The sequence below is a fragment of the Pagrus major genome, chromosome 23 (assembly GCF_040436345.1).
Source record: "Pagrus major chromosome 23, Pma_NU_1.0".
In the NCBI taxonomy this organism is placed as follows: Eukaryota; Metazoa; Chordata; class Actinopteri; order Spariformes; family Sparidae; genus Pagrus; species Pagrus major.
The window spans coordinates 3223649-3287630 of record NC_133237.1 but is presented as its reverse complement, the minus strand read 5'-3'; the positions used below and the strand labels follow the sequence as shown (position 1 = coordinate 3287630).

The 63982-nt window shown below is 39.6% G+C and overlaps 2 protein-coding genes across 2 annotated transcripts; one reads left to right on the top strand and one right to left on the bottom strand.

The window, feature by feature from the left end:
• Positions 1 to 19294: 19294 nt before the first annotated feature.
• eve1 (even-skipped-like1) lies at positions 19295 to 24235 on the bottom strand. The gene is given in 4 exon segments (XM_073494045.1): positions 19295 to 19780; positions 22987 to 23204; positions 23207 to 23228; positions 24209 to 24235. Coding segments are annotated over 4 exon segments (753 nt in total).
• Positions 24236 to 56044: 31809 nt separating this feature from the next.
• Positions 56045 to 58093, top strand: hoxb13a (homeobox B13a). The gene is made up of 2 exons (XM_073494789.1): positions 56045 to 56759; positions 57846 to 58093. The coding sequence occupies exons 1-2, from the start codon at positions 56045 to 56047 to the stop codon at positions 58091 to 58093; spliced, it is 963 nt and encodes a 320-aa protein (XP_073350890.1).
• Positions 58094 to 63982: the final 5889 nt, after the last annotated feature.

Here is a 63982-nt window from a genome sequence, read left to right as displayed (position 1 = left end):
ATTATGTAATGTAGATGCTTGAGATTGAAATGACAAAAGTAACAGTTATTTTAACCTACACGACAATGTTTTCCCAAACCTACAACGAAGGTCTGATACGCATGTTGCTGGTCCGCTGCAACACTCCTGTTATTTTGGTACCATTGATATGTGTTGTTTTGGGAGTCACTGGCAATCGACTTATTCAGTTGTTGCATAAACCACTTGGTTAGGAAAATATCATACTTCGGCTTTGAATATCTGCTCTGGTTGCCACAAACATGGCTGGAGATGTCCCAATGTCTCCTTCAAAATCTCTAAGGGTTTCACGCTTAGAAATGCTGAGATGCAATCTTGAACTACGATCACTGGCTTGGCAGCCAACTCCACTATCATCCCCTACAGCAGACAACAGACAACTGGGTTGAAGTGAGATATTCATCTCTGAGATGAAGATGAATTTAATTTATGGTGCTCAGTCAAAACACTGAATTTAAAAAAATGTTTTATTCATTAACATTCAACAATTCTTTCCACAGACAGTGGCCCTGTTACCCCGGATATCTCTGGACTATATGACTGAAATGATATCAAGAAGATACCTGTAGTTATCTCTGTATTATATAAATGTGAGCTTAATATCTGAGATATTGTGACAGGACATGTTTTGTATTTTTTGAGAGAAAAATCATTAATAGATTAATTGATATTGAAAATTCACATTAAAAATCCCCTGGCTAAAAAGCACGAGGTCATTGTACTGACTTAATTTTAACATGTGCCAGTAGGTTATTGAGACCCAGATCACTTAAATAAACCCATTATCATTATGTCTGTGCTATATTGACCTCACACTGGATAAATCTTTACCCAGTGATTTCTTGCAGCGTCTACTGCACTGTAGTCACAGCTTTGTTTTAAATCAACAGAAATGCAGCAGTGTTTTGGTGCTAATTACTGTGGCAATGAAGGTCAAATGAAGTGGGGAACAGAATTTTTACAGGGGAAACAGTGGTTTGTGATGGAGAAGGCTGCAAACCGCGTAGCCACAAGAAGGACCCGTAAACACACACACACACACACACACACACACACACACACACACACACACACACACACACACACACACACACACACACAACAAATACATCAACTTGTTTATCTTAAGTAATAAAGCTGCACCAATGAAGGAGTCAACTGCTTAATGATGATATTAGAATTAATAAACAACAGGACTCGTGCTGAATGTTATTTATTATTATTTATTTGAATTTTATTTAATATGTATGGGAATCCAGTTTACACTCACAGTACAGTGTCATGCTGTTGTGTGGTGAGGAGTCTGCCTGTTCCATGTTTAGGTTTCTATAATAAAAACTACATTTACATAAAAAAACTAAACTACATAGATTGGCTTGGCTTGGTGACACTAGAGGAAAGTTTTTTGTGATTTGGAAGATTTAACGGAAGTATTACTTCAGTTTCTATATTTTAGTTCCAGTTTGTAATGGGCCAAACTAACTTCCTCAATTGATATCTTTAAATGTCTCCTTGTGTATAAAGTGCAACACTTTAACGACTTCACCATCACTTCACTGTCCAATATATTCAAACATTCTGTTTCTGTTCCTCGTTATTCAATAGTTTATTCTTTCCTGCATTAAAACAGTATTGTAGATCACTGTATTGTTGATGATTTTAAATCTTACAAGTAATTTGAATAAATCTAATGTTTCATGTCTTGAATAAAAACACACAAACCTTTGTAGTCAATACAGAAAATGATGAAATGAAATATAGTCTAATCCTCATGTTGTAACATAGTAATGTAGTGTATTCAGTAAATAAAATGTATTTGTATTATTTTTGAGAAAATTACCATTACATATCCAATTTATTTCAAATGCAACAATGATTGCATTTCACTGATGAACACTGATAAATGAACGCTGTTTTAATTTTGCTTGTGACAGTTTGAGTCCTAAATGAGGAGTGCCGCAGTTTGTGTTAATAGAAATATCTACCTAGAATACAAGTCACTGCAAAAGTTAAGACATCAGATATAGAAATGGTTTATTTGAAAGGCTGGTTGCAGGTGGAGGAAGAGGTTATGGATGCTCCACTGAATGTTTCAGAAGCTCTCTTTGAAACTTTTAAAATATCTGGTGAAATATCTTTTTTCTGTTATGCTGGATGTACTTAATGCAAGACATAATTATACATACAGTGTGTAATGCCTATTATATGGATCTCATTGTTAATAAATCTATTGTATTGATATTGATACAATCATGATGGAATATATATGTTTGTTTTGTATTGTCTCTGTGGAATGTGTTTTGTTGTTGTTGTTATTTTTTGCCAAGAAAACTGATACAATAAAATCAAATCTAGATATAATTTTGTAACATGGTGTATTCAGTTAATGACATGTTATGAATGTAATGAACACATACTCAGTCAGTTGAGTAAGACACTCAGGTTTATTCAGTGCTATTTGTATTATTTTTGAGGATATAAGCATTGCATACATTATTTTATTTTTAACTGCACTGAAAGAATCTGCCTGATCCGTCCTCGGCAGTCTTCTGCAAATATTCTCAGACATCCAGCATTCATTAGGAAAGAAAAGATCTCCGTGGAGCCAGGGTTTTATTATGTAGAGATAGCAGAATGTAGCACATCGCAGCCTCATTTACAACAATTTTGTGTCATGTTATGTTTGAATGTAAATGTAAACCTTTTAACAAGAAACATGCGAAATGGGGAGTGAATACACATAGACCTGGTGGTAGTTGAGTGAGAAATGATTAGAAACATTTTGTGTCAAAGCAATGAAAAGTGACCCACTGTTTAGTCCACATTGACTTGATTTGTAATTATATGTCGTACTAAGAAATGTGTGTGACCAATTGCAAAGATCAAAAGTCACACACACATTCACACACCTGTATTCACCAGGCTGGATGTTTTAGATGCTGCAGCAGCTCTGGTGCACCTCATAGTGTGTGAAGTGGTGACTGGGTGCAGTGCAGCCTAGCAAACAACAGGTGGCAGTACAGATATGTACAGTCAGAAACCCCCAGAGTGTGAGGGATGTCTGTGAGAGGACAGGTTTGTTGCCAAGGGAGGGAGGGGGCTTGCTTTGCTGCGGCTCTCCTCATTGGTTGAAAGAGACACATCCCTCACAGTGTGCCATGACTAAAGAGAGACAGATGTTCCATCTGTCTGTCTGCCCATCTGAGGACAGTTTCAGTATGATCAGTGTATACACAGGGTTTTTCCTGGCACCACAGAGGGCAGTGGTGGTAGGTGAATCACCGCCACCGGCTTATTTTGGGCTAGCCAGAATTTTTTAATTGGTCATTTTCATAACATTTTTAATTCATGGCAGTTCATCACAATTTCAGATACTTTGGGATAATCAGTTAGGTTCATAACAAATCAAAAATATTTCAAAATGTGTCCCTTCAGTAAGTACATTTTAGTTATGTGTGTTCTGGTGGTTCTTTAAATATAACATACCAAAAATAAACAATATACTAATTTACAGTTAAAGTACCAAAATTGTGAACTATCCCCGTCAAACAGCAAAGTTGTGGGTTTCTTTTTTAAAAAAAAGAAAAACAACAAAAAAAGAAGAAAAACAATTCACAGGATACAAATTAAGCCTTTAAACATCACGACCATCGAAATGTGGGTCAATTACAGGGTAGATGCACTATATTAAAGTTTGTTTTTATGAACACAGTTCACAGCCAGAGGCAGAACATTTCAGCCTCTAACCAGCCACTGCGGGTCAAAACCACTGGCTCTGTGTTTATTACATGAAGATGAATAAAAAGCAATGTTACAGAGGTACACAATATAGACCTACAATATACAACATTTAATGTAAACCATAATTTATTATTATTATTATTATTATATTTTTGTTTTTCTATTTACATGAATGAATATGAAAAAGAAATGTGAATTAAGTCATTTAGACAATCCTGCAGAAGTTTTCAATGAGATCACTGCATTATTTGGATTTATTCATACATAGCCTTATAATACATAGGCTTACAGACTCTAAAGGACATAGCACAGCCCACTAGCTTCAGCACCGTAGTACTTGCTGGGTGCTGGTCTTATCATGACAGGTGATTCTGAACGTCAGGTCTTGGCTTTGGAATGGAAAGTTTGGAGAGTCGACCTGTATTCAAGGACACGTGTCATCAGGCACTGAAGAGGAAACTTGTAAATATGTATTAAAATAGTAGGCTAATACCACCTTGCCTGTCAGTGGGGTTGTTTTGTAAGCTCAAGCTAATTTTAACCGAACACATAGCTGCTATAGCCTATAATTAATTAAATGTAAATCTCACCGCTTCATGTCCTCAAATCAACACTGCAACACTTGAGGATCATGATGGTCGATTATTTTGTATTTGGAAGCCGGAGTCTCTAATGCCTGCTTCCTTTTCTCTCAAAGTTTTTCAGCTCCTCCTTTACTTTTTCACATTTTCATGTAATTTCACCTGGCAAAATATACATATAGATACAAAAATAGTTTGTGACTCAAAACTGTAATAGTGAAGTACAGCTAGGGAAAGGGGTAAATATAGCTGCTAGCTTGAAACACTACACTAGAGGTTGATACGTGTGGAGCTGTATGACAATAATGATCGATAAAGCACCAGCCTGTAAGTCTGTGGAGGCTCAAAACTGATGTGAAAACACTTGATGTGTGGTCAAGCTCGTGCGGCCACTCCAGAGGGGGTGTATGCTAACGCTTTTAGCTTAGCAGCTACAGCAAAGATTTTGGTTTTATAAAGGGTGTGAGTAACATCTTACTTCAGTTGTTTAGAAGAACACTGGGATGCTAGGACTTGGAGGAGTCCAGCTGTATTTGATGAAGTGGATGAACTTATATGATTCTTACACATTTCTGGGTTGAATGCACATATTGTGAGCTATGTGAACTCCTCCGTGGCTGGATAAGGAGTTCCACATGGCATCAACAATTGTAATTGCTTTTATAAAAATGCCTGGACAGCAGACCTTGGCAAAGAAGAATGTGAATGTTAATATAAGGGATGATGCACATAATGTGGCCAAGGCTATGGAGGAGTGTTGCTAGCCCGAGCTGCATCGTGCACACTTTACACATTGTGCATGAGGTTGTATTTAAAGAAGTGTCTGACAGTGTTTCCATCGTAGAAATGTTCTCATCTACAGGTACAGCTAATGTGATCCCCGTGGCAGACATGCTCAAACCTGTGTTGTTTCACATTAAATTAACATTAAGAACACTCCATTAGACACCGTAAACTAGCAATCATGGTTAAGCAGTGTTAGTTTTAGTAAACTAAAGCTCAAAATGTTTCAGTCAAGTTTTAGTCAAAACGTTTTCTCTCTTTAAACTTATTCAATTAGGCTAATAAGTCTCTGCATCATCAGCCATGTCACGCAGTTTGATCGGACTGTTACACAGGTTGTACTTACAAATACTACCATTTCAATCATACTAGCGCTGAAACCATTAGTGGATTTATAGCCTTCCTAGCCTCAGAGTTAAGAAATCACACAAAAACACAGGCTGGTCATGAAACAACACTTTTAGTAGACATAACTACAATGTCATGTCCACAGCTGCCCTCAAGCCTTTTCTGCAAGACAAGCAAGTGAAACAGATCGAGCAACATTTGGCTACAAGCTGCTTGTCCTCTCAAACTTGCAGGTTATAAATGTGCAGGAGCAACACATTGGGTTCATTTAAGCCAAGTAAACACTGTACAATTTTAACTCAACTTATTTTAGAGTCGGGCCGAATTTCCGCTTCATCGGGCTTCGTTTGCCATGCACTGTACAGGGGGGAGCGAGGACTGATCATCTGCTCCCGGACGGCCGTCAGACATTTGGATGAATTTCTGTCACATGTGACAACAAAGGCTCTCACACAGTTGAAGCAGAGCCTCGAGTTGATTCCCCAACGTCAGTGCATTTTTTTTAACAGGCAAGTGGCAAACAGAGCATCTGAAAAGGTCTCCACTGTGTGTACAGTATGTGGAGGAGCTCAGCAGAGGACAAAGTGAGACCAAATTTCACCACAACACTGATAAAGTACTGATGAAAGAACCATAAACGACAGAGCTTATCAAGACTACGGTATTTAATAATTTTGCCCCAGGGCCCATTTAATACTGGGTTTGAAATTGAGCACTACTACTGGTTGCAGATCAGCACCAGCTGACACTACAAAATGTAGTGTCCAACTTTACACTTGTAAAGGTTAACTATACAATGTTAACTGGTCTGCAAGCTGCAGCCACCCATTTAGCTATCACTGTTGAAAGGTTGTCTCATGTAGAGTTGTCCAGGCGTCTCCGTTGCAAATTATCCTGGGAGGGCTCTCTGCATCAGCTGTGTGCTTGGCCAGCAAGTACTATTTGAGACTGGGCATACTCCAGTGGCAACTCAGTTCACATCGACAGTGAATGCAGATAACTTTACTCTTATCACGAGAACCATCTGGCAGAGCTTTGAAGCTGAACTTGCCACTCAAAAGAGCCTTTTCTTTTTCCATTTCTGGTCAAGGAGGTTTGCGTTAATCACACGACAAAACAATTTATGGCGTCAAGAGGAATTTGCATTAACGCGTTGTTATCATGTAAGCTTTGACAGCCCTACTAAAAATCAATTAATGTGGACATTACATAAAAACAACAAAATACATAAGAGTCCACAAATGTGAAAAACAATGTAATACATAGAGATCCATCAAGTTTAATAGGAAACGGCAAATGTGACAGATTTTCATCCAGGTATTAAACTTGCTCAACTGTTACTGTTGGACTTACAAAGAATAAACTGGTTCAGGACACCAGATGGAACAGACAACATTTCTTTCACAGATGAAACAACATTTAAATGTTTAATTTTGTCAGCTTCAGTCCCATCTGTGCTTCAAAACTTGATTGCTCGAAGCAACATGATGTAACTTTTTCACATTAAACTATCAGCTTCAGAGTCATGTTGATGGTACAGTGTATTGTAACAGGGTGAATGGTGTCTCTGTCTCTTGTTTCTGCTCTATGTAACTTCAGTGAGAGGGTAGGATCACAGCGTTACATACATGTTTACTTCAACATACAAGTGTTCAACATTGTCATGATGTCATGAGTTTTGTCTGTAGGTAGCACCTACAGTACATCTGACAAACTGTTACAGACCTGGGATTTGCATTGGGTGTTGCACTCAGAAACATTTCTACATAATGTTGCTTTAATGATGGGCTATGTCCAAGAGTTTCCCCTTTAAGAAGAGCAGAGTTAGTAAGAAAAAGCAGGAGGAGAGGGTAGGGTACGCTTTATTGTAATGTAGCAGTTTGGATAAAACCCTCTAACATCTTCCAGATAGTTACTTAGTTCTTGTGGAGCCTCCCTGACTTTTCTGTTTTATGTCTGTGTCCAGGATCGGGACTTTGAGAGGCTCAAAAGCAAAAAATTACAGACAAACTCTCTCTCTGTGTTTCTTTCTCTCACTTTCTCTCCCTCATGAACTAAACCACACATTTCCTCTCTTTCCTGCTGGCGATAGTTAAACTGTTAGGTCGGGTGTGTAATTCATGTTGAGCACTCATCAGTGGCTCCATAAAGCATGCTAAATACAAGCTTGCAATCCTCTGTAAACCCTAAATTGGTTTCTGCAATTTGACCAGTGTCGTCACTGCTCCTTGAAAGAACTACAGGCCACAGGATCACACTAAAAACGTATTTCACTCAAAAATTAGCCATGTGTTCAATGAAGAAAGCATCATTTTAACATGACAGCAGAAGGGCTTACGGAGGGAGGGACTTTTTACAGTGTTTTGGCTGACTCTGATTCTCGGGCAGGATATTTATTTGAGTCAGAGTAAACAGCTGAGGAAATCCAGCGGAGAGAGGCCGAGCTGCAGCTGAGTTAGCGTTAGACGACATGGTCGACAGCGACTATCCAGAGCTAGACAATAAACAGCGACTGGAAAAGCCTTTGCTCACATTGCTCTCCGATGCCAACAGAAACGGAATATTTCTGCCGCAGTGAATGTAAGTGTGGCCAGATTTGTTTGATACTGTCGCCGACAACCAGCCTGAAGCAGCTAATGTGCGTTGCATGAGAGTTTTACTGCTGGCTTGCATACAGGTGAGCCAGAGACCTTCTTCAGGATCCAAAAGATAAACTGGAAAAAAACAAGACCAGCAGGGCCGAGAGGAAAGATGACCACTGAGTGAGTATTTTATGGTTAAAAATAAGCTTAAGATATAGAAGAAAACAGAACCTGTTAAACATTTAAACGTACAGATCAATACTTGCTGTTCGACTCTCATCACCCACTGAAGCACAAGCTGGAGGTCATCAGAACCCTGAACAACCAAAAATCTGCGTTGTCAAAAGGGTCAAATGACAAAATAAGGGCAACATTTGCCAATGAGAATTAGAGCCCTCAGAGTCCAAGCAGATTAAATACTTCAAATAAATCCTGTCCGTGCAGCAGACTGGACTTACATCTATGTATAATGTGTTGCTACAGGACTCATGAGTTATGGCAATAGAGGGGATCAAATCTGTAACCATCCAACAGCTACCAATATTTGGTGGTCAGCAGTGTTCCTTGTGACCGATGTGGATCAGTAACCTGCGAGTCTTCTCAGAGGTTCTCTTGTAGAACTGTATAAAGCTGGTTTGGTTTCACATCTAACAGGCTCGTTAAACTGAAAAGGAAAACTATTTACTCAGCTAATTTATGCATCATTAAACAGCAGACTCAACCCTGAACATGCACAAGGTGAAATGTTAACTGGCTGATTGTTTGTAGCCTGCCAGTCTGTTAATTACATGAAATTAAATGCAAGATCATGGCTCTTCCTGTTGACAGAGAACTTGGGCAGTGCTCTGTCAGTTTTACAGGAAAATGTGTTGCTAACTCCCAAATGCAATGCCTCACCTTCAAAAGCTTTACCTGTACGTGTCCCATGAATGCTACTAAATCATATGATATAGGCCACGCCCATTTCTACCAAGAAAGTATTTTCAGAAAAAAGTGAGAAACATACTTTTTCGAGCCCATCCTAGGCGCTGTGTTGAATCTATGGACTCTCATGGCTGCATGGATTTGTACGAAATCCAGTGTGCGTGATCTCGGATCATACCACACTAGATTCCTTCAGTATGGTTATGATCATTTAAAGTGGCTGTGGCTTGTAATTAAAAGTCTTACTTTCATGAAATTTCACATTCTAATGTTCAAAAAATCATTCAAAATCGCACGTAGCCGGAATTTATTCAGACCATCCACTGAATGGGCTAGCTGTTTCCCCCTGTCTTTGTGCTAAGCAAAGAAAACTGGTTGCTGGCTCAAGCTACACTGACCAAGCAGACATGAGAGTGGAATCTATCTTCAGACAAACGTTTGGCAAGATAGTGAATAAGCACATTTCAGAAAAACTTGAACCAATGCTTTAACAACAAAACACTGATCATTAGCAGTAAGGGGATAAGTTCCCATTTAGAAACACACAGAAGCATGTCCGGTTATCTCTGTTGAGATAGACACCAACACAACCAGCTGTTCCCAGAGATGAGGACCTCCAATATGGCCACCAGACACTAAATTATGTCACATGAAAGCCCTTTATTCACTACTTACCTCTCTACATCCCACCTGAGCCTGTTGAGACAGGCCAGTCTGTCTCCCCCTCTACTTACAGCCTCACATGATTATACCACATTATTATCCTAGTGGTACCCTCAGTGTGTCCCGCCGTGCTAAGCTCTGTTCAGACGCACTCACCTGTAATTAACCCTTCTGTTTATTGTCCTACATTATTACACACAGCCTGTGTAGAGCTGCTCTGGGTTTCAGCCTGTACAAGTACTGCTGTTATGGTGAACACCTGTCCAGGTGAGTTGGAAATCAGTGCTGGGTGTCTGAGGTTTAAAGGCACACCTGCTGGGCTGGAATCAGCACAAAGCACAGGACTTTGCTGTTGCTTCATCTCTCACACACTCTGGGACTCTTGTGGCAGCTGTCCAAACTGTATTTACAGCAACATTAAGACTAGCAACTGGATCTGGAATTGATTGTGCTGAAGGAAATGAATTACACCACAAAACCTCCGAGGAGATCATATGCTTCAGTTACAGCTTTGTTTTGATGCTGTAAACCTCATATTGATTTGTCAATGAAGCATAACTGTTGCATTGTAAAAGCTGTCACAATGAAGACAGTTTTATTATTCATATTCTTATTTGTTCATACTCCAACTTTTACTACCATAAAAACTTTTAAGATCAGTCATGTGCTTCTGTGTTCTCATGCCGTCTTTGTGGGCTGAGTTTGTTATAACTGTAAAATAAGGTATAGGCTTGGCATTTCCCAATCCACTGCTGCTGAGGAGCATTTGGTTTGTTAGAAAAATGCACTGTTGCAAGCCAGGCCACTGGAAAGGAGCTTGTTCCTGGTGTTGCAGAGACTATTTCAAGTATTTAGCCATCATCTTATCTGCAGGCATGTGAGAAACAATTTTTTTTAATGCATCCTTAATGCAATGCCAAATAATTTCACTTAAGACCCTTTGCTGAAAATAAAATAAATATTAGTGCAACACTTTACAAAAAGGATACAAATCAGTAATGATTAACTAATGCAAATGACGAATGCAGGATGTGTCACACATTACTGTTGCTCATCGTGAACTAATGATCAAATCATATGGACTGATTCATTGTCATCACCTAATGGATTATGTTATGTATTATATCATTATGTAACTTTTTTACCTTTAAATAACAGCAACACATAACATTGTTGTGATGTCATGAGTTTTGGGATTTGTATTTAACAGTGATGTCACACTCAGAAACTGTGGGCGGCGCCAAATCGCACAAAATGCCAATTTCTACATAATGTTACTTTAAGGAATATAAATTCACAATTGTGTCACATATGTGGCCAAATTAGCTGGATTCCAGTTTTATCAAACTTTATTTCAGACCCATGTATTTGCTCAGCGCCTCTGAAAGAACAACCATACATGTTCTTACAGAAATATCAAGCTATTTCTTAAATCAAACAAGCATTTACATATTAAACATAAATACATGACTGGAGTTACATAGGTGAAATAAACTCTTATGTCACTTAAATGCAGCTGTTTAACAGTTTGTCCGATATAATGTATATGCTGACTACAAACTAAACTCATGACGTCAGAACATTGTGATGTGTTGAACACTTGTATGTTGAAGTAAACATATATGTAACGCTGTGATCCTACCCTCTCACTGAAGTTACATAGAGCAGAAACAAGAGACAGAGACACCATTCACCCTGTTACATCACACTGTACCATCAACATGACTCTGAAGCTGGTAGTTTAAGGTGAAAAAGTTACATTATGTTGCTTTAAAATATATGGTCACCACAAACACTACTGGAAGTTGTCCCACGATCTCATAAAAAATATCTAATGGTTTCTCACTAGAGTTCATTTCGTTAACTAAAACTATAACACAAATGTTCGTCAACGACCTTTTTTCCATGGCTAAGACGAGATGATGACGAGCTAAAAATAGATCTTTCATAATGAAAACTATGATGAAATGTATGTTTTGTTTTCATTGACGAGAAAGGACTAAAATGTTAGTGATGGGCTATCAGAAATTTAAAATGCACAATATTTTTCCCCAATTATGCATTTAGTTTGTCTGTTATGTGTAATGTATCCATATTCCCAATCCTGAACAGAGATCTGTGTGGTAGCCTGTCCTGTGCTCCAAGTGGCAATTACGGAGAGAGCCAAACGCTCAAAAGTGTGGTTATACTTCACGAGAATTGATGCAGACAATGCTCGTTGCCACAGTGCAACAAGTCTTTTGCATGTAAGGGCGGGAACATGAGAAATCTTTCAAAACATCTGGCGAAAGTGCATCACATACAGACGGAGAAATGCACAGTTTGACAGCCTAGCTCGTAGTTCCTCTCCGGTTTCCACATCTACCTCAGGTATGTTGTGCTAGCAGGACCCACACAGAGTTATTTAAATTATACAGACATGGGTTGATAGCCGTTAGCAGTGTTGGGGAAGCTACTTTGCAAGCGTAGCTTTTAAAACTACATGTATTTCAGCCTTGTGGTAGTTTGAACAAACTACATTTCTACCCCTGGAGAAATGTAGTTTGTAAAACTACTGCTAAAAAAAGTAGCTTTAGCAACTACTTATACTCTTTATACTCATTTAACTCAGCGTTAAATAAATCAACATATGGTGTATGTGAAACAAAATATAATAGCCTACAAAAAATTCACATGCCAGCAGAAATATGCCTCTCAACTCAAGTTTTATTTTTTAAAGAACAAAAGCTGACATTTTTGGTCAACATCACAGGAACTTCAGAGGCACTAACACTTAGAACACTAGAACTAGATGCCAGGGCAGAACTGCTTGTTGACACGACACATGACACAAAGTTTTTATACATTATAGAGTATATATATATATATATATATATATATATATATATATATATATATATATATATATATATATATATATGTATATATATATATATATATATACCTAATATACTGTAGTAGCTCGTACATGTTACCACTGTATTTTTTTACACTGTTGTTGTTGTGAGTAATAATTTAATTTGTTTTACATTTCTTTACATTATAGAGTCACTGATAGTGAATTGTTGAACATGGCTGTTAAGACATGTTAAATAAAGTGTTTATATGATTTATTATCACATTATACTCTATAATAGTTATTTGTTCTAAATAGTGCTGGCTCAGTATTCAAGAATGTTTATATAGAGTACAAGACAATAAAGCAATTGTTCATTCTGTTCTTAAATTATTCCATTATTTCTCTTAAACAGGTGACAAAGAGAAGGTAAGGTATTCATCAGGTATGGCGGCTGTAACATTTATAACTAGCCAAACACATTTGATAATAACACAAGACATTTTGACTGAAAGCAATGACTAACTGAACTAAAATGTTTTGAGTTGTTATCGAATAAAACTATGAAGGATAAAAATGACTAAAATGTGACTAAATCTAATAAGCATTTTCATTTAAAGACTTAGACTATGACTAAATCTAAAACAGCTGCTAAATGAACACTGTTTTTCCCAAGTCCACCACCATCCACTCCACCCTCTGACCTGAAAGATGGCTCATATCATGTACATGTGATGTGAACTTGATATGCAGGGGTGGAACAAAAATATCAACAAGGCAATATATACAGACACATGTAGAGACACAGCGATGCTTTGACCTACATCCTAACAGTATCATGCTCATCTGACTGTGGCCATTTTGTTGAATGGACTCTTTCATTTCCCTGTTTTTCATTGACACTGTTCTGACAAACTTTGTATTTAATCACAAATGTATGCCCTTTAAGTCTCCACTTGTTATCTTTTGAGCTTGTCTGTGTCTAATAAACAGTATGCAACAACAACAGGGGTCTACTCGAAAAGCGAAATTGTCACACCGCTGCAGATCAGATCAGATCTAAGGCATCGGTTGTGGTTAAAAGCAGAGAAGCCAACTCAGTGTGAGCAGCAGTGCACACACTCGTGTCTCAAGTTTCGTCTTTTAGAGAAATCACCAGCCAACACACTGATTGACTTTTTTGTCCAAAACCTTTTAAAGCCTCTGCACCATTTACAAGATGATGGCTGTTCGACCACATTACGACTGCAGGGCACGAACAAACACAAAGATACATACATTTACCAACACAGTCATACACACAGTTTAACACACCGCCAAATCTGAGGAGGACGTACACCTCATCCATCCCAGTTCACAAAGTGTCCATATCTCAATATCTCCTTCTGTCCTTTCCCTCTTTATGTCTTTCTCTCTCTCTCTCTGTCTCTCTCTCTCTCTCTCTCTCTCTCTCTCTCTCACACACACACACACACACACACAGACACAACAATTTCAATCTTTTAATCAGTTTATTGCCTCAGTGGAAGGGCTGTGTTTTGATTGTAAAACTCCATCAGACCACATTGAACTAATACAATTAATCAGTGGTATTACAGCAATATGAATCAGGTCAGAGAGGATATTTTATTCAGAACATGGCACATTTACTGTAAAAGTGACATTTAAAGGTACGTTTGTTTCTGTATCTATAACTGGATTTCGATTGAACTGCATTTGAACCATTTACAGTAAATTAGCATGTGTTACATTGCATGAAACACATCTAACCTGTTCCAGACAACAGAAACATCTGAGCTCCTGCAGGGTACTGTCAGGCTGTATTATCAGTCAAAATATGCTTCGAAAATTGGCTGCAGGTTTGCGATTTTTTCCAGTTCATCAAACACATAGAATCTAAAAATATACCTTGAGACCTTGTCATTGTAAGTGGGGATGACGATGTCATCTCTGGGTTTTCCAGTGGGCGCCATACTTCATTTTAAAGTGGTGCCACAACACCAAATTCTGGAAAACTAATAAGTCTGTTGCTTGTAGTCAAAAATCATCAGAATTAGGAATTGAAAATAAGTCTATTAACAGAAAAATAATAATGAATGATGATTAAATAAGTTACATTTTCCCCTGTTTCCATCCGACCAGATGTGACAACGAGCTGCTTTTCTTTGGCTTATATCAAATCATTATCATTTTGTCATTTATAACAACTGAAGATATTTTTGGTATCTACTTATTGTTGATGGGTGTTGAACCAAATAAAAGTTTTAAAGATGTTACCTTGTGCTCCGTGAATTTGTGGTGGCCGTTTTCACTTTTGTTTTAAGGCCTACATGATAAACAGTAATGACAATAATAATGACAATAATTGTTGGCCATAATCTAAATATGCAAAGAGAATGAAAAATTACAGGAGGAGAGAGAAGCACCTCAGTAGGAGTGGTGGTGGAAAGTTTCAACTTGGAGTTGAGTTCAATCATTCCTCATAGCTGCACTGTTATTAGTGCTGCTAATGCAAACAAGTGGTGTTATTGATGTTAAATAAACAAAGGTAATCACTTTCTGCAAAGACCGGTAGAGCCACACAGGAATAAATAACTGTCGATATATTTTTATCATCTTCCCTTCTGAACAGAGAACCATGATCCCCCTGGGCCTTTATTCTCCTCAGTTTCCTCTGTGTCATTGTGCAAAGCCTGGCAACATGAGTGAGTTGGCATCATCTAATTTAATGTTAGCTAATGAAGTGACTGATAGGAATGAAATCTCTTAGGTAATTACACGGAACAATAGGAGAAACTTAAGCAAAGAACATTAGATAAGCTGTCTAGACTGTCACAACACCCTGAAGAAGGCTCACCAACTGTATTGTGCTAAATTGTCAACAATTGACCGGTGTATGTAGCCAGCCTACGTTATGATAGACATTGAATTTGTTAAAATCTTACTATACACGATAAAATATTCACAACTGGGGGTGAAAGAAGGCTGGTACAGTAAGGCATTCTGTACCACTTAAATATTCAGTGCTGGTATGCAGCACCGGGAAGAGAAGACAACAGCTGCATGTCAAAACCCACATCCAAAACCAGTCACGATCACATCTTCAACAAGAAAACACATCTGCTGACGCTGTGTCATCTTAAACAACATGTGGTTCCCTTATACATTGCTTATAAATTATTCTAAATTGCTTTCTAAAACATTTGTGCTGTGTTTTTAATCTGTGCTGGAAGGAACCCTGCTGCTTTTCTTTAACTTCTGGTAGTTACAGCTGGCTTACATCAATACTGCTGCAGCTGACTGTCTGATATCGGGTGTTGTGGGGTTTTGGCAGGCACAAATGGTAAAGGGACTTACATTTCTCAAAGCGCTTTACAACACTTGTCATTTTAAAATTCAAAGTCTAAATACATAAAGAAAGAAAACGATTATTATTTAGCATACGACTAGAAATAATCAGTTATAATCTCAAAAAGAAAATGTAAAATGAAATGATGTTAAATTTAAAAATGCAAAAGCTGAAATGGAAAGGCGCTAACTGAAAGCATTTGTTAAGATGAAATTGTAAATGGTACCTCTCAGCAATACATGTTTTTTTAGGCTACAGCTCTTAATAATGAGTACAATATATATATAAAAAAGAAATCTATGAATGTACTTGTGAACGTAATAACAACTCAACTTATTCTGAAGTTACTGCATGCTGATAAAGGAATATTCTACAGTTTTTTTCATAGTCAGGAATCCATATCATGAACTCTACCACTGACTACCTCTGTAATGAACTGGCCACATTTTTGCACCTTGACTAGACACAGTTCAGCCATTTACCATTTCTGACCTCGTCTTGTTTTGCACAAAACTAATCCATGATGGAATACTTTTTAGTCCATATTTAATTGAATGTGATCATTTTGAATATAACTAAGGACCTCAGTCTTGATTTGAATGGAACATTATTATATATTCAGTCATTTGTTTTTTATGTTATATTCAATAATACAGACAGATTTCAACAGTGTTTGCTCTTTTTTAATTACTTTTATATCTTTTCAAAAAGTGATCTACAATTCATTACTTCACATGTCCTGACAGTAAAACATCATTTCATCTTCCTTCTTCTGCTGGTCTGAGTGCAAATGGTGTCTGTACACTTTCATTAGACAAAATAGACACAATCTGAACAAATAATCTGACATTATTCTTTTCTGCAGCAACAATTAAATTAACCCCTTAAACTATTATTATATTAATGTATAATCAGAGCCACAAAATGACATAAAATCTGGTGTTGTAGTCCACACCGTTTGACCACCGTGAACACATTTTCTTCCTTAGTGAAGAGCTTCTTTATAATGCAAGGTAGTTAATGCTCCTCAGAAACAAACATCAGTAGAGAACATTGTGGAATGGAACCCTTCAAACCTAAAAACATCTTTTGAAACAGACATGTAGAGTGAAAACCACCTACAATTTAAAATCAGCATGTGTCCTTTCTGCAAAATGTTATCCTTTTAGTTCCTACGGTTGCAGCATTGCCTCTGTTGTGCAACCTGGCCAAACATACAGGTTGTATGTTTGTAACTGTGGCTCAGGGTGTGGTGTGGCTGCAAGACAAAGGCTGCCTCTGTTCTAGAGAGATTTATGGCTGTGTAACATAACAGGGGATCACTTAGCGACTAGTTTGATGTCACAGTGAAAAAAAGCAATGTGACGAAATCGTACATCTTTCAGGCACAGGCCTTCAAGAAATAGTTCAGTCACATATCAGGATTATTGTAAGGTAAGTGGGGACACAGAGGCAAGAGACATTGGGGAAATTTTTTGTGACATAGAGCATTTTGAATTTCATTATCTGTAGTTAAAGGTCCAGTGTGTAGGATTCAGTGGTTAGTGGTGCTGTTGCATATTACAACAATAATTTCCACCTTGTTTCACCTACAAAAATACTGAGAGATACCTTTTGGTTAAACAATAAGATCTTGTGGTAACCAGAAACACAAGTGATGCTCTGAAATCTCAAGAGATGAGTTGTTACAGTTTCCCTTTAATGTAGGAAATCAACTGTGGAATTGCATGGTGATATCTTTTTTTTTTTCCCTTTTCCCCTGTAGGGTCTCTCCTGAAACTCAGCTAGCAAAACAACTGATGCACACAACCGCTCGGCCTCTTTAGCTTCCCAGAAACTTGATGTGATCTCTGTTCTCTACTCTCCTCACCATGAAAACACAAATGTTTCAGTGAAGACGACTTAAAACTTTAAAGTCATACAAATAAATAAAAGCAGTAGTCATTAGTGTTACACCAGAGAAAACAGTAGAAACCAACTCTAAAACAAAATATCTACATCTAGATAATCTTTACCTGGTGCAATTGTGCTTTAACAGGCACTGACTACCAAATGTCCCTCTTCCAATGCTCATTGGATTTCTTTCTTTCTTGTGGCTACATTTGAAAATGTGTTGAGATCCTGGCGTTTAACGGCATTCATCTCCAACATCTTCTCCCCTTTCCCAGATAAATCACTACAGGAACATCTGCATGTACTGTAGAAACCAAATGTACCTAAACAAAGCTACTTTCCACACTTTGACGTGAGATACGTAGTGGGAGGATGTATCAAAAAACAGAAGATCAAACTGTTGTGTACGGGTGGTATTTTCAATAGCAACTAAAAATTAGACTATACACTATTTTCTGAATATTTGTCCTTAGTCTGTGTTTAAAATCAGTTTTCCAGAGAAAAAAGAGTACATATTCCTTTAAAGGAATCATTTTAAAGCCTTGAACCCTTGTTTACACTGAAAATATGATGCCAATCAGTAGCTCTCTGAATGACTCTGATATTAATATCTGCTTTGAGTATACAGTAGTCTTCGAGAGTAACTTAACACCAAGCTGAAAAGCATCTTTCGACTGGCACCGTACTACAAATTAAATAGACTTTGCAGGTTTGCAGAGATAAAAAAATAAAAACAAAAATACACTGCAAATGGCACCTATTGTCACCTGTAACAGTTGCCTTCAGTTAATCAGCAGTGTTATGTGACTGGCATTGTTATAAAGGTCCCATATTATGATCATTTCCAGGTTCATACTCTTACTTTAAGTGTCTCCTGCTGCAGCACCTCTTAACACACTTTTTCAGTGCCTGTCTCTTTAAGGCCCCCCTCACAGTCTGCTCTTATTGTTCAGCTGCCACAAGCCTGAGCAGGCACCGCCCACCATGTTCATCAGCTCTACTGATGTTTTACCAGCATGGCCGTACTGTGCACATGGCTGAGGGTGGTGATGCCCAGATAATCTTTCTAGGTTCCTTATTTATTCATTTATTTTCAGAAGAAAAAAAAATCATTCTGTTTCACACATGATTTTCTTTTTCTTTTTTCCTTTTCCCCACATGTTTTCACATGTGGAAAATAAAATTAAGGAACACAAGACAGAAAACAATTTAGTTCAGACTAAGTAAATAGATCACCAGAAAACATAATATCCTCACTTGCCTGTCAGGGCTTCTGTAGCACTTGGACCCGCTTTCCTGCTTTAATCAAAACATGAAAATCGTTCTTGCTACAATATGAGACCTTTATATAATACCTCTGAATGACGTGTCTCTGGTTCCTGTTTTTGAGAGGCTTGTGAGTCTCCTCTGTTATTTGGAGTTATACAATAACTAGTTAAACTCTTGTGTGGGGTGTATAGCCATCGTGACTTAACAAGCTCCACCATGTTAATCGCATTAATTGCAGTCACAATGAGTATACTGCGATGTGCTGGCAGCAGCTTGTTTGAGAGCCTTTGGGAGTGTCTGTCTGGTGTCACACCATCTCTTCCCGCCGCTCCAGACTGCCAGACTGGATGTTGGCTTTGGGACTGTGGGGTTGGCTCAGTCCCAGTGCCTCCCCTCTAGCTTTGAGCAGTTGTTCTGGTCCCCAGTGCAGGCAGAGGGGGCAGGGGCACGAGGCTGGATGATGCATGATGCTGGTGGAGGGGTAGAGGGCTGCTGTGGTCGGAGGCAGCCCCCCTGATCTGTTGTGGTACTGGGAGAGGCGGAGTGCATCCAGGGTTCGCATGGGTGCGCTGTAGCGACTGTGAGCTGAGGATCCTGGTGAGGAGAGAGCCAGGGGGTAGTGGTGGTGGAGGGGAAGGTGTGGGAGGTGGGGCGGGATGAAAGGGTACGGTAGGGTGGAGGAAGGAGAGGCACGGCCCATCAGGAGTGCTCCCAGGGGGTCGACAAGAGGGTGAGGCCACGGCAAGGAGTGTCTCTGCCGTTTGTCCTTCATCCTCCTGTTCTGGAACCACACCTGGAGAGAGGGGAGCAAGAAGGAAAGAGGTGAGGAGCAGGCCTAGCCAAGTGGAGTTCAAATAAACTGTTAAATTCACATTGATAATGAACATAATATTATAATGACAAATTATTTGATTCATATTATTTGCTGTTGTGTTCTTGTTTCTAAGGAATTACAGTGAAACCTCTTCAATACTGTGGACTGTTTGGTTGTTATGATTCTTTTTTCATATATATATATGTATATGGACTTGTGTGAATGTTGATAAACTTAACAGGTTCCATGAGTCAAAGCAGCTCACAGCAGCACTCTGCAGTAATTGTCTTTAATTAGTTGTTAACTTGGAATGCTAACAGCATCCAGTAATAACATGCCAGTGTTCTCCAGGTAATGTTAACAGGTTCACAACTGTAAATCTGCTAGCGTCCTCTAATTAGCACTAAACACAAATTATAGTAGAGGGAGTAGCATTAGCTCTGCAGGTATTTGATCATAAACCAAAAAATGAAAATTTAGACCAGATAATGCACCAGATGAAAAGTCAGAGCATCATCAGTGTTATTATAATTCACTGGGACTGTAAATATTTTCATCATATTTTAATAACAATCCATCTGATAGTCGTTGAGATATTTCATTCAAATCAAAAATGTCAATTAAACAATTAAATCATGGTGATCGATCCAATATTTGTCCAAAAATATCAACTTGTTGATGGTGACAACTGAAGGGATCACTGTAGTCATTAGAATACAGACTGTGTGAACCAAAAATATATAGATGTATATGTAAGGGGTCTAACTTTTGATGTATACATATATTGTTCTTTAGTTTTACTAAATGTATTTAAACGTGCTCTTCTCTGTCGCAGCACTAACATCTCCACCTTCTGAAAGCTGAGACTGACAAGTTGCCTGTGTGTCTGTCGTCCTGGACTATTTTACCAGTTGATAGAATCTCCTGGAAGGCTGAGCTTCTAAAACGTCAGGTGGCAGCGTTTACAAGGCCTCGCCTCACATTCCTGCTCTTTCATAAAAGACCCTGCAGTGGTTGGCAGAAAGGTGGGCGCATTTACTGCGTATTAAAAGCTGCTGCACCAGGCCAACGGGTCTCCACATCAATGTTAGACCCTGCTTATCCTGTCACTACTCGTCTGTCACCTCATATTCATGGGAAATATTAAGTGTTGTCATTTAGGTGAGTAGCTGTTTTTGATTTTTCAGCTCCTGGTTGACCTGCTTGCTTTTACTTTGTCTGTGTCTAACAGCAGAGGCTGTGAACACATGAGGTAAAACAACAGAATTTCATAAAGCCTGATATTTGGTGAAGGAAGTAGAAGGCTGTCCTGAGACCTGGATGAGACAGCTGTTGTTTCAGTGTATTTAGTATGTACCTGGAGCTGAAAGGCAATTAGCTTAGCTTAGCATAAAGACTGTAAGAAGAGGTAAACAGCTAGCCTGGCTCTGCCCAAAGTTCACAAATAAACCTTCCAACGCTACTTGTGCTCACTGACTCACACAATGAATCTTGTTTGTTTAATAAACAGTAACAGAATCATAAAAGTGATGATTAGGGTTTTTTAGCCAGAGATTCATCACTGAAGCAAACATCTGGACAAACATCTGGACAAACATCTGGACAAACTATTCCAAACACTAAAACCACAAATTGGTTTTCTGTTTGATACAGATTTAATACAAGATGTTAAAGGAATTGCTGACAGTTAGAGAAGGAGATCGATACCACTCGTATATCAGTACAGTAAACATGGAGCTAGAGCCTGCTTAGCTTAGCACAAAGACAGAAAACACAGGAACACAACTAGCCTAGCTCAACACACGTGAAATAAAAACACCTTTAAAGCTCACTGATGAACATATTATATCTAACCGTTTAATTGGTAACCAGAGTGTTTAAATGACAATTTATATGTGCAGGACGATTTCAATAAGCTCCATACTCACACGTCCAATTGATACTGATCTTATCATTTAACTCCTAGAAAGTGTAACAATAATTTTAAAATGGTGAACTAGTTATTACCGTTAATAGAAATTCAACCAAGACAACAAAAGCATACATATTGATTATGTCTGGACATCATGTATGAACAGACCGACCTTTCATTGCACACTACCACCATAGCTGCACCTACTTCAAATGCTCGTTGTTGTCAATGTAAATTTGAGCCAGAGTTCCCCCCGATAATCAAAGCAACCACTTTGGCTGACGCAGCTGCAGTGTCTCTGGGCTCACAGGGAGGGCAAAGAGGCCGTGTGGCAGAACAGTGGCAGCAGCCCGCCCTATCTGCTCCACCCAGCGAGCCCAGAAGCACTCCTGCAGCTAGAGCGGCTCCCGAGGATGAGCAGCTGGCGACAGGGACGGAGGCCGAAGACGTCTGTTTGTTTGCCAGAGAAACTACAGCTCCTAAACCGCCATATCAGACCGCAAGAAACCAGAGCTAGTGTCTGAGCTCAGTCTGACAGGCGGAGTGGGACTGATCTTGTGAGAACTGCAGTGAGATCCATGATAATGCATCACTCCACTTCACTGTCACAGTTTAAAACAAGTCCCCAGCTACCTCAGTTGTTAAGGAGAACGCTGCAACACTGTTTTGCTGTGAAGCTCCAGAAATGTTTTGAGGACTATGAAACTTCATCTGACTTTCCATCAGCATGGGGGGAGGAGGTGATGACTGAATTTTCATTTCTAGGGGAACTTGTCCTCTAAGTACTTGACTAAACGCACCTATTTACATTCCATCCCAGAAAGGTGTGTCGCGACATAAAACAGTGTGCCTTGTCTTCATTTTAGTGAAGTTACACTGTTCCCTGGTCAAGCCTTGATTAACCTGTGCCTGGCTCTATTTACTGGGGGTCAGAAGGGGCCCTCAGAGTTCCTCCCACTCTCTGCGCAGCTGTAAAATATTTCTGCACTGTAATATAAAACGGACCCAGGGCTTGCTGTGTGTTAACAGTGTGTTCAGATGCACAACATGCAACTGCTGTTTCTCAGATTCTCTGATTTCTAGTTGAGCTGTCAGAGCTGATCAGATGCACGGGGTCTGATTAATGAATTTTCTGAATTGAATGAATCTGAATTGGAGAATTTGGTGGCCTGTAGATTAATTTATGACATCATCGAGTGAACATTCAGTGATAGAAGTCATTTTATTATAAAATGTCAGCAGGCTCTCGCTCAGTGTCTTATAACCACAGTACCTTTATCGTTGTCTCCGGTAAATTGAGCGCCGTGGCCAGTTCGCAGCGCCGGGGTCTGGAGACGTAGCTCTCCTTCACGTACTCCTGCTCCAGCCGCGACAGCTGCTCGCGCGTAAAAGCTGTCCGGTGCCGCCGGCTTTGGTCGAGCAGGGCGTTGCGCGGGCACGTCTCCGTGTGCTCCTCTCCGCCGGAACCGTGGATAACGGCGGCGGCCGCCACCGGCGTCTGTCTGCCCTCTGACACTGAAAATGACGCACACAGAAGCACGGGCTTACAGGAGGCACCCACAGAAAACTAAAGGTCCTACTCGCGAGTGGATGCAGCTTCGATAATGCAGGCGCTGCGTGCTTCATGAATCATATACATTCATTATAGGCCCAAATGCTACACTGCTACAAAATGAATCAATGACTTCATTCAGACTCTAAGCCTGTATTCTACTTCTTAAACTAAATGTTGTGTTTGGTCCTCTTTTAACAGCTCAAAACACAAACTTCAAGAGTCAAAGAAGAAAAAAAGGCCTGCTGCAAGGACAGATCTAATTATTCACACATACAGCAGTGAGGTCTGTGGGATCCTGCAATGAGGAAGTCAGGCCAACGTCAACAAAAATGAAGGGTGAATAATCGTTTAGATTAGACATTAGACTACATTTGATGCGGGGTTATCGTCTGTAAAAGTTTCTGTAACAACGATGTGGACGGTATCTCAAAACGATAAATAATTCTTGATTCCGTGTGATGGACACAACTTTGCTGAAAAGCTGTTTACTTACGCATCAGGCTGTTTCTGTGTGAAACTGTAAAAATCCCTCCTGTGTGTCCCTCAGGTCAGATATCCCTCCACCGGCCGCTCCGCTGCAGAGGCCCTGAAGATGCTGCTGCACTCCGACTAAAAAAAAAAACTTCTTCCTCTGTCGCACACACACTTCATCCAGGTCTGCTCAGACAGTCAGGGACAAGATGAGGTGTTTTTGTCCCGACACCCCCCTCTTCTCCACCCCCACCCCCACCCCCTCCTCCGCCTGTCTGCCTTCCCCGGGGCTGCTCTCCTCTCCTCTCCTCCTCTGCCCCCTGTCACAACGAGGTCCAGACGGGCCGTGGTGTGCGCGTCGGCCCGGCGTGGCGCCGCGGCCCGGAGAGGTGCTAAAGGTGTTTATGGATAAAGCCTTTGGTCTCCGTCTCGGCCTTTGTACTTTTGTTATGGAGAATTAGAGACGCACCGGCAGAGACAGCAGCCAGACCCTCATTGTTCTCCGCCGTTTGATGTTTGGAAGTAAATCATTACAGGTCTAATGGCTCCAAATTGGCCGAGGTGGATCATGGGGGAGAGGAATTAATAATTAAGATAATATTATGTCTACAGCCTACCTGTCGATACCTGAGCCGACCCTTATTTTCAATCGTTATTTTCAGTTTTTATAGGCTGTTTTTATTTGTTCTTCACGTTTTAGTAATTATGTTCCAAAGTGATGAGCCTATTGTTTCATAGATTTTCGCATATGACTGAAGTCAATGAGCTGACAAACATTTAGTTATTTACGGAGGAGGCTGTAGAAAGGAAGAAAACTGTGTGTTTTAAACATTTCTTGGATTTAAATGAAACAAAGAAAAGAAAGACATTTTATTTTGCAGTAAAAGCTTTTGATTATTTCACCAGGTGATTTAAAATGTTTTGATCAGGCGTGTTAATCGTAATAACTAGTGGCTCGACAGGGCAGATTAATTTAATTTAACTGAGCTGTATGGAGCGTGATAGCATTGCAGTATCAATCAAAACGCGATCCTCCCAGTGCAGAAGCTGACCCTTGAACGTGTGTTTTGGATCTTATTATGGCTATAATCTGTGCTGATTGTTAATCCAGCGGCCAGATGATAATAAAGAGGACAGGGGAGGACAGAGACAGACAGACGCCAGGTAGGGTGGAGTCTCTGTCACACGCAGGATATTCATCATTATAAAAACACTCAGGTAGGTGACTATAAAAGAATCAGTAAGCCATTTCCGAGCTGTCCTGTGCTGTTGTGTATTAATCATAAATTATTTTTTTGACGTTTTAAGAGTCACACACTGCTGCTGTCGAGCTTTCTGCTCTGCAGGAATTGTTGTTTTATGATCTTTATGTGTCGTTTCCTCAATTTGAACCCACTCATTCCTCACTATGTAGAATCATATGGACCCCACCGCTGTAGGTGTAAAAATATTATATTATATTTTTAAATATATTTTTTTTCTTTTCTTTTTAATGTATTCAATCCCAAAATGTAGTTAAGTATTCAAGTGGTAATCCTTCCCTTTGTCACAATCTGGAATACACGTTTTAAGATGACAGAAAATGACCATAAATATAAAATAAAATGCAAATATCAATATGAAATGACAATACATTATTGTATTACACCGATTAAGGAAATATTTAATGTTTTACATGTTACATGGACTGTGCATACACAAATGAATATTCCTTTTGTGTGCCAAAAAGTCATTTATGTTCTCCTACAGTATGAAAGCACATAGGGGACTTTATTAAAATGATAATGTAAACTTGAAAATGAAAATATAATTCAACAATAACATTATATTTTCCACATTATTGCCACGTTATTTGATTTAAAACTACCATTAAAATGCATCAATTCAATTTTCATGTTCACTTTTTGATACTTGTTCTCCGGATATATCAATATGAAATATCGCAGAATAAAGTTGCTTATGAGATAGAGAGAGTTTTGCCTCCCTGTTAAAGCTCATATGAACAAACATTCTTGATGAACTTATTTGGGATTTGATTTAACCAGGTTTTACAGCTGGAGACTCTGAAGCAATTAGTCATTTACTGAAATATCAGACATGCTGGCAGCTCAAAATAGAGTTACAAGGAATTTTCATGAGATCAGGAAGAGTCATGAAGACTGAGCAAACATTTTTCAAAACTCCATAACCAGAAACCCAGAACAAACTTCTTAAGGGGTTGATAGAATAATGTTGAATCATGTCACCACAAATCACAGATGTAGGGCAGATGAAAATATATTGAATATGATCAGGTTTTACAGATGAGGTTCTCTGAGACCACAAACAGAAGTGATGTGTTTTATGTAGCAGACTTCTAAAACATGTCGTCATTTCAAAATTCTAATTAAATGCACAAAATGTAAGAAATTTAGCTGGAAACATCAAAAAATAAAGTAAAATCATCAACAGACTGTGAAGAAAAAACAGGTTTTGAGTTATGATGTCTATGTTTTGTGTTGCAGAGATCCAGTATCTACTGAAGTTATCATGCTAACCAGATGGCCCTGGTCCGTCCCAGTCCACAGCTCCTGTGCTGGTGGTGTGGACTGGTGCTGGTACCGGTACTCCAAAGATCCCAGTCCGGACCACTAAACGAATGGCTAACTGAGCTCAAGCCTGCTAGCTCACGGCTGCTACAGTGAGCAGCAGTTAGTAGTTACCCTGGTGATATGATGCCCCATGATTGTTTTGATCATGATTTCGACAGGTGGCTAATTCTTACATATTGCATCTTTAAAAGCAATTCCCATAAAAGAAGTATAAAGTATCAAAGTGCTAACATGCGTACAATGATAATGGTAACTTGTTGATGTTTAACAGGTATCGTGTATAACATGTTCACCATGGTGGTTCAGCATGTTAGCACACTAACAATTGCTAATTACCTCTAAACACAACACAAAGGAAAGTTGAGACTGATGGGATTGTTACTGGTATTGTAGGTACTACATCATAAATTTTGAATTTTGAATAGATGGTGGCACTCGATAAAAGGTCAGGAGATCAGAGTAGTTATAATTCATCCTCTGGTGACCATGAATATATGAATAGAATTTCACAGAAAGCCATCAAATACTTGTAGAGATATTTCAGTCGGGACCAAAGTGGTGGCGACTAACAGACATCCTTAGAGCCGCTCCACCAGTATGACTACAAATAGAATGGTCAAAAACTGTTGCAGGTGACGCTGAGGTTTTATGACTTTTAGTGCATGCCATGTGCAAAAGTGGTCCTGGGAGTGTTGGATGTTGAAACAGTGAGGCTACAGTTCAAGAAAAGTTTATATCTGCTGATGGCAAATGCTAGGATGTCCCAATATTTACTTTAATCAATTATTTCTGTTTTCTAATTTGTTCATAGACAAATGTCATTTTCAAACTGTTTGTTTGCCTGTAACCTTTCCCCCTTCTCTGTGAGGCCTATGCCACCTTGTATGTTGCCACTACCTGTAATGCTCCACGCTGGATTCTGCAATTACATGTTGATAGCATCCTTTGTTAGATCCTCCCTGTCTGGTAAATGCCCAAATCTTTTACTTCCAGTCCAGGCTTTCTATTATGAGTGCCCCCTTAATATTATTGTCTCAAATAGAAAAAATAAATAACAAGCCTTTTAAATTAGCATTAAGTGTAGTTTTTATTTTGGTATTATAAGACCAAAATATCTCAGGTCAGATAATGAGCTCAAGTCCAAGGCCACTGCACACCTCAAAGCTTCTCCTGTTTGTGTGTGTGTGTGTGTGTGTGTGTGTGTGTGTGTGTGTGTGTGTGTGTGTGTGTGTGTGTGTGTCATCATGGCAAAATGTGGTTCTGAAGATACCGATTGTAATGGGAACTACTAGTTTTTACTATTTTGCCAGATGTTTATATGTCTGTATGTCTGTACAAAAACTTCACAGGTCTGTAGTTGAGATCAAAATGAAGGACGAGTCTGAAGATGGGTGTGGTCCAACCAATGACTCATGTAGTAATGACTGGTAGTAATGTGGTTTGCTACACATTTAATTTGGTTAAGTTAGGGGCAGCCCATCCTCATCAGAAAAAAATGGAAATATAGGTCGACTGCGAATGCAGCTTATTCCGACCCATATTTACATTTCTTTTTAGGTGGTGACTTCTAGTGGCTGTAATAACAGGACATATAAACATATTGTATGAGACTGAAGTTACATAAGTTATGCTGGTAGTTTAAAGTAAACCAGTACAAAAGAAATGTCAGCAATGTACAAATGTAAGCAACATAAGCAAAGGTAAGCAAGAAACAATTACAAGCAAGACTTTTACCCAGGAGACCACTGTTGTTCCATGTTAAACCAAAAATCAATGGTGAGTTGTTGTTGTCTTACCAACATAGTTAAGTATACATAGCAAGTTATGTATTTAACATAACTTGCACAAAACTGAAGTAACATAGTTATTGTAACTCAAACCTATAGTATATGATGAATGTCTGTTACAGCAAACAATAAAAACTACGTGGTTAAAAAACAAACATTGAGTGTCGGTAGGAAACAGGAAACAAAGTTTCATGTGTAAGTCTGATGTTTTGTTGTCTAACCCAACGAAGGCTCGCCTTTATGCCGCCTTAGTTTATTCACATTGAACCAAGCAGCGCCAGCTTAAAGCCGCTCCAATGTGTCATTTCATACTGCATGCCGGCATTGCAGAACCAAAAAAGGTGTGACTGTACACATCATGACATTGAGATCTGTGTGTGTTTGTTGTTTCCAGTTTCCACCTGTAAATCTAAACATGTATCCGCCGACTGTTTATAATCATATCGATGCTCTGGTATGGTTTTTTGCACTAAATTACCTAATTACATAATAACCATCAGTAAATATGGACACTGTCTGGCTCTCACTCGCGAGGAGGGTTGCTGTTTTTTTTCCAGGGGAAAGTTCACTGAAGTCTCTGTCGGGAGGGCTCACCATCACGGTGATTTTTTCAATACAGTAACTACAACAACACAATAGTGGAAGGAATCAAAGACATGGTGAGTTAAAGTTTTTTGCTCTAAATCACGTCACCACCATTCAACTGAGGCGGCTGCCTGAATCTGCTGCCAGGGACAGACGCTGTTTTTCAAGCAGAAATGTGATGCATAGGACAGACAGGATGACAAAGGGCTTTTCCTAAATTCTGCATTTTCTTCCTCATATAAGATGCTGAAGACACTACCTGCTACCACATTAATGTTGTTTGGTCCTGTAACCTTGCTTTGTGGGTTGAAGTGTGGGACATTTCTCAGGATCTGTTCAGTTGTCAGACTGAACTCCATCAGTCCGACACATTCCTGTCCCACAGTGCTGGCATTTCCATTCACACACACGCCGTCTCGCCTCTGTTGTGGCTCTGTTACTACCTCCGCTGGCAGATCAGAGGCGGAGCGAAACTGTCTCCCCATTCTGCATCTGTAACTTTCCCACAGACAGCGAGGTGGAATATCCGCAAGATTCCCGCCTTGAAAGGGCAGTGTGAACGGGGCCTTTGTCAATCTGGAACGACACACTGATTCCTCCTTTGTTCCTGACATACACGCATCAAATTTGTACGGCTGCTAAAGAAAGAATAAGAGTTGTTTTGTGTAATTCTCTAAAATCACTTTCAGAGCAACATCGTTCTCCCAACATCTTGGGAGGACATTCTTATTTCTGTTAAACCTCTTAGACCCTACTGGGCTTCTGGTGGATCAGTCAGGACAAACTCATGCTGTGTATGCAGCCAAACAAACTCAAACCTACAGAACCTTATTTTAAATTCTAGCAGAGATACCAAAGCTCCTACAAATGCCACATTTGTTGTCTTGGGTTGGAATATTTCACTAGTGTCATAAAAGAATAAAATGAAGCAACTTCTTGTTAGCAGAATGAAAAGGAAAACTGAATTTTAATAGGTTAAAAAATGTAAGAGGACATATGCCAGCTGATACCATGTTTTTGGTATATGCTTGGAGTGAATTGTTCTCCATGTGCTATATGCTATATTATTTCTGTCTCAAATGTCTTGATTAAGGGCAGGAACTCGTAGCATAGGGGTTTAAAGTCCATAGCCATACACTGCGTCTTCACTTTTAAGTCCAGTAGCTTGCGCTCCTTCCCTTTGATAAAACCGAAGATGTTTTTCGTTCTCTTTGTGGTCGACACTGGGACAGCATGAATACGGTTCTAGTGCCTGTTGAATGTTGGTGGTTATATAAATGCTCTGACCTCAGTTTGAGGTCACGGGAATACAGTTTGGGTGGCTGTCACTTAGATCGATGAAGTGTCCTGTTCTGTGTGTGATCAAACACTGTCCTCTTCACCATAGCCATATTTGAGCAACAATGCACATGTTGCATTACTTTTCTATGCAACATGTGTTAAACATATGTGACTAGGCTACACATGTTGCTATACAACATCAGACAATATGTGTGTTGTCCCCAAGTACACCCACATACTGGATGTGTTTAAAATGATAAAAGGTTTATGCAGCATATGCTAATGTCTTCATCTAAAATTCTAAAGTTTACAAGTATGTTTATTTTGCTGTTGACCCATATCAGTAATGCCTCAGTGCAGTAGAACTGATAACTGGAATCCTTCAGTGGCAGTGAAGATTTGAAGCTTCATTGGGTACCTTCATTTCTTCAAGATGATGGATAACAGTCCTATGTCATATTTTAGGACTATTTAGGAGGGCTATTCTAAGGTCTGTCTCATATACTTGGGGGGAAGCCAGTGGGCCTTATTGTATACAGTGTGATCACATCTTGTCCAATCACCAGGGTTGAACTGTCTGCTAGCAATTAAATACAGTGTGTTGAGAGGGAGGAGGTTATTAATTATTGACATTTTTGGATTCACTTTAACTCTTCATCCTGACAAGAATAAAAACACCCATGTTCTCCTTAAGCCTTGAAATTGTTCAGTGTTCAATGTGATTCTATAAAACCTAGGGAGAACAGTTGGTGCTTCCATCTTCTGTCTGGGTAAAACCCAGAACTTTCACCTGAGACCTGTGTTTGAGTCCCACGAGTAACCATAAGTCAATGCCTCTTCCTGTTTAGGTTGCGCAGCGGCAGATGTGCTTCCTTTGTGCTATAATTGAACCTTCATTTGTCAAGACATTTAGGGAACCATATATGGAAATGATGTCATTTTTCTACAGCCATTACACTGTGCAATCAGTATTTAATTTAGAATTATAAGTTCAAGCAAAAAAGTTGTCTATTGCAAGTCTAAGTAACTCATTTATTTTAACCAAAAGCATAATCTATTCCTTAACCTGACCAAGAAGTTAAGCTGAATAAACCTAACCAAACTGCAAGGACTTGGCGGGACGACCTTAAAGTAATGTCATGATATTTTGAGTTTATATCGTGGGACACGATATTTACCACAATATTCTGAAATCTCCTCAAAAGCACTTCAGAAATGCTAGGACTGAGCGACAAAATCAAATTTCACAATATTTCTGACTAAATACAAGGACATCGATACTGCAACAATATTGTAGGGATGACTGTTGGTACTTTCACAAAATATTGACAGAAATAGACTTTTGATAACCATCAGTAATGTGGATATAATGACTAAGCTGGGAAAGGTAGGTATTAGAACAAGTAGAACAGTCTGGTAAGTTCAGAAAATTACACCACTTTTCTGTAATGCAGCCTTTAAAAACAGGAAAAGACAACACTTATGCTATATAAAGATATCCGAAATCTCAGAAGGTATGTAGTCTCATATCACCATAACGATATATATCATATAATTTTCCCAGCCCGACTGCAACTGTTTCACAGAAGTTACAGTCCAGAACTCAAAACATATGAAATGTTTCTCAGCAAGTTTTATTCTATAAGTTTAGCTGGACGTTGAGCCCTACATGTGCAGAACTGATGCTATAGAGAAGTAAATAGAGCATCATAGTTTAAAGCTTAAGGCAACTGACCATGTGATCATACCATGCATTAAAAGGAGAGGCTTTGACAGATTACTAATGGCGTGTAGGACTGAATTTGTTGTTCTCACAGGTAAAATGTCCTGACTGGGTATAACTTTCTACCTATAAATAGGTGACTTGCTTGGGGCAGTTGGAGACAACATTGTTTCTCTTTGCTTTGGTGGTCCAGACTGCATCCTGATCAGATTCCAACCAGCTGTTTTTTTTTTATTCACACTGCCATTTCAGCAGCCATAAGCTGGCACCTCACCTCAAACTGACACAAGTTGTGTTGGTCTGTAATTGACTGACTAACTGATTACAGCGCTAAGTATTGTGCACATGTGCCTCAGAAGAGCAGATCACTCCCATTGTTGACTGCAGAGTGATGGTGGCCTTATGAGAAACACATGTCATCCAGAAGAAGCAACAACTACCCATACAGACACGATTAATATTTTTATTTGTGACTCAGCATACTGATGAGATTTCCTTGTGGGCTTTGATTTCAGCCTCCACACCGGGACTTTAGAGATGTAATGCTTTCCATTGTTTGCTGTGTCACTCTGCCAAACCCTGTTATCCTAAAGGATTAGTAGTTTTGATCAAATGATCAAAGTACACTGTTCTGTATCTGTAAAACATATGGCTATTGAATTTGCCACACTTGGGTATTTTACCATCCATATTTGTCCTGAGTCTGCCCTGCACACGTACTGTGAACACATTTACTGAGTGACTCAGATTTTGTTCCTGGTTCTGCTTTTGCAGTTTTGCCTTTGGTGTTTAAAGAGTGCCCACTTTCTATCAGCCTATTTTTTCTAAATGATTGATATCCAGACCAGAATCTTTTTCCAAAAACCACAACTTTTTGCATACTTGCATATTTTTTTTAATAATGACAATATCGCTGAAAGGCACAGGAATGGGTTGATGTGTTGCTAAGTGGTGCAACATAGCAGTGGTTTCTGCAAATCACGGCCATGTACATGTCATAGGCTAGGCACACTTTACACATTACATGTTTATGACCAAACTTTCAAATTGTGAAAGACAGTTGGAGAGGATAGTGGTAGAGTTACAGGCAAGAAGGCTGCCAAGCAAGTGACCACTGTTCAAGATTGTGTTTCAACAATTGTTGATCCTGAAAGCTCTGGATATTGTTAAGGAGACCTCTGGACAATTTCCAGTCGTGTTTGTGCTTTTTGTGCCTAAACTTAACCAGATCATAAACACAGCATTGTTGCAACATAAAATAGCAGGGCCGGCCCTGGGCATAGGCAGTATAGGCGAATGCTAAGGGCGCCGTCATCCACGGGGGGCGCCGCAAAGAAGGAAGAAAAAAAACAAACAAACAATTTTTTACCAGCGCTATTACTAATATTATTTCGAAATATTATATAAGCCCACAGCAACATAACCTTATTGCAAAGCCTATTAAATACTGGAGAGGCCTTTCTTCTGGGTTCCTGGCTCGTTGCACTGTACCTGCCCTCTGTGAGGGTGGGGGCGGGGTCGAGAGGCGAGCTGCCTGAATCTGACCCAAGACCAAGAGAGTTTTATCAGTACCGTAGCGGAAGTTCCGCTGCGGAACCACTATGTCCAAAAGACTGAAACCATCCGGCGCCCAGGGAAGGAGAAGAAGGAAAGCAGAGGAAGCAAAACGTGAAAAAGAAAGAGGTACAGTAACGTCAATGTGATGAAGTGAATGAAACTAATATGCATCGTAGTTACCGTTGTTGGAGCAGAGTGTTAGCTTGCTAGCTTACTGCGGACGATAGTAGCATTGTTTAATAATCAGTAAATAGCTGAGTCGACGTAAGTTAATGTTACTCCACCTTAAAGTCATGAGGGACATTTGGAAAGTTAACATCAGGTCTGTTCAGGTGTTATTTTAACCTGTTGGCTGCGTTTTCCTGCTTGTATGTCAGTTAAAATGATATTAGCTTTCCACCCACTTTATAAGTAATAGGGTAGTTGTAAGACTTTGGTTTATTGTCTCACAGTTTATGTTTGTTAAAGTGTATTAATGCTAATACTACTTTCCCATATCATTCATAGGCTACATATATATATATATATATATATATATATATTTATATTTATATTTATATATATATATATATATATATATATATATATATATTTATGTATATATATATATATATATATATATATATATATATATATATATATATATATATATACATATATATATATGTAGCCTATGAATGATATGGGATATGGGATATGGGAAAGTAGTATTAGCATATACACACACACACATAAATTTCACTGCACTTTACTGCTTTTTGCACTCTGGTTAGACTGAATTGCATTGCAATGATGATAAAGTTGAATGAATCTCATCGTATTTTCATTATTAGTCTATATTAGTCTTATGTATAGCACACACCAAGCATCTGTTTTTTTATTAAACTGTAACATCCAGTGCTCACATATACTTCTCTTCTCTCTTCAGATGCACTTTTAAAATATTTCACCACCACCCCCAGTGAGCATCAGGTGCTCCTGTCCTCTACCTCAGCACACCAGAGTGACACAGCATCAGGACTAAAGGCTGCACCAATTGACCCTGCTGACTGGCCATCTCTTCTAACTGACAAAGTAAGAAAGGAGTTAGTTCACAGAGGACAGTTTCAAATAAAAAACAGTTACACATTTACCAAAAACAAAGTTGGGAGAATGTCCACATGACTTTTTTTACTAGAGTCAGTGGGGAAAAATCAAAAGAAGCTGGCTGATGTACTCAAAAAAGAATGATAGCTTTCACTGCTTCTGCTGCAAAAAGGTTTCCTCCCAAAGAATACAGACTGTTTTTATTTTGTATGTAAATAGAATATTCTTTAATATGTTTGTGCAATACCTTATTTATATTGTATTTTTAATTTATCACTTGTTTCTTTTTTCAGTTTTTATTTGGTGTGATATTTTTGACTTAAAAGAAATAAAATCGAATAGAATACATACATGTAGTTTCTGTGTGAGTGTATGAAAATTAATTATAAAATTGACTGCGATGCAAGGGGGCGCCAGCCAAAATCTTGCCTAGGGCACCAAATTGGTCAGGGCCGGCACTGTAAAATAGTTACAACATTAAGAAATTTTAAGTTTCAATACAACCGCTGAACATACACATTAAGTCAGAAGGCTTATCCATCACGTCATACCATGAAGCAGTTTATTTTTTTCCATCTCGCAACTCTGGATAATAAAAGTGACCATTGTCAATTTTTTTATGCTAGCAATGGATCAACTAGCAACTATAATGTGAAAGGAGTTACTCGTACTGATGAACCCACAGAGAATTAGCACCAACTCTGCAGTTATCCTCAGTTCCAAAGAGCATTTTAGTGTCTCATTGTTGAGATGTCCAAACTGCAAATGTTCTGTTTTGGTTTCCTCTCACAGCTCTCATAAAAAAACTTATGTACACAGCACCAAAGAGCAGATAGTCAAACTAAGAGACCATATGCACTGGCTTGTTTGACAAGTGAACATGGTAAAGCATTTAGAAGCTAAAGAGCCAGATACTGCCAGAGTTGGTAAAGACCAAATACAGAGCTAAAAAAGAGTGAATACTGGACCTTAAATTCACCAGGTGGACACAAAAAACAATCTGACATTACTGCTATTGTTGCTCAGTGTGTGCTGGATGTGTAAATAAGCAACTGTTTGCTAACAAGTACACTAAATGAACTTACAACTACTATGCTGTAGGTACCCCTTTAGTGTCACTTCTTGAAGTGCCCCTGTGGTCCAGTATTACAAAGAATGAGAAAAGGCAGAGTCAGGGGGTGGACGATCTGAGCTGATGGATGGTCTGAGCTGATGGACTTGCATCCTGGGCAAGAGTGATTTGTTTTGAAAGTTATTTTTTACATAATTAGTTTAGGACATATAAATGATGTAACATACGTACATGCTGTAACACTAACGTACTTATGTCACTTACGTTACAAGGCCGAATATAGTCATTATAACCCAAAGTATGATCTTCTCCTAAACCTAACCAAGTAGTTACGGTGCCTAAACCTAACCAAACCATGACCATGGTTAATAAGAGTGCAAAAGTCATAATATGCCATAATAAGTTAATACTGTTTGTCAGTAAGCTTTATTTTGAAAGTCCAACTGGAGGTGGCATATTAGGTATTATTACTAATTTGACCATGGAGCCCTTCACGTGCAAAACTGACACTAGAGGGGATCATCACTGAAACTTAAAACCACTGAGCAAGCTGCCATATTTGATGAGCTGGAGGTGAGAACATGTTGTGAAAACAGAACCTCCTTGGCGGAAGTAATAATCCTTGCTGCATTTGCATCCTAATCCATTCTCTCACCCATATACTTTTTTTCCCACTGCAAATCAGCGCACAAGCAACTTGGACATTTGGACAGTATATGATCTTCAGTGTTGGACAAGTTACTTTCAAAATGCAATTTATTGCATATTACTAGTTACCTTCATTTTAAAGTAATATATTACATTACAATATTACTGACTACAAAGAGTAATATATTACTTAGTACACTACTTTTTAGTTACTTTCGAAAAAATGCCCAAATAACCTGTATAGAACAATGAAGTAGCCAAGATCTTTTTAAATAAATGAATGTCCTTGGACACAGGGATGAGCAGGCAGACAGAGATCAGACATCAGACATCACAGTCTGATGTATTATTTTATGCTTAGTCATATGAAACACAACAGAACTATACCTTCTAAAATGTAGTCTTTAATGACATGACAAGACAAAAATCTCTTTTTCTATGTCTTTATATGTTAGTCCACAGAACAGGGAATGCATGGACATGTGATTCAAGAATGTAAATTAAAGTGTGCTCGGAGGATCAGACTTCATCATTAGACTCATTTCAGTCACACAGAGACTGAACAAAGAACTTATAGCTCAGCTGTATTACACACACTAAGCCTATATTAATATGGTCATGTTGGTGTGGAGGGGTTCTGAAAAAAACAACAATAAACTCTTCACTTCGGTCGGTAACACAGATTGTAAGGCCTTACATGACATACTGTAACTGTAGTGATATATTACTGAAACATGTTATATTACTCCGTTACTACTAAAAGTAATATATTACTGTAACAAGTTGCGCTTGTAATGCGTTTGCCCCAACACTGGTGATCTTGTAATGTCTGTGCAAATCACAACAACTAAAAGACTTCCAATGACAAGACAGAAAGTTGTGTAATGCGAACGGCACAGCGATATGACGTGAGGACATGTAGTGTGACCAAGGCATCACTGCTGCTGGTTAAAGGCAGAACAACAATGCCCACTCATGTTCGTAGCTCATAACACTGAGGTGCAGCATTCCTGCCTTGAACAGGCAGTGTAAAAGAGGCTTTAGTCTCTGTGTCTGAAGTCAAAAGGATAGTGTCAGTAACAACAAAGTGAATGTTTTTGTTAACAGCTTGCTGTCTGTGGATAAAGCAGTCATGGAATTATAATTCATTAAGGCCATGTTCTGACACAGATACTGTGATTAATCTCATCCTCACTGATCCACTCCAGTGTTTACAGAAGGAAAGATAAGACTCCTGATCCTTCCAGTGCTAATTACATCAGTGAAGTCACTTGTCACTGCAGACACACTGACCCCTCTCAAGTTGTCTTGGGGAGAACATCTACATGCTGAAGTGAGGAGAACAGCTCCTTCTCACTTAACAACGTGTGCTCCTCATTGCACTCATCTGTTAGGATGTGCAGCTGTTCATTTTTTCATCTGTTTCAGCTGAATCTGCTGCACGTTATAGTGTTGCCCAGATGTGATGTACTGTTTGCACAATAAATCTGTGGGCTTTGTGTTAAGAGTCAGTGAAAGCAGCTGCTGCTCTGAACAACAGAAGGGACAACAGGACTCATTATCGCTCGAAAATGTGAGACAATCACGTAGCAGCATTTTATAACATGTTGGAAATAATTATATTATCAACAAAGTTTGTTCTGTTTAGCTATGGCTTGTTGTGTCCTTTTAGTTTATTCAGTTATGTTCTACTTTGACCAGATCTTGTGTGGTGGCTCGAGCTCCAGGGCTGTTGTTCTGATTCTATTGTCCTTCTGTGAGCTCACGGTCACGCTCCTCATGGACTGACACTTGGGACAGACCAGGACATATTGTACTTTACTGTTACCTGACAATTCTTTATTAGATTACAAACAAATCGCTCTCCAGTGACATAATGTGTTACCTTTTTTAAAAAAATGTTTATTCTTAATTATTTAATTTGCAACAAGACACACATTACAAGACATAACCCTAGCTAACTTATTTTTTCTATCTTCTTTTTCTATTTTTTTTAATGTGGAAACAGTTTCAATACAACACTGATGCCTGAGCGATCACCACTGATCAGGATAACGGCCCTGCATCTGAGCTCCAGCAGTGGAGCGGAGAAGTAAACAACTCCGTGCCTTATTTTTGCTGCCACTGGGCACCTTTTAGATCTCTGAAGCTCAGCGGGTGGCTTCAGCCTGCCACATCAGGTCCCTTTCACGTTGACAGCCTATTTTCCTTATTTAACAGAATTCATGTTTCTCTCTTTTACTGAACCAAGTCAAGTTTAATTGGCTCGTTAACTCATCAGAAAAAACACACATAATTCAAACTCGACAAAAACAAAATAAAACTCACCAAAACAGTCGTGATTTGTCTTTCCACAATCACCTCTGGTTTGGTCAAAATAAATCCTCAATTCACAGAGTAAGATGCCTTGTCTTCTTGTCCCCGAGTCATAGTCCTGGTCAGAGTCGCTGTAAATCGCCTCTGTATCCCATGTCTTCAAACGGCATCAATTGGTCTCAGAGGTTGTGTTCAGTCCCATTCTGGTGTCCAACTGTGTACACTGGGAGGAGGCTGAGCCAGGTTGAGCTGAGGCCCATTGCCCGTGGTGACTTCCCCTATGATCCAAGGTCACAGTCGGGGCAAAGTCCTGTCAGCTAATAGGGCTACTTTGCTCCAAGGAAAGCAAGGAATATACTCCCGAGCAGTCCGCAGTTATGCTGCCCCCTATAGTTTTGGAGCTACCTTTGATTCTAGCCTTCAGCATCCAAACATTCTCACATTGATGATGCAGATATAATGTTTACCCTGTTAACCATATTTGTTAAGCATGCAAACAGGAATTAGCATTGAACACAAACAGCTAAGGGTCATTAGAATGTCCTTAACTTTGCGGCTATTTGCTCATAAAACAAAATATTTGACCTATGAAAATTCTGACATGACAGTAGCGCTGAAGAAAAAGTCAGACGATCACCAAAGGCATTAGGATATATATTGGAACCATATATGTCTGGACAAAACTTAGTGCCAATCCATCTTGTTGTTATTGAGATATTTGAGCTCGGAACAAAGTGGTGGACCAACATTGTCATTCCTAGAGAATGTGTGGCTTTGTCCATTGTCCATTCAGATACATACACATTTGAGCCTGGAGGTTCAATCTTTGAATTTGAATTTATAATAAAAAAAATAATTAGTCTCATGTAGCCAAATCTCCATAACACTATGTCATTGCTGGAGAAATGTCTGGCTGCACCAGTTCTTATTCTGCTAAAGTTTTTTTTTTTTTTTTTAAAATGCACTGGTTTGTTTGTATTTCCTTTAAACAGAATCAGAATGTTGTAGTCTTGGAGCAAAGCCCAGGATGCACTGATGGTGCCCCTGCAGAATAGCCACGGGAGAACTTGTTCTTGTGGAACATTTGCATATGGGGAGTTGAACCCTGGCATAAAAATGGCTAAATTCATCCAAAATCAAAGGTAACAGCTGTTAGGTTAGTGTGTAGGTGTCTAGCTAGGAGGTTGTTGTTTTCCACAGAGACAAGGATTTTGAAAAAGTTCACACGCAGATAGTGGAAGGGAGTCTACATCCAGTGAGTCAGACTAAAAAACATTCAACTTAAGTTCCACTAACTAACTTTAGAGGAACTTTCAACCAAATCTTACTGCATCTTGCTAACCTTCTGTCCCCAGGAGCACATGAGTGTCCCTAGTTTCTCCTCCTTTTTCTCTCTCTTAGGCTTCTCTCTGCTAGACCATCGGCCCTCATGGGACCTCTCTCTCTTCCCTGGCTGTCGGTGCCTTATTCCAGATGTTTCGGATCTAGATCTGTGTCCTCCAGGAGAGCCAGTCTCTCCTCTTGTCTCTCTCACTGTCTCTGTGTCAATGATAACTTTAAGTTTTGCCCCTTTTGTACATTTGTAGTCTCTCCTCTTCTAGGTCTACGTGGCATAGAGGAGGATATTTTGGAATCACCTGCAGCTTTGGTTTGGTTTGGTTTTATTTTGTCATAATGAACGTACACATAACACACTCATCCAAAAATTAACAAAACAAGCAAACAGAAGAAGACCACCAACATAAAAGACACAAAGTAAACCCTATATTCTTCATATATGCAGTACAGGCTGTGAAACCCCTTAAGGCAAATTTGTGATTTGTGTGATTTTTGGCTGTATAAATAAAACTGACTTGACTTGATTTATTAGATTCCTTCTTACCTTCTGGAGAAGTAAACAATGGGGATTTTGGGATTAAAAAGTGGATTTATCTTCACTCCTGTTTATCAACCTGACTGCAGCAGTGATCCACAGAGGTGACCTCCACTGTCGGTGTTTGTGTTCTGTAAAGTTGACTGCTGACTGGAGCTGGAGGGGAAATGTATTTTACTTCATGGGCGTAATGGTACAGAGAGGAGAGGGGAAGAAGAAGAAGAGAAAGAACTGAAGTCTCTGAGTGCTGAGTTGAGTGAGAGGTTGACCAGAATTTAACCTCACACACACACACACACACACACACACACACACACACACCCTTGGTATGCACTGTTGTTTGCTAAATTTAGCTTACATCTACAGTAAAGTAATCTGACTGTGTGAGGGGGGAATAAACACTGCAGGAGTTACACAAATAAAGACAAATGATCCTGCAGTCAAAGTGGCTTTGCTGGTGGTAAACACACCATTAAACAACCACCACCGCTGATGAAAATCTCTGATGTGACTCAGGCACAAATGTTTACAGACAAGGTGACTTCCCTATTCTGGAAGTAGCAATGGGCAACCAAATGCAACATTACCTTGTGGAATTCTCTGGTTTGAACATTTGCATTTCACCTACATTTTACATACTTGACATTTATTATTTTTATGTAAGAAACAATTTATTTGTAGTTGACTGCTCTGCACTTTTGCACATTTCATATTAAAATAGTTAACTTTTTTACAGTAGCTGCATTGTCTGCTGGTTTATTTTGTCACTTTCCAGCTCAACAGTAAGTCATGATAATGGTTGTGTTAGATGTACAATGGGCAAACGATGGAACATTGACAATATATAGTTAATATTGGTGGTGCTGAGGTGGACGGTGTGTTTAGCTGGGGGCGGGGGGCCCCAAATCAAATTCTGCTTAAGGCCCCATAAAGCCTTGGGCCGGCTCTGCTTATATGTTTCACAAAATCAGTGAATTACAGTGTTGTTAATGCAGGAAAATTCCTCCACAGATCTTACTGACTCTCTCATCATAGAGTGGCAATTATGTTTCCACACATAATATTTAATTTTGTGGGACTGCCATCAAAAGTTAATCTAACAATACTTCTATGAGAGGTATTATCACATCATTTATGTTTAAACAGGTATCCATAAGGGGTAAAAACATTTACACCAAACTGCACAAAGGAGCCAGGAATGCAATCAGTGGCACTTTTAAAAAACAATTGTGTGATCTTTATAAACATTTGCATTATCTTATACCGAGGAAAGTCAGACCTCTCTATGAGAGTTCTTTATAAATGTCTCTGTGAGCCAGGAGGATCACCTGAGCTGCAGACTGAGGTACAAGGCTCCCTCCTATTGGCCACAAAGGGAACAGAACATCACACAGAGACCTGCCTTCACAGGCCTCATGAGCATCCTGCCTGTTAGCACAGAGTGCTGTCACTTGTGAATTACAATGCCAATGTCCTCACAAAGTGGGATCCTGATAACATCTGTTATCCTAGGTGTCAAAAAACAGTCATAATTGGAAAATAGGGAACCTTCCTCTGTCCTTGACATGCTTTCAGTCTAGGAAGTGTGACTTCGCAACACTCTGACATTTCCTGTAGTACTATATAAGCATAAAACATATGATGTCAAACTAACAAGCTTCTTCTTCAAAAAATCTTTCAAATGTACCTGAGAATTTTTGTCCCTGATACACTTATGAACATTTAGTACGTCTGCTGTTTTCACCTGTGTCTGTTTGTTGCTTGGTTTTGTCAGCAGGATTACACAAAAACTACAGATATCCATGAGACCTGGATGGGAGATGGATCTTGGCCCACAATAGACCCTATTAATTTTCCATGTGGATCCAGATAAAGGGATTTTTTTCCTCATTTTCTTTAATATTGTGAGAACGAGTTTTTTGTAATATTTTTGTGAATTTCTCAGAGAATAATGTATGAATCATGATGAAAAAAATGAAATCAGGTGTATTTAGGTGGCTGGTATCTATGAGCTAGTACAATGTGATGCAGATCTGCTGAGCTTAAATCATGGTTTACAGTTATGGGTGGTTTTAGTTAGACTGATACAGGGCTATCCAATTTGATATGGCTTGATTGAATTACCTTGGTGGAGGTATGCGATCTACTGAGAGACAATCTAGTTTGTTGATGTTTAATCATTTTAAAGATGTGTCAGAATCCAGAGAGTCAGTGGGCAACAGAATGATCAGCTTCAGTTCTGATAAACAGGCAACAGTAAGGAGGTAAAGGGTCACAGTACATTTTATAATGCTGCAGAAAACTGTAGAGACAACATGAGACAAGGGCTAAACAAGCTGTATGATGCTGAGTAGATCTGTATTTTGATTAATACAACTGGTTTTAACGTTGATTACATACTTGTGTGGTTGTGCAGCTACTTTTTTATAATTCATCAATACTTCTTTTTGTGAATTTGAATTTAATTAATGGAATCATGGCACTTCTAAAGTGATTTTCTTATTAGACAAATTCAACAGCATAACTCCGTCCGTCCATCCATTCATTATCCATCCACAGAGCAGGGCAGCCCAGATTGGGCCCCAGGCTAAAGTTGGCCCAGAACAAGGTTTGAACTGGCCCTCCAGATGTTACTAGCAATAATAATGATAATAATAATGATAATAATAATAATAATGATGATGATGATAATAATAATGATAATAATAATAATAATGATGATGATGATAATAATAATGATGATGATGATGATGATGATGATAATAATAATAATAATAATAATAATAGTATTTTGTATTTTATTTTAAAATGTGTAACATAAAAATGCTGTTTTATTCTTTGTGCTCTTGAGATATGTGGAACCCTATTTTTTCACAGTTTGAGGACAGCTGGCAGAACGACACTTTGCAGGAAGAAGTCAATTAAGGGAAGTTGCCAATTTGTGTCTTTGTGATACTACACAATGCAATTCAACAGGTGCCTCTGTTGGCCCGTGGCCCACAATTATGTTTCAGTTTTGCCTCTCCAAGGGAAAAAGTTTTGGGAAGCCCTGCACAGGAGGTCGCGGCGGGCTGGAAGTGATCCAAGCTGACATCGCAGGTCTGGAGGCGGGGAACACTCCGGACAGGTCTGCAGCTCAGAATAACTTTGTTTTGAATACACATGCAGACACTTTTTGACCGCTGACCCCTCTTTTATTTATTTATTTAATTAATCATTTGTCATATTTTATTGAAGGTAAGCATGTCAACTTTTACTAATACAGTGATAAATACGTCTTTGTCATCGGTGGAGAAAGTCCCCAGACTCCCTCAGGAAATCTTTTAATTCTGTGAGTCGTTGAGTTTGGAGAAACAATATAAACCTTCTGAAACACTGTCCACGACACATTCTGAACTATTCGGGCCTGTTTTTTTGTGCGGCAAACGTCATACATGGAGACATTTCCTTTCTTTGTGTGAAAACGTCGTCTCCGTGTGTTTCAGAGATGTAGGTGTACATTCGCAGAGTGGGGAAGTGAGCTCCGATCACGAGCGGTCACTCCAGACGCATGACGAGTGTGAAGTGCCGGACTGAGAGCTGTCCACTTGTGATCGGATCACTCAGGATGGATGGAAACAGCAGGTCTGAAGTCCCTCTATTATTTCATCTTATGTGGGATAGAAAAGCTGACTGCGGTCTTGTGAAACAGCTGAGTGTATTCGTCACCTGCCTTGATAAATGTTACCCTCAATTTTACATTTGACATTTTTAATATAATTTAAGATAACAATATAATTGTAAAATATGGAAAACAGGTTTGGGTAGATAAACAGAGGGTGAGGTCATGTCTGTCAGAGCTGCTCTCAGTTTGTGGTACTCAGCAGCTCCTCCATGGAAACAACACAAAAAACAGCAGCACTTGGACACGTTTATCAGGCGGAACAGCAGCCAGTTAGTAATTGGACACAGTGTGGCATGATTGCTGCTTACAACAAATGACAATATTAAGACCTTTCCATATAAGCAAAGTTCAGTGTCTGTGCTCTGATGATATTCGTTCCCCGGGTCCAGTGCGCCTGGTAGGTCTGCAGCAGACACAGGGCTGAAATAAGACAAAGCTGGATTCTACATCTGATGAATGAATAGAAACATTTGTTTGGAGACCAGTTCAATCAGGCTATTTCACCCAGCCCGCAATTAATACCTCTACTTTTGTTACTATGTTACTGCAATTCCCACTGCTACTGTTGCTGCTATTAATAGGCCACTGCCGGTGATAATAACAATAAGAACTTTGTTTCGTTATATAAAAAAAACATTAAAGAAAATCTCTGATCTTATCTGCTGTATATATAATTTACAATCTCATCCATCCCTTCGACGCGTCACGCTTGTCCGGGTAGTGTAGGCAACTATAACCCGTTTCTCATAATTATTTAAAGTCCTTCTCCAAAATTAGTGGCTTATTTAATATGGAAAATTTGAAAAAAAAAAATCTTGAAAATAATTATGAAAATGTATGTGATGTTGCTGTGTCGGCCTGCAGCTCAGCCCCACATTACCTGCGTCGTTTCCACCCTGACGCACAGAGGAGCAGCGGAGGTGTTCAGTCGGCTCAGATATGTCAGGCACGTTTCTGACCGATCACCCAATTCTGATGATGTGTCATTTTATCAGAGGTGAACATAATGAGACAGCAGACAGAGGTGTCTCCTGCTGCTTAACTCTCAACTCTGTCCAAATCCTTGAACTGTTTCTCTTCTTATCGACATCTTCTCTGCTGTATTTGTTTACGAATTTGATTTGATGTGAAATTTCTCAATTAAACTAGTATAATTTCACAATATTTATTATCATACTATTCCATATGTTATTAACAAGGGCTGCATCCAACAGTTGTTTAAATAATCCATTAATCTGGTGACCATTTTCTCAAGTTATCATTTCATCATTTGTCAAGTCAGTTTTATTTATACAGCTCCAAATCTGCCTCAAATACACAACATCCTATTTTCTTCGACCCTTAAATTGGGTAACGAAGAACCCACAGAAGCCCTCTGACAGGGGACGACTGCTCAGATCCTTCTTCCGGGGTGGACATACATACAATTTGTCTACATAAAGATGTTTGTAAATGTCAGCAATGCCCTAATATGTCTTTTTTTGTCAGCCAGCAGTCCAAAACCCAAAGATATGTAGTGTCATAGAAGATGAAATATGATATTAAAACTGGAGTTAGTTAATATTTGACATTTTTGCTTTAAAAAAAAAAATGACTCAAGCTATTAATAGTTGCAGATTACTTTTTCATCGACTTGTCTCAGGTCTGCTATTCTAACATCACCGCTGTAGTGAATGGACAGTATTGCTGCTGGCTCACTGCAGCTGTCTTTTGACTACATTCATTATCACTTCCATCTTGGTTGGGTGACACACATCAATATTCCTCAGGAACAAGACAGCACACTGACTCACTGCTGCAGAAACATCATGAGTTAGTTCATCAGTGAGATGAAGATGGTATATTTGAAAATGTAGATGCTTCTTGTCGAAGTACAAGAAGCATCTACATTTTCATATATGATTTGAGTTCTCTCATGATAGCAGCAGGAACAGCTATCTGATTTTTTAATAATCAGACCCCTGAATAATAAAAAATAAAATATTTCCAACTGACTGGTGAGCTAATTAATGTTTCAGTGACACACTAGCAAGTACACACACACACACACACACACACACACACACACACAGCTGCTCTCCTCTTGTTAAATGCTCAGCAAGGTCAAGTTCAAGGACACAACACAATGAATGCTGGGTAAAAGCCTGCATTACAACCGTATATGAGAATAATTGCCTGTATTTGAGTTAAGGGTTCGTGATATGGTTGAAATGAAGAATGATATATATACTCTTTCATGATATGGCAAAAAATGTGGAAAAATACTGATCACTGCTTTTACCATCTATTTTTATTGTTAAACATTTGTAACTTTGTTTTTTAAGTGTGCTATATAGAAGTTATTATTATTATTATCATTATTATTATCAGTCTGTAGTATGACAGTAAAATCAATTGATTTACTGTTCATCAAATGTGATGTTGTCAGCTGATTTGTGCTGTTGAAGCTGTGAAGTTCTGTCTTTGTGCCATGGGTATCCTCTCATTTAAGAGAGAGTACAGTAAATAGCAGCTAACTGAACACTGCTCAGTGGTAAAAAAAACAAAAAAAACACAAAAAAACCCTGTGATATATGTCAGCAGCAGCCAGTTATCATCATCTGGGACAACATGAGCATAATTCTATTACATCGTCGGAGCAGGCTGAGGCGGTCTCCTCCTTCAAAGAGGCTGTACTGTTGCACAGTCTGCAGACATTAATGGCACATGAGATAGAAAGCCTGTTTTCATCTACACCATCAAACATGCACAGGTCTTACAGTCTAGATGCAGTATGGCAGTCTAAAATGAGTAAGTCATTCCATCCTCCTTCAGAAACAATCCCATCTTAGAGTTAAAAATATCTGAGTTACTCTGGTTTTGGTTGTGCAGTGGTCAGCACTCCTGCTGGGGCAGGGCCTTTCTGTGCAGAGTCTGCATGTTCTTTCTGTGTCTGCGTGGGTTTGCTCTGGGTACTCTGTCCCCCGCCATCAAAACATGCACCAATAGCTTGATTCTCCAGCCAGTACCCTCGACCAAAGGCACTGGCTAAGATCTGGAGTTGGTCCCCGGTTGCGAAGGTTAACTTGTTAAATGTAGCGTACCAGTTTCACTATGTTGTATGTTGTATGATATGTCATCAAATAAAGATTCTTCTTCTTCTTCTTCTTCTTCTTCTTCTTGAGTTACCTGAATGGCAGAAAATACTTTCAATGATGTTCTCTTTGCAATATCTATATCGGTCCATGGGCCATTATTGTCTTTGATTTATATGAATGATTTTTTTTTGATGACACCAATGTTTTTATTCATGTAAAGACCCTGATGAAATAGCTAAGGTATCAAATCAAGAAGTATTTTTTTGTGACTGTAAAAAGAAATAACAAGTCATATTTACTTTGGTATTCAGCCAGGGGATGATGATCAGTCTTCATGTGCCACCCATGATTAAACACTAAACACTCATCCCACTAAACTTGCTCCCATTTTTTTTCTTAGGAGACGTGTATTAATAATCATCTACAGTGTACATGAAACTCATTCATCTCAACCTTTGTTTGTAAGATCAGGCACCATCACTGTTTATCAAGTCAACCAACTGCAGATTGCTTTAATTGTACACAGCTCTTCGAACAGGATCCTTTTTAAATGAACAGTTTCATAATTATTCCACTTGACTATAAAGTCAGGCCTCTTATCTGCTGAACATCTCTATTACAGATTGGTTTGATTGACAGAGGTTCAGTGATATGGAATGCGTCACCATTTCATTTCCTAAATTTCGCACCTGCACAATTTAAGAAAGCTGTTAAAGATTTGTTTTTATCTACCCATTGTTATGCCTTTGAATTATGTTCGTAAACTTTGTATCATTTTATTTTTTTTATGAACTAATGTCGTCTTGCTCTGTGCCCACATCAAGCCCCTCTGAGGACTCCATCACATCTTTTGTTGCTCATGTGCGTATTAATTTCTATTATTTATGTATCAGCCATTAAAAGATAAAGAAGAAAAAAATATATAAAATGTGTGTCCACTGAACCAGTATGGCATTGTTTAGTGTCGACTCAGTTAAAAAAATGCTGATGCAGCAATGATGATGGTGACAAAGTTTTACATTGTGTCATACAGCCAAGGCTACCAGAAGAGGAAACCTGCCTGTATATGCACCTGGATTTGCTCTCCATAGTTTGGATTATGCACCCAGCCCAGCAAATCCCCAGAATGAATTTTGACAATGCACGTTTCAAACCACTGATATATTGCTACTTTAGGTAAAATGTTCAATCTTATGTTGTGCCAACACTGTGCTTATGGTCTACTTAGGTTTAGGCAAAAAAATCATCTGGTTAGGGTTAGGAAAAGGTCATGTTTTGGCTTAAAGTACCAGTTTTGTCACCACAGACATGGCTGGAGATGTCAGGCCGTAACATAAACATGATATGACAACTTTTGTTGAAATGTTCAAAGTGTATATAGCCTATGAAATGTGAAAATGTGAACATGTCAGTGATTTGCAGAAACACTAAGTGCCAATATTGTATCCTGGTGACCGGGCTCAACAGCTTGATGCTCCACTAAAGTGCAAAATCATCTGAGAGGCTGAGGCCCTCATGTGTGTCCTGCATCATGACTTAATCCTGAAGCTCTGTATTGTAGATGGAAACTACATCATTTTTTTGATCCAGCAACCATATATAGCTAGTTAAAGGTCAGCAGTTCTTCAATGACAAACTCAAAATCTTTGCTTTGTCAGTAAGTGTAACACATCAGTGTGTAACACATCATTCAGGGAGTGAGTATGTCAGTATGGAGACAGCAGGCTGTTCATGAACAGTTTGTCTCTTCTGGTGAACATCAAGGAGAGCAGTCTAAAGAAAGAAACAGGCCGCCGGCTGCTCCAAGCTACAATTTCTTCAGTTTCATGGCCTGGCTTTAGACAGGCGTCAGGTACGGCTGCAGGCAGTTTAATGAGCCGCAGTAATAATGAAGGATGAAGCTGAATGAGAGGCTGGCTGGCTGCTGTGTGCTGCATGGAGGCAGAGCGACAGCTATGCTGCACAATGGCAGCAGCAGGCATAACACACAGGTCTGCATGGTGGTCTTTTTACTCGTGTTCTCCCAAAGCTGAGCTCATAAAGCTTCAGATATTATACAAAAATGTCATTTATAAAATAACGCAGAGAAACTACCACAACTAAATACTTTCTTACTATTTGGAGTGCTGTGGAGAACAGTGAATGACACCACACATGGTAAATGTTATATATCATACTATAGCTTTATTACGCTTTACATTGTAATCACGTATGTTAAATGTTAAAAAAAAAGGCAGAACTGCAAAACTTTTAGAAAGATAATTATGAAAGTTTATTCTTGACCTTGGTAACAACAGACCTCACAGTCCACTCACTGGCCTTTTTTGGAGCTTTTCCACTGCATCTCATGGTATTCTTCAGTGGATGGAGTTTGCTTAGATGTCATTGAAAGCTGAAGAAATAAGCCAGAGCACCTTCAGTTTATTTTATGTTTTTGTGCACATTTTATTTTGTTTACAAAGATGTAAATATCATTATGGTGCTTTACTGTCCCACTGTATAATTTGTTGATTTAAGGTGACCTTGAGTGCAATGTATATTTATTTTTCTTTTCTTTTCTTTTCTTTTCTTTTCTTTTCTTTTCTTTTCTTTTCTTTTCTTTTCTTTTCATTATGATGTTAGGCTTAGTTTTGTGTATGCATATGTATGTAAATGCAAGCCATCAAACATGAAATATGTGAGTTTCAAGACAAGGAATAGTTTTCAAGTTTCAAGTTCAAAGAAGATTTGGCTTCTAACTTTCACCCGAGCTGCCTGAAAATGAAAGATCAGTTTCTACTCTGAAGGTCGGCTGCCTGCTAAAGAAGCTGTAAAGAGAAGAAAAACCTGCAGTGTGTCCAAGAGTGACATGTGGAGAGCCAACAAGACAAATTAAGAATACATTCACCTTGTTGGCTCAATATGTAAGACTGTATCACAATAAATGAGAAAAACAAATCATTTTGGTATAAATGAATGCTCCTGATGCATCTTGAAAACAAGTTGTTAAAGTAAACATCATGCTGAGCTACAACACAAAGAAGCTATTTGCTTCAGTGCATTTGGTTAAAGTTCATTTTCCCAAAAAAGGACCGGTAATCTTTTTTGTAACTGACAGTACAGTAAAAATTTCCCCAACACTTTCTGACAATCCATTCCCACCTCATGTCTAAATATTCTGTTTCAACCGGAAATGATCACACTGAGGAAACAAAGTGCTCTCATGTTCTTTTGCAAAAGATTTTAAAAAGAAAATTATCTCTGAAACATTCAACACAAAACATCTCTTGATCACATCTTGTGATCTTTATGTCACTTTGTGTGTTTTTATTTTCTTAGATAACCCAATAGCTCTAACTGTGTTTGACTGGAGAACATCTTTCAGCAGAGTTTTGGTGTTGGTCTCTCAGAATAAAGGTGTGACTTCTCACCACGACATGTAGCAGAGGGAGAAATCCACCCAGCAGACAGAGGACAGAAGACACAGAGGACAAGTTCGAGAACTATGCAGAAAATAGACCAAAATGCAGTGAATAGGCTGGTTTTGACGTAAAGCTGAAGAGGTATTCAGGCAGGCTAGCTGTTCATGCTGACAGAACAAAAAGGTCAGTTTTGGCATTATACTTTCTGAAGGGCACATCAGCTAATTCTGGTGCAAAGGGGAGTGTTTATCTTTTTCTCATGTGTTTTCGGGTCAGTGCTTTCTTTAAATCAGCTGCTGCAGCACACAGACACTCCTGATGAACTGCAAACCCCATAGAAACTGTCAGAGGTTTCAGAAATCTTGGAGCTGTCACTGAACATCACATGACATACTGACTATTTAAAAAAATAAAACACACACACAGATTGAATCTATTTAAAGAGTGACATTATTTTGCAATTGTGTTTTCAAAATTAGCACTATGTTGTGTCTTTCATTGTCAATGAACTAACTGGCTGACTGTTAAGATATGATGATGATGGATGGATGGATGGATGGATGGATGGATGAGAACGACATTAATAAGGAGGGAAACATAAACCCAAGACCACCCTGCTGTGTTAGAGCCGTTAGTCGTGCAGAGGATGAGAATCAGTGTTTCCTCAGCGGGAGGCCTCTGCTGCTCAGTGTCAGGTGCAGATCAACGTGTATGATAGTATTCTCACTGCACGTCAGAGAGCAGGAAAACAGCTTAAGCTTGCAGCACGCTGTAAACTCATTTCCTGAGAATCACTCCTTGTGCCAGCCACCCAACCTACCCAAACCACTCCAGTAACAGTACTGGCTGTAGATCTTCTTGCTATTTGGCATTTTGTATTTACAGATTAAAGCGGAGTAAAAAAATATCTGCTTCTTGTCTTCAGTCGCATCATTTTTCGTCTGTTTCTGCCTCACTGTGCAGGTTAACCTCGCCTGCTACGTGCTGCTGAGCCTCAGTCTGCTGTAAATGCTGTAGATGAAGAGATTTTCAGCGCAGATCCACACTGGCACGGCTCTGCGCAAACAAGACACACAACAGGACAGGACAAATGGCTGACATCAGATAGGATACAGTAGCATGTATTTAATTAGCTATTTAATTAAGCATGGAGATGCTGCAATAGGAAAAATAGCGGCAGATGCCTGATGATAAAGGATTCAGATTGGGATCGGGGCATGTTTTCTGTGACTTTCCAACGAGAAATGTGAATGATACTTTCGCTTCAGAGGAGGGCCCGTTAATCCTTTAAAATGCAGCATTTTGCCGCATTGTTTTTTCACAATTCTTACAATATTCAAACTGTATTTTTAGAACGTTCCTGATTGAAGTGGGCGCATTTGTGTTTGAGGAACAAATAAAGTATTTTGAATCGAATTGAACTGAATGTGCGCTAACGACCGCATGGAATGAAGAAGTAATAAAGTACAAATAAAACGTCTACATGAATCATATCAAGCAGCTAAAATAACGTGCATGCACGTAGTCAAATAGTGCATGGTGTTTGTGATTCACAGGAGAGTTTAGGGTTAGATCTCCCACACTTCTGTACAGATGAGTTATTGGAGCGCACAGTGCTGGTGACATTACAGGACACCAACAGACAGGACGCTGCTTGTATGTTAACAGTGACACCAGATGAGGTCGAAACATATTAGGAAACATGTTCAGTATTGTATTTAAACTTCGGCGACGATAAGGCGTCTCATTGTATACAGTTATTATATTACATGCTCCTGATTGGTAGTCACGGGGTTTCGTATGACATATGTTAGGTTACAGTGTCGTCTCATTTTACGAGAATTTTTTTATTTACTGGAGGACCTGCGTGCAGGCTGCAGGTCAGCCCATGCACGCATAGTCGGCGCATGTATTGCTGAAGATGAAATGTTCTTATATAAACGCGTTCCTGACTGTGCAGGCTGCAGCAGGCCTCATTAACGGGCCCGGTTACAGCCTCCGTTGCTCCTTAAAACGCGTAAATGATCAGCGGCGCGAACCAGCTGCTGTTTCGCTGAAAGTTGTGTCGATAAATTGTGAAGTAAAAAAACATACTTGTAGGTCAACAAGAAGGGGAATGCAGTATTTTTTGAATCGGTTAACTTCTGATGAGCGTTCATCTCGAGCTTAGTTAATGATTTATGGAGAGACCAGTCGAGATGTTTGTCTTTATACCAGTCAGACTGGTTATATTGGACCACGCCGGTGCCCATCACTGGGACAGCATGGCGTCTTCCTCGTCATCTGCACGGAAGCTCTCTCTCTCTCTCTCTCTCTCTCTCTCTCTCTCTCTCTCTCACACACACACACACACACACACACACACACACACACACACACACACACACACACACACACAAACAAGAGAAGCTTCAAGGTGTGCAGTGGCCTTGAACTTGAGCTCATTACATATGTCTCTTTCTGTCTGCACCCCCTCTCCCCTCCCTCGCTCTCTCTCCGTGTTAAACTTGACCTTGACCCTCAGGGGCCAGTCTGACCCCCCCTCAGCAGACCACACTATGGGAGAGAGACTGACTGTCTGGGTGGTTTGTGTGTATGTGTGTGTGTGTGTGCGCGCGCGCGGGCGGATGTGTGTCTGCAGGCCCGCAGTGTTTTAAAACTTCAGAGACAATTCAGTTGAAATCAGAGGCCAGTTGGTGTGAGCCTGGTCCTCACTGAAATACAATAATATCAGCTCTTAGTCAAATATGGGATGGAGGAATATACATATAAATAATATACAGTCATATTCACTCTGCCGGTGGCTTCATGTGAGAGAACACAAACGGCTTTGACGCTTACAAGATTTATTTCTACTTTATTATACAGTTTTAGGCTACTTTATTTTTTATTTTATTTGACTTGAACTATAAACTTCATTTTGACATTGGGCGGAGCAGTTTGACAACAAAAGTAGAGCCTACTTACTGTGACTCTTTCTGGAGCTTCCAGCAAATTAAATTGAAAAACAATTTCGGAGTGTTAAGATGTATTTCTTATTTCCGTCTTGATTTATTTTAGAATATTTACTTTATAGGTGATTTATTTTGAAGTGTGAAGTGTCTGCCAAACACTCGAACGGGAAATAAAAGATAAATCGGACAAAATACAAAAAGAAAAAAAGGAAAACAACTTGAGCGAACTATTCTTCTTCATTTCTTTTAGTCACTTTAATACAAACAGAAAGAAGTTGCCTCACGGCTCAAAGCTTTAAATTCATATTGTGCTGCTGTTTTTTTTAAAGATCATTTCAAGTGCTCATAAATACTTAGATGTGTCTTTACTTGCAGCTCGCCTTCTTCTCTGAACACACCGTATTATTCACTCGGCGTATGCTCAAAAAAAAGTTATGGAGATGACTTTCCCCCTGGCTGTAGTGGAAGCGAGACGAGAGAAAACAGCCACATCTGTCCCCCGCTGCTTCCGCCTTCATCACCTGGAGCCGCTTCACACCTGCTTCTTGCGTCTGCTGCTGCTGGCTAGTGTTGAAAGAATGAGTTTCGTGATTGCTTTTCTAAAATGAGATCTAATATAAAAGAAAAAAAAAAAGAAATGAAATAAGTGTATTCGAAGTAACACGGCTCTCCAGCTCCTCTGGTTCCCTAAAAAAATAAGAGAATTTACGCGTAGCAGCGGTGCGCATTCACTGATCATCCAGCCAAAAATAAAACAAAGTCAAACCAGATAAAATAAAATCAAACACTTGCCCACTTCTGCAGCCATTAACTAAGAAATACTCAGTTTTTATCGTGTCTGTCCTCTCTGAGTTCAGCATTAGGCCTGCAGCTCGTATTGTTGGGCGGCGGGCATGATTTCATGCTTTCCGCAGATGCAAATCATTTTGTAAAATGATGAGTGTAATGTCTAAAAAAGGTTAGTCTAAAAAAATGCTCTACCTACTTTCAAAATAATGTGCGTAACATGGCGTCTTATACTCGTCACAGACACTCTTACAGATAGTCCACTGAAGGGATATGAGAGGACGGTCAGGGTTACAGATTTAATGTTGTCTGCTCACACTGACATACTGTATATTTCACTAACACTACACTAGATCCTGAGTTCAGTTGCTTAGCCGATTTTAACACTCAGTTATCTTCCCATTGTTTTCACATTCAACAATAACATTTAAATCTCACACCTGTCGCTGTAGTTGTGCATGCAGTGTGTCTGCGCGAAGAGGTTGATCCTGAATTACAAAGTTCTGCGAGAAAAGAAATCAGAATTCCTCTCAAACAGCAGTAGGCGCAGTCTGAAACCCTCTCTCATAAATTCAAATCCATAAGCAGCCAGTGAAATGATCAGGCAAAGTAACGCGGCTCAGAAGTGCCGTGAAAACCTTTCTGAAGCTCTTTGAACCGAAGCCATATTTCTCAAATCTCAAGACCTCCAAAATCCTTTTCCATAAATCCCCTTTACGCTTCCTCCAGTCAGGTGGTGTGAGAGCGCACATAAACTCAGTCCGAGAAATGTCCAAGCGGGTACAATTATTTTAATAATCAAATGTTCCTTTTGAAAAGCTGGAAATGCTCCTCATATATTAGGATTTTTAAAATACTTTTATGACAACGATAAACTTTTTTCATGCATTTGGCAGCGCCGGTTGTAAGTCTTTAAATGTGTCCATAACTCTGTGTAATATTGAACAGCATTGCACCGGATTTAAAATAATTATGATATTTAGAAGAATTATATATATATATATATATATATATATATATATATATATATATATATATATATATATATATATATATATATATATATATATATAATATATATATATATAATATATTTTATTTTCCAGTGTTAAAACACATGTTGACTTCATGTGTTCAGCCGTGTGTCTACAGCAGGTGTATTCACAGTCACTGTCCACTGAAAACAATATGAACATGAAATGTTAGTAATTGGTTCAACTATTTTCAATTCCGTCTGCATAAGCGCGCGCTCCTAATGCGTCTTTATGCAAAACACAACGCGTGTGTTCAACTGATTTATATTTTGTGTCTAAACTCACAATGATAATGTCACTCTTCGTGGCAGCCTGGAGACCAGAGACTTGAGTTTGACATATTGCAGCTGCACGAGGAAACCCGGCACATTCAGTGAGCTGAACCGCGTCACGAAGCTCATGCTCTTCTCGTGCCACAGCCTGAGCCTCATAAAAATATTTTTTCTTTGACTGACAATCCCCAACAAGTCTCTTCTTCTCCTCGTTTTTTTCTCTTGTCCCGTCACGTGACCGTCCGGTCTCATCCAATGGACACGCTCCCTCCCTCCCTTCGTGGTCCCGGGGGCTTGTTGCGTCAAGGCTGCGGCTGGGATGTAACTGGTCGGCCGGCCGGTTACCGGGAGTCTTTGCCTCCGAGCGAGCACCGTCACAAAACGGTGCAGCAAGGCAGAGCACGCGTGCTATGACAATGCGCATGACGGTACATATGAATTACCTGAGCAGCGTGTGAGCAGCAGAGCCAGCGGTTAGAGAAGAACAAATGCGCGCCACTTCACCTCATTCAGCCAATGTAGCAGCTTAGCGCACAGGAGCGGACAGTCTGAGAGGAATCGGCGACGAACGGAGGCCAGACCGGGAAAAGGAGCGCCTATGACAGCCTCCCTGGTCCTAAACCCTCGCTGGCCAGCGGACACGGTAATGTTTGTGTATGACAACAACTTGGACGACCTGAACAAGAACATGGAGGGGCTGGTGGGCAGCAGCAACTTCGCCGCCAGCCAGTGCCGCAACATTATGGCGCACTCGGCGGCCGCCGCTGCTCTGGGGGGCCACCCGTCCGGCCTGGTGCACTCTTCGGCCGGCTACCCCACGGTGGATGTGTCCGCTTCAGGCTCCAGCGAGACAGGCGCGTCTTCGGGGAAGCAGTGCGCGGCCGGACCGTGTCCTGCGGCCGCCGTGCCTCACCAGAGCTCCTCGGCCGCCACCGCGTTACCGTATGGCTACTTTGGTAACGGCTACTACCCGTGCAGGATGGGGCGGGGTTCTCTCAAGTCGTGTACCCAGGCGGCCGGAGCCGCCCTCAGCTCTCAGTACATGGACACAACGGTGAACTCTGACGAATACTCCAACCACCGAGCCAAAGAGTTCGCGTTTTACCACGGCTACCCGAGTCCGTACCAATCCATGGCCAGCTACCTGGACGTGTCGGTGGTCCAAACGCTGGGCACCGGAGAGCCGCGCCATGACACCCTGCTCCCCATGGACAGCTACCAGCCCTGGGCTCTGACCAACGGCTGGGGGGGACAGATGTACTGCTCCAAGGACCAAGGACAGGCTGGACACCTCTGGAAGTCCGCTCTGGCTGGTAATACACCGTTTATGTTCTCCTTTACAGTCTCTGTACAGTTAGGCTATATAAAGGAACTCTGTGTCACTATCTAGAATAATGTACGGGCTTACTGCCAGACAGCATTTAGTAATGTGGGACTTATGATGTGATAGGAAATTATAGACATTCCCTTTAGATTTACCAATTTGATGACATGATTAATAGGCTCCGATAGTTAAATACATTCTGCATACATTTGGAATAAAGTTACATATCTGAGATCAGTTGATGCAGAGGTGCAGCTGATGTTTATCTCAGCTCAAACTATCCCATCGTGTCGGAGGACGTTTTGTGCAACTGGTGCGTAAAATACAAAAGCGGACCATCAGATCATCGCGATGTCAGATAATTCAGAGATGAACTGTTCTTATCCGTTACCACAGAGGGTGTTATTATTCAAATGTCTGCCTCATCGTGCTCAGTAAGGTCGTGTCATTTATTAATCAAAAGGTCATATGTTGACTGGTGCCAAGAGAATCTTCTGTTAAACTGACAATTAGTTAATTATCTGGTGACAAATGCTCATATTGTATTGTTAACGTCGCGATAACACTTAGCAGAATTATAATGAATTAGCTATGTGCACGTGAGCCCACTGGACTGTGTTGTCATGTGATTTTGTTTTTAAGAAGGCCGGTGTGGCTCTGCTAAAATCTGATTTTATTCATTTTTTACACTGAAATCATACAACGAAATAAAATTGACCAAAAACAACACAATGAAAGAGTCAATGACACACACACACACACACACACACACACACACACACACACACACACAGACACAGACACGCTATATTTGGGGACAGGTCAGACTGCATGGTCGTGCTACGTGCAGACATCACACATCCACCATGTTTTTTAGTCTGAGTCGCAGGATGGATGGCCAATCATCTCCAAGCATAACGTCGCTGTGCTCCCCATTTAATCCACAGTCACTGAAAAGCAACACGGCGCACTTATGTCTGTGCAAGACTTGAAAGCTAGAAAGCTTGAAGTGTAGAAGTGTGCCCCTGTGTATCCAGCCTCGTCCTCAGACTGCCCTCTTCTCTTTGTCCCGCAGATGTTGTGGCGCACCAGCACGACGGCTCGCCTTTCCGCCGGGGCAGAAAGAAGAGGATACCGTACACCAAGGTCCAACTCAAAGAACTGGAGAAAGAGTACGCAGCCAACAAATTCATCACCAAGGACAAGAGGAGGAAGATCTCCGCCGCGACCAACCTGTCGGAGCGGCAGATCACCATCTGGTTCCAGAACAGGAGGGTGAAGGAGAAGAAGTTCGTGGCCAAAGTGAAGACCACCGCGCCGTAGCATGCAAGCTGTTGCGCTTTGGACGATTTAGTGAAGGTACTTGGTGTATTTGCGTGTAAACATTAAGAATGAACTGAGATAAATAACAGAGAATGGAGACAATAAAGAAACTCGGCGTGGTACTCCTGACAGACTAAACTGCGTTCCCGTGTGCGTCCACTCATGGAAGAAAAAGACGAATAAAAAAAGGACATAAAGGACAAAATAAGATGAAAGAAAAGAACCAAAGCCCTCTGATAAACCTTCTCAGAGGCATCCTGTAAATACAGCACCCTCCTGCCTGCTTCAATGTAACTGTCTGTCCACTGTCTGTGTTTTACTGTTTGTCAGTGTTGTCCGTGCCCATAGCCTATAGCCGAAAACACACTATTATCCTGTTCATATTGTTTATAAAGCCTGTAAACCAGTAATCAAAGTATAGTGCAACACTTAATAAATTCTTTTAATCCTGAATTAGTCTCCAGTAGCTCTCATATACTCACATTTATTGATATGTAAACTGGCACCTTTGGATTTCGTGCGCGTAATTTTCTTTCTGGTCATCTCCTCCGCCAAACTATGCCCGTAAAATGTGCAAACACACCCGCAGTTTGTTCATATCAAAGGCTGAAAGCTGATAGCCGCAAACTGGACAAACAGAGCGGGATGATTCAGAGTCCCCATTCAGATTCCAAGTGTTTATGAGACTGTGAATTCATATTTGGATCAGGCCTCCCTCTGGTGCATCACCACAACAATGATATCCATGTCCTGCGAGCACTTCACAGGCCCGGATAGACCCGTGTGAACAAAACGTCCCACTGATTAAATGAACGGAAAGTATTCACATTCTTTACTGAAAATGTTGAAAGTGGAATTCAGACACATCGGAGCATTTGCGATAAAATGTACTTCAGTGTGAACAGAAAATTGCAAATTTTTAAGGATTTCTTTCTGTCTAATGTGAAAGTTTAGTTGAAAAGCTTTTCACTGTATGTTCCATAATATCTCATAACTCTGAAGACCTCATTCTGTAAAGTATCGCGACAATGACACGGAGCTGAGATGAAGATTTCAATAATTGGAAATTGCTGTTGGAGTAAATGTTTTCAGTTTAATTACATGAAATTCACTTAATTTGATCTGTCACCAATTATATTAATTACTGAATGGACCTAGTTGTTTTCTGTTTCTGAAAATTGCGTATTTTGCAGGTAATTTAAAGTTCATGATTAAAGCTGACAAGATTTTATTTTTTTTAGTATGAAGCTTTAGGAATCATAAAAATGTCAAATGTATTAATTAAAAACACAAAATACAATCATAGACACATTTTAAAAGGAACCTTGAGCAGAATACTTTCTGCATGTGGAAGTGGCGCAGACAGCAGACTCGTTTGGAAATGATTGAATAGGTAAAACAGAATTATTGCATCGAAGCAATTTTTTTTTTGTTTCAAGCGCTCTAAAACGTGACGGAGCTGCGCGTCTACAAACAGGGAACATTCCGGGAATAGAGGAATGCAATTGCCCTATTGTTTGTGCGTCCTGTAGCCTGCATTTTGTTGTGTGTGCGTGTGTGTGTGTGCGTGTGTGTGTGTGTGTGTGTGTGTGTGTGTGTGTGTGTGTGTGTGTGTGTGTGTGTGTGTGTGTGTGTGTGTGTGTGTGTGTGTGTCAGAGAGAGACAGACAGACAGAGAGAAGCCCTTGACCTTGAGAGTGAGCAGCTATAGGCTCGGCTGTGACTCAAGTCTCCCTCGGACCCATTTACGACAGCTGAGCGTTGTGTCGTCTGCTCTGGTGGAGACGACCCCCCTCCCTCCCACACACACACACACACACACACACACACACACACACACACACACACACACACACACACACACATGCATAGCCACACTGCGGCTGCAGTCATAGGTATCAACACAGTTCCTGCGCTTCATTGATCCACTCCTGCGGCGCCTTCGCGGTCACAGCGGAAAGTGAGCTGCAGGTACACGATGCACGTCTGCATCAGCTCTGCAGAGGGTTTGTGGGTCATCATCAACAGCAGCAGCTTTTCAAGGATTATTGTTTCCACAAACACGTTGTTTTTCTAAAAACGTCAGCAATTCATCCAAAACACAGCCGTGCGTGATCTTTTTTTTTTTTTTTATAGAATCCGCAGTTTTCGTTTCCAAACTTACTCTGAACAAAAGCCAGTGTGCTGCGGTTAGAGAGCAGGATTTTTCTGTTGGCTTGCTCAGTAACTATAATTATTTGCATATTGTTGGTGATGTCCAAAACAGACAGACAGTAGAGCTCATGATCGTCACATAAGGCCTGTGCCAAAGTCACCGTGGAGGACACATCACCGCTGGTGATTCTGTCAGCGAAGAGTGCAGAACAGTTTGTGACTAAACTAAAGTCACTGAATTCTGAACTTCACAACTGCTCAACACATACACCAATTAGTTGTTTGGATTTATTGCAGACTTTTAAAGCTCCACGCACAGTCACGCAGTGTTTTGTACACTTGCGGCGTCATTCAAATAGAAACAAATCGCAAATTCTGCTTAAATGTTCGGCCCTGAATCATGAAGTCAAATGATTTCTAACGTGGGCACGGTGAGCATATGTTTACAATAATGGTGCGAAATGCACGCAGTGGTGAACTGAGAGCTCTCAGAATAAAACACTGTGCAGTTTGGCCCACAAGAGACAAATCGACCTGAAAATCTGCGCAAATGCGCACACACGTATTTTACACGATTTAGTTAGAATACATTTAATCGAGCAACTTCTCAGTTGAATAATAATATTAAGACCGTTATTGTGGTAATATTTCACAGGTTTGACCAAAATATTAATTCACAATCTCGGTGGTGTGTAGGAAGAGGCTCGATCCTCTTGCACTGTTGTCTAAAAATGAAAATACAATTTAAAAAAAAACAATTCACATCAATGCGTCATGCATGGCCTGAGCCATCGGGCACTACACCAGCCTAAAGCCACCCTGAGTTAGGATGTTAGTTTTTTGAAAAGGTTGCCCCTCTTTTGTCGCATCTTATTTACCTTTTTAAATACCAAACAGACTCCGTCACATTGACTCCCCTCGGCGTTCATTTTCCCCAGACGTCAGCTACACTTTGTAATTTGATGCTACGGGCCTTCTGCAGTTTGATGGAAACCACAGAATGTCCTTTAGATACAATAAAAGAGACGGAATGTGCATGGCGAGTTATTACTATATAATGTGAGTCATGATAGAGAGAGAGAGAGAGTCTACTGTATTTTAATTCGTATCATTCATGTATATAGAATATTAGTATTTGCTGATATGTTATCTGTGGCTTTAAACACAGTTAATATACAGTTTCAGACGCTTTTAAAAGTGAAATCAAACTTTCAGCTGGACGTTTAAACAGACGGTGAATGGGAGTGAAACGGGCAGCTGTGGCCTTCTCTGCCCAAAACAGGTCTAAGGGAGCAACCAGGCAACAGTCAAACTATTATAGAAAACAGAATAGAAAAGAATACTATAGAATTGAATAGAATATACAGCTGCATATTGACAAGGCTGATTGATTGTTTCTATCAGGGAAATATTAAATTCGAGCGGATCTAAATTTACAAGCTGAATTCCGGTCATTATAAAACCGAGGTCTATTTCTTGTGTGTGTGTGTGTGTGTGTGTGTGTGTGTGTGTGTGTGTGTGTGTCGGACCGTTAAACATTAACATTGAACTTGACAAACGGCGGTGTGCGCTGCTGGCCTGTTGACTCTCTTTACTGCTCCGGCTCTGTCCTCCTTTAAAACCAACAATACTGACGGAAGCCCTGAAGCTCATAAAGCTCTGTCTCCCCTTTAGTCCAAATACCAGAGAGAGGAGGAGGACTGCGAGCCGCACCACACGACTCATGTGGTCCTTATTCTCACAACACAACAAAATCACACACACGTTAGATTCATGGACATGGGCTTTTTCTAATTCTGGCATCACATAGTCTTACTTAATAATATAATGCAATATATAATTTAATATAATATAATATAATATAATATAATATAATATAATATAATATAATATAATATGATATAATATAATATAATATAATATAATATAATATAATATAATAGGAACAGTCTTGATTTATGATAATGTATTTTATTAAGCAAATTTGAATAAACTGGCATGTATTTTATTACATGCAACACTTCCACATGGAGTGATAAATGAGCCAAAAGTGGCTCAACGGACTCAAGGCTGTGGGCAATAGTGGAATGTAAATAAGAATATTTACTAAAATTCTTCATTGACTGATTTTTTTCTGCCTAAACAAACAAATAATCAAACTGTCTTTGTTTTCATGACTGAATAAACTGAATAAACAAACTGAGCTGAAAGGACAACACAATTTATACTGTTTTACTTTGTTTATAAGTGGCGGACCCTGCCACCTTTCTAGCTTCAAAGAACAGTTATTCACTTATGGAAAAAACAACAACATATTTCAGAGTTTGTATTATTACCACATTCATATTGTAAATATTAAAATTCTGAATTTTAATTCATTCTCCAAAACTACATGATGCTCCTTTAAAGAGGTCATATTATGCAAATTTTCAGGTTCATACTAGAACAGGTTTACAAACGTTAATTTTCAAAAACACATTTACTTATATGGTGCATTGCTGCAGCTTCCCTTTTCACACTGTGTCTTGAATGAAAGTTCTAGCTACAGAGTGAGACATCCCGCTTCTTTTCAATCTTTGGTGAGAGTTGCACATGCTGAGCAAGGTAGTGTGATCTAAAATAATGCTGCTACAGCAGTAGCAACTGTATGTCTGCTGACTGACAGGAGTGTAAATATTTTATAATACATATATAAATATATAAACCATGCGTTTCAGGCAGAGCAGGAGCAGTGTTTTCTGTGAGAGAGAGTAACTCCCTTCGGTGTGGGCTTTGGGCTTTTTCACTTAGCAGACCTTTTACATGCACAAAAATGCTTCATAACACAATAAAGAAAAGGCAAAAACACAAAAAGCATAATATGACCTATTTAAGATTTTACACAGAAAATATATAATCAACTACAGTATGATTGTTGAGACTAAACTGCGCAAAACTGAAATGTTAAAATGAGCTCCACTTTGGCCAACTGCAGCATACACAATGCAGCACTCACATTGAAACACCAGGTAACAGGAGGTGATAATATAATATAAGCTAATATAATCTAAAAGGGGTTATTACAGACAAAAAGCTTTATAAAGTCTAAGTACATTATGGTAACAATAAAAGACAAGACTTTTATTCTAAATAGTATTTTTACATCGTGGGGTAATTTCACTTAAGGCTACTTAAAGCTTCTGTTGGTAAGATAGTTGAGTTTTGAGTCGCAGAACTCAACTTGTCAAATACTGATGCTTTCAGATGGTGGCCAACCCAAACAACTATCCCAAAGCATCAGTATTATTATCTTACCAACAGGGGCTTTAATTTTACCACTGGCTATGGATTATGGATTATGTGTATACATTTAATATTACGAGGAAAGTTATTAAGTAAGTAAGAACATTTCCAAAGAAAAAAATTCCATAGAGTAAATCAATAGAATAAGAATCCAGTTGAGAAACAAATGATGAAATGAGTCTCACACAGACTGAGGACAGTTGCAGCACAATCAGCTTCAAACTACAGTCAGGCTACATGCACCACCAAAACTACAGCTACACTACAGCAGATGTCAAAGGTCAGGCCTCATGGCCCCCTGATAATCCATGGAATGAATATTCATATGACAACAGATGTTAGAGTGGAGTGAAAGGAAATAATAATAGAAACAAATCAATCAGTGGGAAGAAGTAGTTTTGTTTTTTTCTATTTGGACTTTTTCCAAAAAGACCATTCACAGCTCTGTGTTTCA

Bases quoted from the DNA above. Each gene is read 5' to 3' on its own strand.
- hoxb13a (XM_073494789.1), top strand. From the start codon at position 56,045: ATGACAGCCTCCCTGGTCCTAAACCCTCGCTGGCCAGCGGACACGGTA. The intron at 56,760-57,845 runs GTAATACACCGT...TTTGTCCCGCAG, and splicing joins CTGGAAGTCCGCTCTGGCTG to ATGTTGTGGCGCACCAGCAC.